At 49.1% G+C, this 71,159-nt stretch overlaps 1 protein-coding gene across 3 annotated transcripts; it reads left to right on the top strand.

Moving 5' to 3' along the window:
* Positions 1-35,732: 35,732 nt before the first annotated feature.
* Positions 35,733-60,530, top strand: Il4r (interleukin 4 receptor). Of its 3 annotated transcripts, none has more exons than XM_052199720.1 (11): positions 35,733-35,814; positions 46,367-46,566; positions 48,233-48,319; positions 49,769-49,907; positions 51,605-51,756; positions 52,504-52,655; positions 53,963-54,119; positions 55,385-55,484; positions 57,227-57,305; positions 57,712-57,761; positions 58,115-60,530. In XM_052199720.1, the coding sequence occupies exons 3-11, from the start codon at positions 48,250-48,252 to the stop codon at positions 59,637-59,639; spliced, it is 2,424 nt and encodes an 807-aa protein (XP_052055680.1). In that variant the 5' UTR covers positions 35,733-35,814; positions 46,367-46,566; positions 48,233-48,249; the 3' UTR covers positions 59,640-60,530. The 3 variants fall into 3 exon arrangements, with proteins under 3 accessions (XP_052055680.1, XP_052055677.1, XP_052055679.1); XM_052199717.1 differs by having other exon boundaries at positions 51,602-51,756; XM_052199719.1 differs by having other exon boundaries at positions 46,367-46,619; positions 51,602-51,756.
* The last annotated feature ends 10,629 nt before the right edge of the window (positions 60,531-71,159 follow it).

Genomic DNA, 71,159 nt, shown 5'->3' with positions numbered 1-71,159 from the left:
ATTGGTGGAGTCTCTTTTCCTTTTATTATGACTGTTACATGTATATATGCATAGATATATGCATACAACTTGCTTGGCTCATTCAGTGTAGCTTGTGTGTACATGATTTTAGGGCTGACCACTTGGTATTGGATAGCCAATTAGGTAACTCATCTATGAGGGAAGGTAATTCTCCCCTTCTTGCACACAGTTGCTTCTAGTTCTTTGTCTAGAGGTAGGACCCCATGATATTGTTGCTTTCTGTGTTAGCATGTTGTTTTAGATAGGGCTCCCATTCCTGTGAAGTGATACCATGACCAAGGTAACTCTTATTAAGAACAACATTTAATTGGGGCTGGCTTACAGTTTCAGAGGTTCAGTCCATTATCATCAAGGTGGGAGCGTAGCAGCATCTAGACAGGCATAGTGCTAGAGGCTCTTAGAGTTCTACATCTTGTTCTGAAGGCAAACAGGGAAAGACTCCCATACTCAGGCAGTTAGGAGGAAGCACTCAAAGCCCACCCCCCCACAGTGACACACTTCCTTCAACAAGGCCACCACGCCTTCTGATAGTGCCACTGCCTGGGCCAAGCCATTGGGCCTGGGCCAAGACATTCGAACCACCACACATGTCTGTAAGGGATCCACTCTCAGAAGCCTATCAGATGACAGGCTTAATGTAAGCCTTAGGAGATACCTGAGATTCCGAACACAGTACTGGTCAATCAGCATGCTGAGGTCTCCAGCCTGCAGAAGGTTGCTGAATGAAATATCTCATCATCATCATCATCATCATCATCATCATCATCATCATCGGAGCCAGTCTTGCAACAATCCACTCTCAGCTTTTCTGGACAGGCATAGATACACTATCGGTGCTGTCTCTCTGGGGAACCCTAATAAACAGAGCCAGAACCCACTAGGAACAGTGAACTGCCAGGCCCGAGTCACTCTCTGAGCAGGCATCAAACAGCAAAGGAGATAGAAGGGGGAGGGGTATTGTCAGGATCCATAAAAAGTACATCTCAAGCAATGGAAAGTGACTGGGAGATGTCACTTCAGTCCTGGTGACGCAGGTGTGAGAGCCTGGCTGGGACAGGGCAGCAGGAAGGAAAACAGGCCCTGAAAGTGAAAATGAAGGCAGTGTGGAGGAGACAGGCCACACAGGTCATGGTGGTCACCAGAGAACAGGAAGGGAGCGAAGGCCAAGGTGACGAATCACATCGGCTTGCTACACTGGATACTGCCGCCAGTCAGGAGGCTGAGCGTACAGGAGACGTGAACCTGGGCGCCAAGAGGCAGCTGGAGGGAAATGCCCACAAGGCTGGATCATGAAACTCTGGCGTATGTGAACAAGGAAAAGCTAAAGCTAGAGTGAACTCCCACAGAGCACTCCTCAGATCCTTAAAATGCGTTTTAACACCACTTGATCCATCGGTGGAATCACAAAACATCTGGGCTGGCTACCTTATAAAGAAGACTGAGGTGTTCATGCTTTGGAGGCTGAAAGCCCAGAACAAGGGAGCTCTATCAGCTCAGCATCTGGTGAGAGTCCTCTTTAATACGCCACAATATGGTGGTGGCCACACGTGGGAACATGTGCAGGAGAGGGGAAGTCATGTGGCAAGATAGGAATCTAGAGCGACACAGAAGCCAGGCTCCCCACGTCCATCCCCCCTTCTTCTTCTCCTTCCACTTCCCCTCCCCGCCTCTCTCAGGGAAGGCTTTAAGCATGCTATACAAGCACTTTACCACTAAACTCCATGCCCAGCCCCCACTCATTTTGAAAATAATTTATTTTAAAGATTTGTTTTTTATGTGTGTGATTGTGTGTCTGTGTGTCTATGTCTGTGCATGTGTGTGTGAGTTCATGCATATGTGTGTGAGAGAGAGAGAGAGACAGAGACAGAGACAGAGAGACAGAGAGAGAGACATCTATACAGGTACCAGTAGAAGACCGAAGACAGTATTGGATCCCTGAAGCCGGAGTTACAGGAGGTTGGTGATGGACCACCTGACATGGTTGCCGGGAACCAGACCGGGGTCCTCTGTGAAAGCAGCAAAACATTGCGCCATCTCTCCAGCACCCTCATCTCTATAATACATTTCTCTTGTAACCAGAGAGTTGCAAAAGAGCTAATGACCTAAAGCCCTCATATTGTTGTAAGAAGTTGCCACCCTTTACGGGCCTCCCACCTCTCACATCACCCCCATTGAGAACCAAATTTTCAACATATGAAGCTTTTGGGGGACACACCATGTCCACGGGTGCCCAGACAAATGAAGATGGCTGAGATGAGAGGAAGTGGAAACAGCCTGCAGACAGGAGCTTGCTGGCTGTGATTTGACTCCATCTCCCTCTCCCTCTTCTTCCCCCTCCTCCTTATTCAGCCCCCCCCCCCCCGTGTGTGTGTGTGTGTGTGTGTGTGTGTGTGTGTGTGTACAGGTAGGTGTCTAAGAACAACTCGCAGGAGTCAGATGGATCAAACTCAGGTCATCTGGCTTGGCAACAGCTGCCTTTCACCCACTTCAACACATCAACAGCCCTGTTTTGTTTTGGTCTTTTAAAAGATTTATTTATTTTATGTATATGAGTACATTTTAGCTGTCTTCAGACACACCAGAATAGGGCATCAGATCCCATTACAGGTGGTTGTAAGCCATCATGTGGTTGCTGGGAATTTAGCTCAGGACCTCTGGAAGAACAGTCCGTGCTCTTAACTGCTGAGCCATCTTTCTAGCCCAAGCTCTGAATCTTTTATACGTATATCAGGGCTGAGGATGGAACCCAGGGCTTCATGCATACTCAGCAAGCACTGTATCACCAAGCTACACCCCAGTCTGTACCTTACTCTTACATCTGTCTGCTCTTCCCATCTTCCCTAAGTGGTGTACCTGGAAGCATGCAACACTCTCTGAAGGGTCTTGGCTCTTAACTGTCTTTTAACAGTGACTATCAGTAAATGTCCACAGTAATATATTCACTAGAACCAGATTACCCAACCTAAAAGTCATCTTCATAGCGAAGACATTTCAGACCTGATCTGACAGTCTTGCAGAGTAGGAGGTCTTATGTTATGAAAACATTCAGCATGTTGACTTTGCCCTTAGCTCTGTCCTCATGGTTACAAGATAGAGGCCATAGCTCCAAGCTTCCTTCCTCTTTCCATGACAGCATCTAAAGTTTCTCTCCTTCTCCCTCTCCTTCCCCCTTCTCTCCCCGTTAATTGTAAAGGAAATACTTGTAGACACTTCCAACACACTCCTAGTCAAGTTATGTTGCCTCAGGTTGAATTATAAGCCCTTGTCCTAGCTGCAAGAGAGGCTGGGATGAGCATCTGGCATGTTTGGTTGCTGTCGTAGAAGAATGGAGGGAACCGGAATGACTGTTTGATAGATGATCCGCTGTCTTAGTTAGGGTTTTACTGCTATGAACAGACACCATGACCAAGGGAACTCTTACAAGGACAAGATTTAATTGGGGCTGGCTTACAGCTTCAGAGGTTCAGTCCAGTATCATCAAGGTGGGAGCACGGCAGCATCCAGGCAGGCATGGTGCAGGAGGAGCTGAAAGTTCTACATCTTCATCTAAAGGCTGCTAAGAGAAGACTGGCTTCTAGGCAGCTAGGATGAAGGGCCTTAAAAAATCACACCCACAGTGACACACTTCCTTCAACAAGGCCACACCTCCAAGTGCCACTCCAGGGCCAAGACTATTCCAACCACCACATGCACCATCACAATAATCAGCATAAAAACCACTGCTACTGTCAGCCATGGCCACACCATTTTGTAGAAACTCCATGTTGCTTAAACGATGCCAATCTTAGAAATGCATGGAATGTGGTTTTTCTCAGTTGTTGCCTGCTTCCCTCTGTCCATCCAGTGGCAGCCAGCGGGGAGAGGCTTATCGTTTGCCTCATTGCTCACCTCACTGGCTCTCCAGCCCCCCCTAAGCTATTACCAACTGTAGGCCAAATAAGGAAACCTGTCAGCCTTCTCCCTCTTCTGCTTATTAACTATTCCTGTATGTGAACAAACGTTGGTTCTAACTCCTACATGACAGACTCCTCCAAGGGAGCATTCTTTACCAAACAAGGCTTGCCTTGTCATAAGACACTTGTCGCCTCGTCTGTCTTCCTTGATGGCCTGGCAGTTACTACCCATTGGACACAGTGCTACATAATCATCAGGCAGTGGCTTGGTTCAGGCCAGCAATGCTGAGACAACACAAGATCAATGTTACTGGGGGCTGGGAAGATAGCACAGTGGCTAAGTGCACACACTGCTCCTCCCAAGGACCCTGCACTGAGGTTGAGCTGCTCACAATGACCAGACTCCAGCTAAGGGTTTGACTCTTCACATGAACATACTTACACCCCCATACTCTATACACACAACTAAACATGAAATCTTCTTTTAAAGTTAGTGCTAGTGCTCACTTCGGCAGCACGTATACTAAAATTGGAACGATACAGAGAAGATAAACTTAGTGCTATCTCTCCCTTGCAAACATAACAATACAAGTTATGTCTCCCTTTATTATCAGGAAAACAGGCTCAGAGAAGCATTGAAACCTTGCTACTGGCCCTGTAGTTAGAAAGCCCAGATTCAGCCTTTGGATGCTAAGATTAATGAGACCATCTATGACCTCAGAAGACCACAGTTCAGAAGAAGGCCCCAAAGGGGAAATAAATTCTTATAACACAGTGAGCTAAGATAATGAGCAGGGGTCAGGGTGTGGCCTCTCCTGCAAGCCAGGCCAACAGGAGGGACTGGATACTGACCAATGCTCAGAAGAGCCCAATGGAAACAGGAGCATTGAAGAATCAAAGAATCAGAAGACTGTCCCCATTCCCTGTCCCCAGACTCCTCACCCAAAACCTTCCAGGACCCTACCCCCCAACCTCCTAACCCCCACCCCCACAGTGTGTATGTCACACTGCCTAGATGGCTCTTCCCCCACATCAGTGTAACTCTGGAAACACAGACTGTGTTCGGCCAACCACCACAAAACGTTTGTTAGACTCTAGAGCTTTAAGCCTTGGCACCAGACTTTATTTTATTTGGAATGACAAATTCTATGGTATTTCACACATTTTGAGAAAAGTCCCACCCACCAGGCTGCTGCTGCAGACTCAGGTCTGTAGAAATGAAGAAAAGAGAGCTGCTGTCTGTGCCTAGGAGGGAATTCAGGAATCCAGGGACCCACATGAGAGAGGTTGAGTCAGAGCTAGATTCTTGAGGCTGAATAGGAATTCCCCATGGGCTCAAACAGAGGGGAAAGACATAGGTATGAACGAGTGGATTTTATCTTGACCTTCAAACCCTGCAGTGGGACAGTATGACTCTTAGGAAAGGCAGAAGTGGGTTAGGGGAGCAGCTCAGAGCTAAATTGTGGCTTGCATAAGGCCTGGCTCTCCCTGTACCCTGGCCACTGGCTCCCCATCTCTCTTCCTCTCCTGAAACATCTCTTTTCCTCTCCTGAAGCATCACTACTGCATAATAGGACAGCAGCAGCAGACCCTGCAACTTCAACACACAGTAGGTGGGCCCTGGAATAAGCAATCCAGACCCAACTGTGCAGCCAACCAGCCCTGCTTGCATTAGCACTCAAACCTGGGAATTGTTCCGTTACTGTGAGAGCCCTTCCCACTGGAGTCAAGTGTAGACAGGCCTGACCTAGGTCAGATGGTGCATTGCTGTGTGAGGCTTCCAGAGTGTGGCTGCTCTCTACCTATCCCCGCCCAACTCCCTGGTACAGAATTTAGGTTCTTTCCTGAGACTCCTCTCTGAAGAGTCTAGCTTCCCTGGGGCCAGAGGCAGCCTTGTCCTCTAAGCTCCTCTCTGAGAAGACTAGGAAGGAGACAAGTCCTAGTTACTCTACCCTATATCCCAGGACCTTCAACTACCAGTCTTGGGCCCAATGTTGGAATTAGGTTACCATCTCCATCTTCTGACCCTGGGGCTACACTCTGGCTACAGCCTGCTCTAATAAACTGAAGCTCATGGCTAAGATAAATTCAATATATAGAACTGGGATGTCACATGCCTATAAGCCCAGCCCTCAAAGGCGGGGGGCAGGAGGATCACTGTGATGATAATCTCCATTATCGACTTATCCTGCCTTAGGATCCACATGGTTGAGTCTGTTTCCAGAAAGCTTAACCGAGCAGGGATGACCCACCCTAAATGTGAACAGAACCCTCTCTAAGCAAGCACCAGTATTCACCTCACTCTGCTTCCTGACTGCCCACGGGGTGGTGAGCCAATTTCTGTCTCTGTCACCATGACTCTTCTGCCATGACTGACTGTGAGCACAGATAAACCCTTCCTTCCTCAAGTTGCTTCTGTCAAATATTTTGCCACAGTGATGAGGGAAGCAAATAATATAACAACGTCAAATCAAGGCAAGCTTGGGCTGCATAGCAAGATCTGTCTCAAAAAAATTAAATAAGGAGGGGAAGGCTCAGTGGGTAATGTACATGCCACACAGTATGAGGGTGTAAGGGTGAATGCCCAGAGCCCGTGTAAAGCTGGGTACAGCAGTGGCAGCCTCTGTCATCCCAGGGTTCCTATGGTGAGGTGGGAAGCTCTGGGGCCAGCTAGCCTGGTACAGACAGCATCAAACAACAAAAGAAACACACTGCTTCCAACAAAACAGAAGGCAAAGACTGACGGCCAAGGTTGTCCTCTGACCTTTCCATGTGCGCTAGAGCACACATGTATCTACATACTATGCTTATACACACATAGAGATTTTTAAAATTATCAACATATTAGGTGATGTCTTAGTCCGGTCCTCATGACTAGACTCTCAGCCTGCAGTGCTCTGTGTGGTTCCGTATCCACCATAGCCAATGCAGAATAGTTTACAGAACCCAAAGCATTCTCCCACACCCTTTGCACTTGACCTTTTTCCCCACCCCTGGCAGCCATGCCTCTGTTTTCCATCCCTATACTCTCTCACATAAATAAAACCATATGGAGGTTTGCATTTGGAGCCTGGCTTCTTTCCTGATGCATAACTCTCAAAGCATCTGCAATCCATCATGGTGCTCTGTGTACCACAGACCTGTCTCATGGCTGGGCCCTTCCCTTGTATGGGCAGATCCACATGTTAACCCATGAATAGCTAAGGGGCAGCCAAGCAGTTACATTTCTCAGCACTTGTGAATAAAGGCACCCACATATTTGAACACACCTTTAAATAAAATACGAACAGGAGATTTTATTTCTCTAGGATAAATAGATAGGGGCGGGGAGTGTGTCTTTTACCGGATGTTTAAATGAGAAACCAAACAGTCTGCATTGCCATCAGTAACACATAGAATTTTTAAGTTATCACACTATTGTAAAAAAATTTGTATCACATTGTATGTGTTTATATGTATGTGTTTGAATGGCATGCGTGTGGACATCAGAGGGAAATTTGCTACTGTTGGTTGGAAGCATGTAATTTGCTTTTGCTTTACAGAGGGTTACAATTAAGAGACTGCCTTGAGTCTCAGAAGAGATTTTGAGATTTGGACTTAAAAATGGTGTAGAGATTGTGAAAGACCAAGGGGACCTTTGAAGCTGGACTATAATCCTGGTCAAAATATTATCCCAGTTCTGACTCTTCAACTTGGTCCCTATTGATTGAGGTATAAATTTGCTTTAATTGATGACTGTTCCTACTGAAGGACACATTTTTTTCTATTGAATAATTACCCTCCATATAGATAAGAATACCTTATGTCTGTACTTTTAAATGTATTTTATATGTTTGAATGTATGTAAATATATACATTTTAAGGATTATTTTCACACTATGACCTCTTTAAAAACAAATGAATAAATGGGTTTTTCAAGACCTTAGTTTAGCCAAGCATATATTAAACAAACAAAACACTAGTATTCACCTCTTAAAATGCTTCTGTCCTGTCTTTTAAATAAACCACTGCCACCATTGTTCCTTCAACTGGGCCAGGCTAAAATAATCACACTTGTTAAATGTTAATATTCTTTCACAAAAGAGGAAATTAATGGACCAACCCAATTTTATATAGACAAAAAAGGGGGGGCTGCTCCATCTATATGCAGACAGAGTGAGACTCTTCAGTGTGACTGCTTCTGGGTCGCCCACACTCCATCAGTAACCGCTTACCAATCATTTTTTTGTTTTTTGGCATTTTATTGGTTCTTTTCGAGTTTCACATCATGCACCCCAGTTCTGCTCATCTCCCCTTCCATTCATGTCCACTCTTCACCGTTGCAACCTCCACCCCCAAAACAAAGAACAAAGCATGAAAAGCATTTCATCACAGAAGCTGCAGTGTGTCACAATGTGTCCCACAGTATACCCCTCTGTCCACACATCTTCACTTGCCAATGTGCATTGCGATGAGTTAGTGGTCTGGTTCGAGATCTCCAGCTTCTATTTTTTATGATGCCATCAATCCTGAATCCTCACCAGGAGTATTCCTGGTGTTGTTGCACTGTATCATGGAGATTCTACAGCCTTGGGTCAGCAGGACTGGCCCTTTGGTGCATCCTCATCACTTGCAGATGATACAGATTTGGATGTGGACCTATTCAAAGCCCTGGATCTAAGCCTGCATGGTAGCTGAGCCCATCAGCCCACCAGCTCTCCCTTATCCACCACAGATAGTAAATTCACAGATAGTTAATTCTATTGGATCTCATGATGTTAAGAAATAAAAGAAAATGTAAAAGAACATAAAGATGAAAACTGTTCATAAAGAAAGATTTCTACATACCATGCTGGGTAAGTTTTATACCAACTTGACACAGGCTAAAGTCACCTGAAACTTCAATTAAGAAAATGTTTCCTTGGGCTGGAGATATGGCTCGGCCATTCACAACCAAAAATACAAGAAAATGCCCCCATAACATCAGGTAGTAAGCACGCCTATAAGGTATTTTCTTAATTAGTAACTGATGGGGAAGGGCACAGTTCACTGTGGATGGTGCTATCCCTGGGCTGGAGGTCTTGACTCCTCTAAGAAAGCAGGCCAAGCAAGCCATGAGGAGCAAGCCAGTAAGTGGCACTCCTCCATGGTCTCTGCATCAACTCCTGCCTGCAGGTTCTTGCCCTGTTTAAGTTCCTGTCTTGGCTTCCTTCAATGGTTGACTCCAATGCAGGAGTGTAAGCTAAATAAACCTTTTCTTCCCTAGCTTGCTCTTTGGTCATGGTGCTTCATCAAAACTATAGAAACCCTGACTAAATCATATACAGAGATTAAGATGGCTGCATGTTTCCAGAATGGAGAAGAAAACAAAAGGTTTTGTAGGTTATGAAGTTTTGGGTAAGTTAATTAAGATAAACAGAGAATGAGCTTAGATATAACATATATGGTATCAAAGTTTCTAAGGTCAAAAATAAAGTATTAAAACTAGCTAAAAATGTATGCTTAATCAAAGTTTATTTAAAAGTGTCTGATTTAAAATATTATGCCGTAGTTAAAAGTACAGGCTGATATAAATGACATTCTGTGTGTCTGATAACTATTTCTGGAGGCTGTCTTAGTCACTATTCTATTGCTGTGAAGAGACACCATGATCGAGGTAACTATTACAAAAGAAAGCATTTAATTGGGGGTTGCTTACAGTTTAAGAGGCTAGTCCATTATCATCAAGAAGGAAAGAGGACAGGCGTGGCACTGGAGCTATAGCTGAGAGCTTGCATCCTGACCCATAGGCACTAGGCAGAGAGGGATACATGAGCCTAACATGGGCTTTCAAACCTCAAAGCCCACCCCCAGTGACACACCTCCTCCAACAAGACCACACCTCCTAATCCTTTCCTAACAGTTCCACTAACTGGGGACCAAGCATTCTAACCTGTGGCAGCCATTCTCACTCAAAGCACACAGTGTGCTAATGCAGTCAGAGGGATGAAAACAGAGAGTATTTCCCCCTTGCCTCTCAAGGTCAGTCAGCAAGGTCCCAGAGGACTGTGGAGCAACTCTTCAAATGTTCTGAACCCTCTGGAGTCATCCGTTCTCTTCTTCAAGGAGGCCATGGGGATCTCATCTGGTGCATTTTTAACCAGTGTCCAGTCTACAAAGGGAAGGAGCAACACAGAAGAGAAGTTACAAGTTTTGTCCACACTCCCAAGTCAAACAGTGGTCAAACCTTTGGCTCTCCTCTTATAGACAACTAGTTTTAAAAAAAGAAAAAGACTTAAGGAGTTCCTCCCACACCAAGTGACCCCTGGGGGAGTTCCTCCCACACCCAAGTGTACCCTCAGGACAAGTGTCTTGTCAAGTGTTTTTGACAGAAAAAGCAATAAAAAAAAAGATTGATTTTGGCTATGTAGGTGGTCTTAAACAACCAGCAGGAAATATAACTAAGATTAAAATGGTCAGTATGTTTCTTTGACAGTTGAATAGCTTCAGTCTTGAGACATTATACTTAGCTATATGAGATGTTCTTGGATAATTGTTTCTCACTAATGATTTGATGTTTTTCTGATACATATACAGACACACACACAGACACACACACACACACACACACCTTCTTAAGAACTGAAGTCAAGTCTAAAGCCTGTATCTACCAACTATGGAACTCTGTAGAGCACTTCTCACAACTGCAATGAGTCCTTTTGTATCCTAGGCAAACACGTTACCTGATTAAAGGAGGCTGCCAGATACTCATCAAACTCAGGATATTCAAGTAGGTGCATGGGACCTTGCTAGATAACCCTATAAAAATGATCCAATAGGATTCTGTCTCTATTAAATGGTCAATAGATGCTGCCCTTAACTGACTTCTCTTAGGAGGGTTCTTGTTCCTTAAGCAGGAGTCTGATGTAACAAATCGCTGATTACAGTTACCTTGTCCTACAGGGCTTTGGTCCATGGTTCATCCAGTTGTTTAATTACATTTATCTTACTAAGCAAAATGTATGTTCTGTTAATTGTGTTATGAACTATGTATCTTAGTGTTCCCCACATGGTCATAGTGGAGGAGACTCAATGGCTGATTCTAAACTTATGCTGCTGGCCTGTTTCCCACTCTTCCATCACACCCCTGGCCTCACATCCTACAGTAGGCAACAGTGACAGAAATCCTCAGTCTCTCTAACACCTAAGACAAGGCCAGCAAAGGTTCTTTAGATAGTTTTCTTGCCTGTTCCTTCCTTCAGTAAAGTAAAACTGCCCTCAAATATTTTTCTTAACTACACTCTCATAAGAATTATCATGGTACCAACAGTCTCATTTTTTTTTATGTTACAGTTGCTACCTCCCTCATATAGCCCACTCCAAAAATATACATTATCACCAAATGACTGTCTTATGTTCTGGATCTTAGCTATCTCAAGTTTTATGGTCCCTTAGATGGACCTTCTGAGGCACTCGTAACTGCTGCCCTTCCTACATCACCCCTACTGACAGCTTAAAACAGTTAAGAGAGACCTGTACCCCCAAACCCCTAACAGCCATTCAGGTGACCCTTGAAAGGTACTAAGAAGCCATCCAACCTGTCCTGCTTCTTACCACTCTGCGCATTTTTTTTTCAGGACTTACAATTGAAAAGGCTGGGCTGAGGGCTTCTTTGCATCCATTAGCCTCTGACGAGCCAGCTCTCAGAAAACCCTAGAGAGATTCTAGAACGGCTTAACGTCCTTCAGGACCAACTCCATTCTTTGGCAGCTACAGTACTCCAAGTTAAATAGGACACCCTCCTCCCCAAATCTGTTTTATCTGTTCTCAGGGAGAGAATGACCTAAAAGCCTCAGGATTTGATGTCATCTACAGGCAGCTAGGAGCTGGGAAGCTCCTGATAACGTTGACTTAGCAACATTGGTGTTTACAACGTGGAGACTGCAGAGGAACAGATCTTCACATGGAATCTTCTGCCCCCAAAGTTCCCTTTTCTACCCTATAACTAGCCCCCACTCCCCACCCCTGACCCCACGTCTATGCAGTCTTCCTGTCTGAGGAGAAACTGCTGCCCTGCATGGTTCTGATAAAGGACAAACTGCTTCTGTAGAGGTTGGTCTCTCTCTGTCTTGTATATTCTTCTCTTTTTAATTTATTTTTTTTTGTTTTTGTTTTTTGAGACAGAGTTTCTCTGTATAGCTCTGGCTGTTCTGGAATTCACTTTGTAGGCCAAGCTGGCCTCCAACTCAGAAATCTTCCTGTCTCTGCCTCCCAAGTGCTGGGATTCAAGGCGTGCACCACCACTGCCTGGCTCTGCCTTATTTTCACGTCACCTCAATCAATCCCACTCTAACAATCTTTAATAAACATATAGGTCAGGTCCCAAAGAAACCAGGGATGGTTGGCTGAGGTGCTATTAACTTATTGAAGCCAACACTGACACCGGGTCCTGTCAGCACCACCTGTTACAGAGTCTAGTCAACACTTCTCGCTCCACACCTTACCCTAAACTTCTCCAGCCCTGAACTTTACTTCTTCTCCCCCCACCCCCATCTCCATTCCCATCCCCACCCCCACCCCAAGCCCCAGCTTCTGATTTCTATGTAACCCAGTTATTTTGTCTATGGTTATATAGGTTATTATATAGGTTATATCTCGGTTCTCTTTGTTCTCCTGGTTTTTCAGTTTGCTTTGGTTTGATTTGGTCTCCCTCTCCTCTTCCTCTCTTGCTCTGCCTCCTGCCCGCCCCATCCACCTTCTGGCCCTGGGTCCAGTCTTTACTGCTGGCTGTGTTCAGTCTGGACTCTTCCAGATACCTCTGCCTCTGGCTATACTCTCCCTCATATCTACAACAAAACCCTTCTCCTCATCAAAACGAGTCATGTCCTCATTCCCATCCAATATATATTAATTTATATGTATTGCAGCATAAATAAAAAACCCTAATTTTTAACAGTGTTTTTGTTATGTTTTTGGTTTTGGTTTTTTGAGACAGGGTTTCTCTGTGTAGCCCTGCCTGTCCAGGAACTCTCTCTGTAGACCAGGCTGGCCTCAAACTCACAGAGATTTGCCCACCTCTGCATCTGCCTATCAAGTGCTGCCACTATCACCCAGCTGTTCTCATACTGTAAAGAAATAACCTTTTTACTCTTTTTTTTTCCTATACTGGGTGCTCCTAATCTCAAATTGTGTTTGTATGACTGTGACAATGAGTTACAAATGGTTTTTGGTTGTTATGTTGTTTGTGTGAAAAAGATACAAACTGGTTTATTTGGTTTTTTTTTTTTTAACGAGCTGTGACCATTTCAGTTTTCTTTTTTTTAAATTCATTTTTGATATGTACTAAATAAAGTTTTTCTTGCCATACCCAATTAAAATATATGTGCAGATTCACAAATTTAAATATTGTGATCATATATCAAGGCCTGAAAAATACACACTACTTTATAAATTTGGGTTCTCTAAACATCTTAAAATCTATTAAAATGATATATTTGAGTATATTAAATGTTTCATAACCCTTAAAATGCTAATTGTTTATATAAAACATTTATTAGAGTTGTAAGATTTTATTGAGTTATAAAATTTAATGATAAGGGTTGCCTTGTAAAATAGACTTTAAGTATATATACTTACATAAATTTTTATTTCATTTAAATATTGAGTAATATAAAATTCATGTGATTTCTTCAAAATAGACAGTATAAAACTGTTAAGCTGAGTGGTGGTAGCCCATGCCTTTAAGCTCAGGCTCAGAGGCAGAGGCAGGTAGATCTCTGAGTTTGAGGTCAGCCTGGTCTACATAATGAGTTCCAAGACAGTAGTAACACAAAAGATCAAAAAGCAAGGTGTATCTTATAGACTTATATGATACAACACACCCAAATAGTTGCTTTTTAGGAGGTAAGAACTTGGCTGAGGATGTAGAGATGTTATCAAACTTGTAAGTCACAGTTCATGCCCTAAATCAGTTTGGGGTATCTCTTTCTCCATAAGCCAATTTAAAAAGCCAAATTAAAGGTAGAAAGCAGAAAAGGGCAATTTATTTAGTGTGGCCACTCTGGGGAGAGGAGCAAAGAGGTCCAGGAAACTGGTCCTGAAGTGAGATCAAAGTTCAAATGATGTCCAAGGCTATGCAAATCTTAGTAATCCCTGACACACCGGGCAGTTCTCAAACCTGGAACAAATGGCTAACTGAGGTGTCCACGAACATCAAAACAGACACGGGCCTCTGGGTTCTCCGTGCCTTCCTCAGTCTCTGCCTGTTCCCCTCCTGGCTGTTATACCCCACCTCTACCCTGAAGTCTCAAGTCCAGGTATCGGCTGGGCTGCCCTTTCCCCATCTCCGCTGGCCCCTATATAACTTAGCCATTGTGGCTATGCCAGTCTCTCGGTTCAGGCTACACCTCTTGGTCAGTGACTTCTCTCTTCCTCTCTCCCTCTGCTTCCCCCCTCCCGTGGCCCAGCTCAGGGTCATGTTCACTCTGGACTCTAACAGACATCCCTGCCTCTGGCTGTGCTCCCCCTTCTATCTACACTGAGCCTTCTCCTCCGCATACCTAGGAGTAGTCTGCCCTTCCTGTTTTCATTTAATCCCACCATTGGCTCATTAGTATCTAAGTTTCAGTCTCATCCTGAAAGGTGGTTGACAAGTTGTTGGAACTGTGTGAGACCTCTTTCAGGGAGCCAAGGTCCCCTCTGGCTGGCAGCTTTTCCTTCTCTCAGCAGGAGACCCTTGAGAAAGTCCCATATTTTGGAGATCCAATATTTCAGTTATATGATAGTCTGCTTGAGAGACACAGTGTCTCTTTAGAATATCTTTCTTTCTGCCAGACCGGTTACATGGGGTCTTATAAAGCTATTCCCTAGAAAAGCCATATGTGAGTACACGTGACCCAGGGTCTAGGAAATGTTGATTTCTGATGTCAGTGGCACTCAAACATTTAGTAGGTTTCTGGTTTAAAAAGCAGAGGCAAAGGGAAACAGATTCCATGTTTAATGGGATGGGTTAGCTAAACAACAGACAGGGGAACTCATCAAGGTGCTTGAAGATGGATCTCGGGATAAATCCCCAGGAAAGCTGGGGGCGAGGGGCACGCAGATGTAGCAACATTTGGTTATCTTAACAGTTAGGGGAAATCCCCTAAGCTTTGGGGGCCAAACTGAGCGTTAAGGCTGGAAGGAATTTTAGGACTGGTTTGTGTAACACAGAACTCTACTGTAAGCACGAGAGTGTACAAAGCTGATCAAGAAAAACGATAAGATGGGTAGGAGATGAAAAGGTGAGACGGTGAGGTGGGGGGAGAGCAGCTCAGGAGCATTCCAGAATGTGTCTTTAGGGTTTTATTGTTGTTCTTTTTTTCGATGTTCATGTTCTTTTATTATTTTAAACTTTTTATTTATTCTTTGTGAATTTCCCATCATGCATTCCAATCCCACTCATCTCCCAGGCCCTTCGTATCCACCCTCTGCCCTTGCAACTTCCCCCCCACCACCACCAAAAGAAAAAAAAAACCTCACTGTGGAAGCTGTAGCGTGTCACCGTGTGTCCCACAATATACCCTTTAGTCCACACATTTTTTACTTGCAAATGTTTATTACACTAAGTCATTGGCCTTGAAGCAGAAGGCATCTGGCTTCTGCTACACTATCAATACTGGCTCCTCACGGGGATTCCTTTAGGATATGCTGTTGCTGCCCCGTGTCGTGGAGATCCTGCAGCTTTGGATCTGCCTCTTCCCCCTCTCCGGCTCTCATGACCTTGAGGCCAACCCTCTGGCCTGCCGTGGGTGGCCAGGGGTAGAGAAGGGCGTCTCTTCCTTGTTCACGCCACTGTATGGCAGATAAGTGTTAGGGGCCAGCTCTTCTACACGTATGCCCTCAGGGCTGGCTCACCCACCCCCTGGCTACCAGGGCCAGTTCTACTGTGTAGCCCAGATGAGGTGCAGGGCCTACTCTCCCAAGTGCTACAGCTTGTGAAGGGTAGGGGCAGGTCTCCAGATCTCAAGATCTTGAAGCCAGACCTCCTGCCTGCTGTGGGTGGTGAGGTGTGAGTGGTGAGAGAGGACACCTTTCCCTTGCACACAACACCACATGGCAGAAGAGGGGCAGGGCAAGCTTTCTTGTGCTCACCACACCCTTCTACTGTGCTGCCCAGGTGAGGGCTGGGACCAGCACTGTGTCTCAGGGGACAGTTCAGACCAGGCACATCTGCATGGCCCTTGGTGATAACAGGAACTTGGGACATCAATACAGAGCCAGGCTTCAGAAGGACCACAGATCCAAACACGGCTCCTGGCAGCAGCAGGGTCCTAGATGTCACTCACTATGGCCTCAGGAGACAGCACAAGCCACTAAGAGCAGCATGTCCTTCGGTGGCAGCCCAGACCACAGATATCTGCATGGTCTTTGGTGGTCACTCAGGCCATAGACCTCAACACAGACCCCAGCTGCTTCAGGACCACAGACCCAGACCTGGCGCTGGGCTGTACCCTGAGCTGGGATCTCACCATGTTCCTAGGTGGTGGTGCAGGCTCCTCAAAGCCACCTGTTCCTCACCACCGCTGAGCCTCCAGTTCCACCTTTCTTCACAGTGTACAAACCGTCAGCTTCGCTTTCTCTCCCATCTCTCCACACCGAGTACTTGGTGTGTGTGTGTGTGTGTGTGTGTGTGTGTGTGTGTACTCGTGAGCATATTTTCTCCTGAAAGATTTGGGATCAGTTTTGTTTGCTGCTTTTTTGGTGTCAATTTTCTCAGCTTTCTCTGAGCCCATCTTTGATGTCTGGGTCTCCGCATTTTCTTGCACATTTATGCAAACATGAGTTGGACTCAAATCAGTGGGTGCCAAATCTCTCATATGTGTTCCTGGGTTAGCTAATAAAGTTCTTTCTGATCCAGGAACCAGGGCTGAGTTTTCCTACAAGGCTGCTGTCTGCCCTGGGGTGTTCCCCCTGACGTGGCCAAACTTGGGAGTGGGAGGGAGCAAGTGCCTCTTATTATTCATATCTATTATCAAGTGCTCACGAAGTTTAACTATGTAACTTGGGCAGGCTTCAGACTCATCATCCTCCATCCTCCACATCCTGAGTGTTGGGATCACGGGCATGAATGACCAGAATGGACTTGTATAGAGTCCTACTTTGCTACTGTGGTGACACACTGACTAAAAGCAACTTGAGAGAAAGGGCTTACATGTCAAGATCATATGCCAGGATGAGGAGAAGCCAAGACAGATTCAAGGCAGGAACCTGGAGGCAGGAATTGAAGCTAGTCTTTTTTTCTTAATGAATTGTCCCGACAGACATTAACACTTTATTATATTAGTTTTATCACAGACCTGTCAATCTTTCCACACCTCTGACTAGCCACCAAACTACTGTATCTTTTGAGGCGTTTCCAAACCAAGCTGCAGATGCCAGGGCACTTCCTCCATACATGCTATCAGTAAGAACTCAGTCTGTCCATAGCCTTTCACATTTATTTAGTGTGTGCGTGTGTGTGTGTGTGTGTGTGTGTGTGTGTGTGTGTTGGCTTACAGACAATCCTGCTAGGCTCCACCCAACAATGACATAGCAACAGCTTACAATCACCTGCTGCCAGGTGCCAGGCAGGTGTGGCAGCCTATAAAGACAGCTCGCTGCCCCACCCTCTCTCTCCATCTTCTCTTTCTCACTTTCTCTTCCCCTGTGTTCCCAGCAGACCTTTTTTCCTCCCTTCCTCTCTTTTTCTTTCTGTCCTCTTTCCCTTTCTCTGCCCTCATAGCTCTGTTTCCTCCTTTCCAGGTCCCTGTACCTGCACCCCTGTAAATCCTCTTTATATTAGGCCTGTCCTATGGCACGATTCCTCAGGGGACACCTCAGCATGGGCCCAACAGGTATCTCGTTGCCAGTGCCTCAATTATAATGTGTTATAAAACAACAGTGCATACATGTATGCCCATGCATGTGTATGCCATAGCACATGTGTGATAGGAGTTAGTTCTCTTCCTTTCACCATGTAGTATCAGGGGATGGGACTCAGGCCATCAGAGTTGTTGGCGAGCAACTTTACTTGCTGAGCCCTCAGCTCATTTTCTGCTCCATGTTGTTAGAAGCATGAGACTAATTTATTCTTTTGAGTACAAAGTTTATAGTAAAGCACTCTTCTTATTCTTATTCTTATTCTTCTCATCCTCCTCTTCCTCCTCTTCCTCCTCCTCCCCTCTTCTTCCTCTCTCTCTCTTTCTCTCTTAAGTCTGTAGCTCTGACTGTCCTGTTAGCCTTGAACTCAGAAATCCACTTGCCTCTGCCCCTCCCCCCGCCATATGACTAAAGGCATACCACACCATGCCCCAGCTAAACACACACACACACACACACACACACACACACACACATCTTAAGCAGCCATTCTGATGCAGGCTCCAGCTCCTGCACAACCTCAAGTTCTATCACATGTGTTTATTTTTACATATTTATTTTTTAAAAAATGCTTGTACCTGAGAAATCACTGCTAGAATCAAGGCACAAAGCACTTCCATCTCCTAAGAGTTTCCAGTGAACTCAGGCCCACTCCGTCAAAACCCAGGTGGCCTCAACTAATCTCAACACTGTAGATGAGTTTACCCAATATGGACTTTCCCATAAATGAAAACAGATGATATGCACTATTTTTGTGATCAGTTTATTTCATTCCTGACAAAGCAGAAAGTGGATAGACCACTGAGTATGATGTTTTGCTCTGGCAATCTTCATTTTAGAACATAAATATTCAGAATAAAGTATTAGAGAGATAGAGTACGTGGTGTGTGTGTGTGTGTGTGTGTGTGTGTGTGAGAGAGAGAGAGAGAGAGAGAGAGAGAGAGAGAGAGAGAGAGAGAGAGAGAGAGATGGGGGAAGGAGGGGGAGGGAAATTGATTGACTGAATGACCTGGGTCGAAATAGAAAACATTTCTCATATAGCCAAGGCTGACCTCAAACATCTTAGATAGCCAAGGTCAACTGTGAGCTTCTGATTACCTCTGGAATGATATACACAGTGCTAGAAAGTGAACCCAGGAATTCATACATGCTAGGCAAACACTATACCAATTGAAATATACCCCAGCCCTGAGAATAGGCCTCTTACTGTGGATTATAAACAAAATGACTTAAAATATTTTCAGCCTGGAATGCAGCTCTATAGTAGATCATGTACCAAGCATATTCCAGGCCTGAATTCAATTCCTTGCTACAGGCTTAAAATTTTCAAAATCAAATAAGTATATTTAAATGCTTTAACTTCCCTTCTAGAACACCACCTACCAGAGGTAGTGGAAAGGAAAGGTTAATAGGGCAAAGGAGGATGTAGACCTGTTTAGAAATAGTTCTTTGGGGTTAATCCAATCTGCTTTGTCATAATATCAGCAGTTCAGGTCACATGAACCAGCAGCTATAGCTCAATCCACTCAAAAATCATCACCATTCACAAATCAGCAATGGCAGTTCAATCCAGAAGAAACCCCAAGGCTCTGCCAATTAGCAGAAGCAGCAAGAAGCCACCAGAACACCACCAGAAGTTTTTTGGTGTGTTTCTCTCTACAAAGTTATGACAAACAATGATCAGCAAAGAAGGCAAGGCAATCCAATACCACACAGTGTCGTCAGTGAAGACCAGAGTTAGCAAAGCCCAACTAAGACCAGCCAAGTGGCAAGGTGAACCAATACCGCAGAATGTTGTCTTCTGTCTGTTGAGTTATATTAATACCCTTTCCAAACACCACATGCTCTCTAGAGCATATTTCCTAAAAAAACATCACATATCCTTTTCCCAGGCTGCCTCCAGAAAAGCACTATGCGTATGTTCTCAGCAAAACATCCTCCCACAGGTCTGCTTCAGCACAAAACATTCTTTCTTACAGTTTCCAGAAAACATCACATGACAACTGAGTCTCCAAAGAAATCTGAAATTTCCACTTCACCTTGTACCACAACACAAAGAACAGTAAGTCTTTCCCTTCTTTCTCTTTTTATTTTGGATTCCTTAGGAGCTTGAAGAACCGTACACCCACAGATCTCCATGGAAACCAGGATGTTAAGTATACAGAATTGTCCTATCAAAGGAAAATATGTAAAACCTGTTTTACCACTCAGAAAGCTGAGAGATGGAGGTGATTAATAGTCTGGAAATCTTCATTATCTGTTGGGCAGGCCATATCAAGCTCCCATAACCAGGACTGGATATGACTAATAGCCCAAATGACCTTTATGTAGCTGCTCTTTACTACTTTTTCAGTTATTTTTCCCCATCCTTCTCCACCTTTTCAACCCCTTAGCTCTGGATAAAAGAGAAAGAATATGGAAGAAAGGAGAGAGGTGTCAGAAAGCAGGGCAACATTATCACTAGGCTTTCCTGCTGATTAGGGTCATAGAGTTCCTTGGAGCAAGTTTGATCTCTGCCATTAGGATCTCTAATTGCTTCTTGTTGTTATTTCTTTTTTGTGAACCACAATCCTTAAGAAACCTCAACCAACAACAACCAATAAGCAACCAATAACCCATCAACAGCCCTTCCTCTCAGGGCCCTAACATTTATATACTGACTGAAAAGTCCCCAGAATTCCAAACATCACACAATTGCTGAAACTATCTGCATCTGGTAAAATCACACCCCTGATAGAGCACAGGCCTCAGATCTATCATTTTTATAGGATGTTGTGGTGGTTTGAATATACTTGGCCAGTGGGAAGTGACACCATTTGGAGGTGTGGCCTTGTTAGAAGAAGCGTGTCACCGTGGAGGTGGGGATTTGAGGTCTCATATATAAGCTCAAGTCTGGCCAGATTATTGAGAGACCCTCCTCATGGCTTCCTGTGGAAGACAGTCCCCCCTGCTGCCTGTAGATAAAGATGTAGAACTCCAAAGTTCTCTAGCACCTTGTCTACCTGCATGCTGCCATGCTTCAAACCATGATGGTAATGGACTGAGCCTCTGAACCTGTAATCCAGTCCCAATTAAATATTATTCTTCTGTAAGAGCTGCCTTGGTCATACTGTCTCTCCACAGCAATGAAACCCTAACATAGATGCCATTCTATCTTGTCATAACCTTGTTCCCCACTGTTAGCAGGCATGTGCTGTATGACTACTGGGAAAGCTGATGGTGGTGGCCTCAGCATCCCAGGCCACCCCTTCTCCACTCTGGTGGCTTAGTTCATCTGAGATTAACCCTTTCTCTCAAGATGGGCTGTTTTATCAGATTGTCCTCTCCTCTTCTCAGCTTTTCTTTGACCTGACTGCCCTCCACCACAGTTTCTTTCTCTATTTATTCCTGAAAGAAACTCCCACTCTCTTGCTCAGTCATCAGGACTGCGCCTTTTTGTTCTCCCTTTTTGAGTGTTCCTCATCTCAGTGCTTCCACTTCTACAGTTTTTCCAGTTGCACAGCCAACTCTGAAACCCTTTCAGAAATAAGAGAGCAGAGCAAACCCTTTAGGTTTCCTAGTCCAGCCATGTTACGTTGCTCAGGCCCCTCTACTACCTGCAGTTTTTTCAACTGCTCAGCCATTCTCTCAGCCTTTTTTTTTTTTTTTTTTTTGAAACAGAATATATGAAGAAGAAAAATTTTAAACAGAAAATTCTCTCTGGAGCAGAGTGGGGGATATCCCAGTGGTAGAAGTAGCAATATTTTTTTTGCTGGTATCTTCAAAAACTATATCCATCCCTTTGTCTCCTGCTGGTTTCTCGATGGCATTTGAAATAAAATTTCCCATTCTGCTTGGCACCGCTTATAGCTGATCTTTGCTACTCTGAGGGCTCTTTTTCTTCTACCCTTCTCCATCCCTTTTCTTCCACCCTTTCAACCCCTTAACACTAAATAAGAGAAAAACAGATAGAGAGGAAATTTAAAAAATCCTGAATAAAGTCAGGGTTCAGAAAGTGGGGCAATATTATCAGTAGACTACTTCCTGATGATTAGGGGCATCAAGTGCCTTGGGGCAAGTTTGATCTTTGCCATCAGGATCTCTAATTTCTTGCTGTTTCTTCTTTTCCAACAACTAACTACTTAAGAATCCTTGACCAACAACCCACCCCAACCCTACCTCTTGGGGCCCTAGCATTGATATATTCCCTGAAAGTCCACAGAATTTTAAGTGTCACACAATCACAGAAACTATCCACTGCTGGCAAAAATCACACCCCTCCTAGAGCACAGGCAAATCACAGTCAGCTGCTGTGGACATTTTGAAGCAGCCTCATATCCCACACCTGGGATTTAAAACGAGAACATATTCTTATACTATTTCTGCATATTTTTTAAAAGAAACTAGAATTCCAAAATTGTCACTAACCCTCTATGCTATCTATGTGACTGAGACTACATAAGATTCTTCCCTAGGTCCTTAAGCTAACACAGGTAATCTGTCTCTAAAACTCATCTTCTTGGAAGAAATGACATATATTTTGAGTTGAATTTTGTTATAATTGTGTCTCCATGTGCACCAGGAACTGGATTACACCAGGAAACTTTTTTCCAAATTGTATTGTGTTTAAATATGCTGGCGATACGACCCCTGGCATCAGACTCCTAAAGTTTGACCTAGCCCACCTAAGTCATCTCACCTCCTCAAGGATCAGTTTCTTGCCAGTCTTGACACCTGCAGGGAAACCTGCTGATTCCAGCTAAATAAATAAATAAATAAATAAATAAATAAATAAATAAATAAATAAGAGGGGTGGAAATAGGAGGTGGAGAAGGAACAGGAAGAGGAGGTGCTATGGGAGGAACTTAGAGAATTAATGTTCCCATGGACTTTCGGCTCTTCCCAGCTGTCCTGACACTTGTGCCTGCCTCAGCTCTTTTGGTCACTTTCTGTTCCTTCCCTCAGGCTATGCTTTTCACTTCTATCCTGGCCCTGATGCTAAAGAACTGCTCGTCTATCAGATGCCCTCTTGATTAGTTCTCCCTCTAGAACACTTCCTTACTCCTAGCCTTCTCTCATTAAACCAGTGCTACACATAACCCAAGTTCCTTGGTCATTCGAGTCTCCATCTATCTATCTCAATCGCTCTCTGCTTTATAACTGAGTCTCAAGAAGTAAGCTCTCAGTGACCAAGGCAACACCATGCCTGGCTGTCTGCTACCTGCTGCCATGCTTCCCACCATGATGGTCATGGACTCACCCTCTGGAACCAACCGTAAGCCTCCAATAAACTCCTCTTTAAGTTGCCCTGGTCGTGGTATCTTCACAACAATAGAAAAGTAACTGAGATAGTTCTCTCTGTCCACCTTTATATGAATCCCTGGATTAAGCACAGGAGATTAGGCTTCCTTGTTACGCATTTTACCCCCTAGGCCATGCCTCTAACCCCAAGGCAACTGGGTTTAAAGAGCCAGATTCAGAGAAGGAAGGAAGTGTTCATGTTTCCATACCCTTCATTTCAGCAACTTCTATCCTCAGTGTTTTTCCAGGGCAGACAAGTGTGCTCCGGCACACACAAGACACTTAACCTGAGAGCCTGTGAAGGTTGTCACACACACACACACACACACACACACACACACACACACACACACGATGAATTGTCAGCCTAATGAGAAGTACAGTCTCCTGAGTGACAGGGTCTGGGCATGTCTAGCAGATTATCTTGATTAGGTTAGTTGCTATAGGTGGCACCATTTACTGGCATGGAATCCTAGACTAAGAAGAAATACTGAGCACAAGTATTTACCTCTCTCCTTTCTGAGATGCAGTGTGGCCAATTGTTTCATGTTCCTGCTGGCTTGTCCTTGTGAACCAAAACCAACCCTTCCTCCACTAGATACTCTAGTGATATTTTCTCACAGCAACAAGAAAAACAGACAGCTCTGGCATCTCCCAAAGCACTGCAGAGCAGATATTTGACGTGGGCCTTTGGGACCAATCTAGGTCCAATGCCAACAGTGGTGGAGGCTGTCTGTGGTGGGGAAGCAAACCTTTCCCTCAAATGCTCGTGAGAACGGCATTGAAGCTTCATGGGCTGGGCTTTCCAACACAGCCCCTGTTGCCTCTACGCCAACCCACTGAGGTTGAGCTAAGGCAACTGTAGGTGACGTGTGAGTGTATGGGTATGTGACTGTTTACCAATAAAAGTTTATTCAAATTTCTCATTTAAAAATGAGCAGTAGAGCAGATTGGCCAGTAGGCTACAGTTTGTTGCCCTCTGAGCTCTGTTCACAAACAAGGAGAAATGACCAGCATCCCTGAGATTGGTGAGCACTTCAGTGGCTTGTTTATGTAAGCATTGTGTGTGGCTTCTTCATTTGCATATGTACATTCAGAGAGGTCTTTATCAAAACTTCACCAGTGGTGACTTCTGAGATATCACATGACTTCCAGTAGTTTCTATACAACTTCAACTTTCTAATTGAAGGTTGTGGCATCTGTGCTGATGTCATGCCTTGGGAACCTCAGTAGTGTTCAGCATGGCTGTGGCTTCCAGATGTCACAGATGTCAAGTGGCTACTGTCTGGTCTGGGCTCTTGCCTGGTCTGGCTGTTTCAGATTGGCTTTAGTCGGGACCACTTGCAGCCTTGTTCTCCATGTCTCTGTTCCTCATGGGAAAGCCTAGCCCTGAGACAATTCTCCTTGCAAAGCAGAAGTACAAGGGGTTCAACTGAGCAGGCTCTTGGCCACTTGCCAGATAATAACAATCATTGGCCCAAACAATCCCCACAGTGAGGAGACAGAGAAAGGGAGGGAGAGTGGAGGGGGAGGGAGGAGAAAGAATCCTCGTGAGTCCGATGGTGAGGGACATTGATGGAAGATGGGGTAAGAATTGCAGCTATCAGTGCATGCCTTCATACTCAACAAAAGAAAGGCTGTGAAGTAGGATGGATGCCCAATCTCCCACTTGCCTCTACTACCGTGCTACAAGTGACAAAAAAATTCAGAAAGGATAGTGACTTTATCTCAGCATCCCAACAATCCTCAGAGGGCCTTGTTGGCTCTAGTGAGACCACATAGCCATCTCTGAGTTCACCAGAGGCTGGAAGCTTTTAATATATTGATTTGCTACCCTAGAATCATCTTCTGTTCTTATTGGCCACCATGTCACCACCCTTGTTCTAATTGGCTACTTTGGCATCACCTACTGTTCTGATTGGCCACCCTGGCATTGCTTGCCCACTCTGCGGGGGACTCAGTTCTATCTTTATGGATGAGAACTGAGGAGAATGCTGACTACAGGCATATTAAGAATGCCTGTGTCTCATGGCAAGCATCTGACTTAGGTTAGACATCCCCAGTTGCTGCCCTCAGATATACATGGCGGTGAAAGTGGTTCACCTGTAGCAGAGATGTGTGTGTGTGTGTGTGTGTGTGTGTGTGTGAGAGAGAGAGAGAGAGAGAGAGAGAGAGAGAGAGAGAGAGAGAGAGAGACCGAGACCACAGAAGACACTAGGCAGGTAGGAGGAAGTAGTGGAGAGATGAGGAAGCTGGTTCAGTGAGCACGCTGAGCTGATATTAGGGGAAGTAACACCGCCTGGTCACTGCTCTGAGCCTGCATCTCTGTATCCGCGTGCATACACACACACACCCGAAGCATTCATCTACCATTTCCTTCCTTGCCCATTGTGGCCTGCCTTGGTTCTAGTTGAACAGGTTCGTAGTTCAGGCAGAGAATAGCACATCTTTCAGCAGGAAACTGGCCATGGCCCATACTGGGGACACAGACGAATCAACTCATATGACACTGGCTTATTTCATTCTGTGAGTTAGTTTTTCCTAACCCTATAAGAAACATCCAAGAGAAACAGCTCTCGAGCTGTGGGTGGCCCCGTACTCTGGGCTAGGAGCCTGGACCAAATAAAGAGGAGAGGAGGGATAATCCATTTTGGCTTGCTGTCTAAGAGAGCTCAGTTCGCCACAGTGGGGGTGGCGGCGCTATGCTGAAGCAGAGCGGTTCTCATCATGGCCGTCAGGAAGCAGAGAGAGTAACTGTGCCAGCCAGTGGGACCTTGCAGCCCACAGGCAGGGCAGGTGTCCCTTTAGTTAGTCCTTTGTGGAAATGCCTCACAGACATGAACAGACACGTGCTTTCCTAATTTGTTAGGAAGCTCTTGATCCAATCAACCAATAATCAAGAAGCAGAGCAGCCTGCATATTGCCTTCCAGGCAAGGAAGCCAGAAGTGGGGCCTCTAGACAGAAATCCCAAAGAGGAAGTGTGGCCCAGTGGTTCTGGCACACCGTCGGGGAGGGGCGGAGGTGCTGAACTCTGTGTTGCCAGTTCTGGATAGAAGAATGTGGACAGTGGGACCCATGGCAATCCACAGGCTATGAGGGGAGTAACTGAGTCCCAGTGAGCAGTTTGAGTGGGCTGTTCCAAGAACTGAGAGTGAGCGACAGGCCGAGACTGCACTGGAACATCTCTGAGAAGGATCTCCATGTACTCCAAGACAAGGAGAAGGGAGAAGACACAGCGTGAGAGAACAGAGACTGAAGACGTGAATGCTACAGTGAAGGACATCATCAAAAATGATCAACACAGACGCTGGTTACAGGCTGTGGGGAGCAGGGCAGCCCCTCCATGTGGGAGACCGCCATGCATGCCCCTTTTCAGAAAACCCCTCAAAAGATAGCAAGACAGAAGGTGGGATGGGGAGCTGCCCTGATCACAGCTCAGCGTTAGGGTCTTCATACGTCCTCTCCTGGAGACCAGTCCATCTCAGCAACGTGACGGTGAAGATGGAAAATCCAACCAAGTAGCCTAAGGAAATAACCCAAAAGTCCAGATGAAGGTGTGGGCCTCAGGCCTGGCTGCATCCCCAGAAGGAGTGTATTCGTCATTTATTTCATGTGGACCTGCATCTGGCAGGGCTTAATTGGGACAGCTGTCTCTTCTAGGTACTGGGTTAAACAACAGCCACATTAATTTTGTTGATGGTTCAGCAACTAGGCTGGACTTCAGTGGGTTTAATTATCTCTGTTTCACTTGTTATCATCAGGGATGACTCAGGACTGGCAGTGGGAGTCATTTGAAGACCTGCCCAAGTCTCAGTACTCTCTGGGCAGCTTCATACTTCAGTCCCTACTGTCCATGGGCTCCCTAATGTGCTCCTCCCAGTGTAGTGGCTCTAGGGTGGACTGGGCTACTCACATGTCACTCAAGGATCTCAAAACATAAGGAGAGCTGGGTATGGTGACACAACCTGGGACTCGGAGGAAGAAGAGGCAGGAAGTCTGCAAGTCCAAGACTAGACCTGACTATAGAGTGAGGGGCAGCCACAAATCTTGTGTGTGTGTGTGTGTGTGTGTGTGTGTGCATGTATGTGCATGTGTGTGTGCATGTATGTTCATATGTGTGTGCATGTATGTTTGTATGTGCGTGTGCATGTATGTTCATATGTGTGTGTGCACGTGTGTGTGTGTGTGTGTGTGTGTTTGGGGGCAGGGGATGCTGAAGAAGTTAATTCTTATGTTCAGCTCAGGTTTAGAAGGCACGGCATCATTTCTAGCATATTCTATCCATTGAAGAGAATCAATGACTCTAACCATGGTGAAGAACGGGGGAAATTAGACTCTTTATGAGAGAAGCCATGAAGGATGGCAAATGTTTTAACAGTGAACTGTGTGGACCATGGCTCTCACTGACAGCTGGAAACATGGATGGACAGTAGAGCATTAGTACTTCTCTAATATGCACAATACCCTAGATTTGATTCCTGGCACACCATAAATTCAAGACCATAACCCCAGAATGCCTAGGATTCTAGGCATTCGGCAGCTAGGGCAGAAGCACTCAGCTGTTAGGGCAGAAGGGCCAGAAGGGAGATCATCCTTGTCTATTGTGTTGGTTACTTTTCTTTTCTTTCTTTGCTTTTTTTTTGGGGGGGGGCACATTTAAGAAAGGGTTTCTCTGTGTCTGTTTGTCCTGGAACTCACTCTATATAGATCAGGCTGCCCTCAAACTCAGAGGTCCACCTGCCTCTGCCTCTTGAGTCCTGGGATTAAAGGAGTGTGCCATCACTGCCTGGCCAGTTACTTTTCTTGATGTTGCCCCAAAATATCTGACAATCAACTTTAGGAAGGAACAGTTTATTTTTACTCAAAGTTCCAGGGGACTTGTGCCCACCAAGAGCCTTGGCAGGTAAAGGCACTTGCCATCAAACCTGAAATCTGTGTTCAGTTCCTAGGACTCACATGGTAGAAGGAAAGAACCTTTTGTTGAAAGTTGTCCTCTGACCTTCACACAAGAGCTGTGGTACATACACCTGCACATATATATACTAAACAAACAAACAATAATAAAAGGCCCTGGGTACAGTGCACAGCAGTAGGAACTTGAGTCCACAGTCAGGAAGCAGAGAGCACCAAGTGCTGGCTGTCATCCTGTTTCTGCCTTTTATGAAGCTTGGGACTTCATGCCAGAGAATGCTGTCCACAAGAAGGACAGACACCTCTGTTACCTAGCCAAGAGAACCCTTCATAGACACACAGAGAATTGTCCTTATCCAGTCAACAACCAGTATAAATGACCTCAGTTACATAGTGAGGTCCTGACCAGCCTGAACTCTATGGGGCCCCCTTCAAAACAACAAACCTGGGAGACAGGCCTCCCAGCACAAAGGGCCCTTGAAGCCACCTCTTTTGTAGTGCAAGTGTGATACGGGCCTACAGGCTCTGTGTGGAAGGTAAGCACAGCCCGGTTGCACCGACATTATCCTGGTTATAATATTATATAAAAGTCACCTTTTTGATTGATACTAGCCCTGTGATTCCAGCAGTCACTTTATGGATAGTTGGTATTAGCATGGTGGCATCAGCAGACAGCTTTGGATGGGTATACAAGACTAGTTATGCCAGGAGTTCCCAGTGACATGATTTCTCCATGCCTAGTTGCACCACTATCAGCCCAGTTCACACACATTTCCTTTCTGGATGGTGGAGATGGTTCCAGATACTCCAGAGGTCATTTTCTGAATGGACTATATCAACCATTCACTGTGGCATTTACCTGGTGAATGACTGATGCTAACTTAATCACACACACATTAGTTTATTGTTGTTGTTGTTGGGTCAGAAGTGATGATGTGCACCTTAAATCCCAGTATTTAATGAAGATCTCTGTGAGTTTGAGGACAGTCTGGTCTACATAGTGAGTTCTACACCAGTCAGGACTACACAGTGAAATCCTGTCTCAAACAAACAATCAAAACAACAACCCAAGTAGAGATTGTTTATAGAAAAATAAATATAAAAGCAAATTTAAAAGAAACCAGGAGTACCTACATTTATTTCTAATAAAGTAGACTTCAGATAGGAATTTAAAAAAGAATGTAAGTACATATTTTAAAGGATCAAAATAATAATGAGTCAAGTCTATACAAAAATTATAAATTACTTGCATTAAAGAAAATATTCCATTGTGACCATCTTTTTAGCTGGTTTATTTACAGTAGTCACATTTAAAATGACCATTGGAAAAATGTCATGGTGTTCATGTCTGTACTCACTAGTAGAAAAGCTAAGGCAGGAGGATTGCCATGATTCAAGCCCAATATAAAGTACACAGGAAGCACCAGCCCAGGCTGGCTACAGTGTGAGAGCCTCTCAAAGCAACTGAAACAAAATTTAACAAAAACAACAATAATAAAAGTGTATGCAATCGAGTTAGTGTATGTACTCCCTCCAACAGAGTCAACATGTGGGAGGCACAAACCAATGGGAGTTTAAAGAGAAAGGGAAATCTTCAATGCCTCAGTGGGTGTTAGAGGCTGACACCTCCAATGGTGACTGATGTACAGCAGGAAGAAAATCAGCAAGGCTGTATTACATTGTAACATTGTATTCAATAGTACTGTCAATCACTGTCTTAGGGTTGACTGCTGTGAGCAGACACCATGACCAAGGCAACTCTTACAAGGACAACATTTAATCAGGGCTGGCTTACAGGATCAGAGGTTCAGTGCATTATCATCAAGGTGGGGGCATGGCAGAGCCGCCTTGTGGGTACTGAGACTCAAACATGGCTTCTCTAAAAGAGTAGCCAGTGTTCTTAAACTCTGAGATATTTCTCCAGCTCTCTTAACTCGAATTTGATAGAAAATAAAACAGATAAAAATCTTTGAAACAGTACTTTGCTCAGACCAGGCCCAAGCCAGCATGATCCACTCAGCCCCTAGCTCATCCCTGGAATAGGCCACTCTCCCAGGAATAAAGACCATCCTTTGGAAGGATGACTGAGACACTGTGACCCACTTAGTTATATGTCTGCTTCCAGGGAACTATCATTGACAATAAGCATTTCCTCTTCATCTACAACTTGGGGGAGGGTGGGGTCAGCTATGAGGACCTGGTGCAGGGGTTACAAGGTAGATACTTCTATATCCTGAATCAATTTCTATGCCATGAGCAGTAGAACCAGGAAGAAGAAGACATGCACCATCTCTTCCACAGTCTGAAGAGCATCCTTTGCCTTGTTGCTTACTGTCCAAAAACACGAGGTGCTAAGCATGAAGCCTGGTTGCTGCTGCCCTTCTTCAAGAGAGGCACACTGTGAGACAGATGACTCAGTGGGTAAAGGTGCTTGCTTCCAAGCCTGGTGACTGGGAGGAGACAGAAGGGGAGAGCTGATTCCCAAAATGCATACACAAAGCAAATAAACATAACTTTAAAAATTGTTAAAGGTATGGTTACAACAGTGGATTCCAATAAACGTTTAAGGAAGCATGATGGTGGGTTTCTATGACACTTTCCAGAAAATAGTAGCAGAAGGAGTCCTCACTGGGTGAGTCTGTGTAGCTGGTATTGCTCTAACAGAACCCAAAATAACATTATAAGAAACGAACACTGCAGATCAGTACATTTCGTTAGCATGGAGGCAAAAACCCTCAGCAAAATGATCAAGTCAGATTAAATTACATATGGAAAGAAATATAAGCTGCCATTAGGCAGGATTTATGCCAGCAGATTCCATAGTCAGAAGAGAATTAACAGCATTTGTCACATCCACAGACTGATAAAGAAAATACCATGCCCACTGGGTCAGAAAGACAATTTTACTAAATTCCAATGTTCATGATGAGAAAAAAAAGATAAATAAAATCTCTCAGAAAACTAGGAAATGGGTGTGGGGGAAAAAGGAGGAGGGGGAAGGAGCAGGAGGAGCAGGAAGAGCAGGAGGAGCAAGAGGAGGACGAGAAGGAGGAGGAGGAGGAGGACAACAACCACAATGACGATGAAGATGCGAAGACAACAGCAAAGACAGCAGGAACACAGTGAACTTTCTTCAACTTGGCAAAGATCATCTGCAGAAGCCCCATAACCAGCATGTCACGTACTAGTGAGATGTTAGATGCCCCTCCACACCCAGATTAGGAACAAGAGTCTCCTCTCCCACTCAGCATCACACCAGAAATCCCACCTAATGCAAAGCTACAGAGGAGGCCCAGGCATGGTGATGGCAGCGCAGGCCTTTAATCCCAGCCACCGTGGAGGGGTAGGCAGATCTCTGTGAGTGTGAGCCCAGCCCGTTCTAGATGGAAAATTTCTGGCCACCCAGAAGACCCTGTTTGAAGGAAACAAACAACAACAAAGACAGAACGAAACAAAAAGAAACAAAGGAAAGAAGAAAGACAGCTTGAGAAGGAAGATATTATGTATATTTTTGAAAATCTGGGGGCTTAAGAAATGTCTGAGGTTAAGAGTACTGGCTGCTCTTCCAGAGAGCCTGAGTTCAATCAATTCCCAGATCCACGAGATGGCTCACAACCAGCTCTGACTCCAGCTCCAAGGGCTCTGACGCCCTCTTCTGGCCTTCCTGGGCACTGCACTCATGTGGTAGACATACTTTCGTACATGTAGGCAAAACATATAAACACATAAAAATAAATAATTCTTTTTTTTAAAAAAAGAAAATCCTAAAAACTCAACAACAACAAACTCTGAGATGTGGTGACTGTTTGAGGCAGAGATGCAAGAACAGCATAGCAAGACTTTGTGATGAATGTTGTGAAGAATGAAGTGGGGGGGTGGGAGAGGTGCTACTGCAGGCTGCAAACTAAACATACCAACAGCAACTTAGAAAGAAAGAGCATAGATTATAGGAAAAGAGTGGATAAGATCCAAAGGTCTACAGCAGCAGATACCAGAACAGATGAAGTATAATCAAACAGATGTGTTATCTCACTGCTTAATACTTATATACATACATACATACATACATACATACATGTTTGTAGCCACTTGCCATGCTGCTCTCAGCCTAGGTCAGAGAAGCTTCTTCTTGCAGCAGGCAGCAGCTAACACAGACTCATAACTGGTCCAAGAGTGAGCATAAATGGCTGTCCAGTGCTCAACCCTAAGCAGGTCATCTCTGTCCCCACCCGCAAGCCTGGCAGGACCCTGGGGAAGAGGGGCTGGAAAGACCGTAAGAGCAAGAGGCTGGAGAGGGGCACTGTGAACCACTGTCTTCTGGACAGGACATGGTCACTGCACTCAGGAAATTACAGCAGCCGTGGTTGATCTTCACAGGGTTGGACCCTTTCCACAACAGAGGGGAGCAGAGGCCTGGGAGATCTGAGGGGCCATCGGCAGTTAAAGGCCACCAGAGGAGAGGATTTATTTTGTCCAGTGATACAGCTACTGGTTAGCTGTCCATGTTCTGGTAAATAACTCCCCGCCCATGCTCAGGTAAGAACCCTCATTAAACTCAGTGTGTCACAGAAAAAGACATCAAAGTAGGAGGGGAGACTGACTGTAACAAAGAAAGGGTTCTGTGGAGGGGGATACTCAGAAAGGCTCTTGGAGAATGTACGTGCCTAAGGTCATCAAATAATACAGCTTATTACATCTATTTATTCATTTACTCTCAGGGAAAAGGTGCGTGCCACAGCACATGTGGAGGTCAGAGGGCATCCTAAAGGAGTCGGTTCTCTCCTTCTCCTGGTGCCAGGGATCCAACTCAGGTCACCAAGCTTGGCAATAAGTGTTTTGTTTTGTTTTGTTTTGTTACCAGATGAACCATCTTACCAGTCCTGTGCTCTGAGTTTTGATACATGCATGATGTATGGACCTGTATGGAGTGAACCAACTTCACGAAGCAATTCTCTGACTTTCCCATGCATGCCACGCATACATGCACCTCCATCTGACATTAATAAATAAGATAAAGGTTAAAAATAATAAGCTAACACTATACAAGAGAAGACTGAACATTAGTGTTGAGTCTGAACACCAACGGTAACACACTGATGTTAAGAAATGTTCCACTCTGTGCCGAATGCTGATGTTGTTAACTTTGGGAGACAGTGTGTGTGATGTCTATATGTGAGTCAGACAGTTGTCATCATCACCGTGGCAAAAATCCTGGCATAACTTAAGAGAAAGTTTCAGTTCACGGTTCCAGACGTTTCTATTCAAGTTGGGCCTGCGTCATTGCCCTTGGGCCTGTCTATCTGAACTGGTGGGATTCAGGCTCAGTTTGCATGCAATGGTGGAAGGGCAAAGTGGAGGAAAGCGGCTTGTCTCAAGGCAGCCAGGAAGCAGAAAGAAAAAGAGGAACGAACCAGGGAGAAATCTCTTCTTCCAAGGCATAACCCTGGCGACTCACCTCCTCTCAGAGTCCACCACCTCCCACTGGTGCCATCAGACAAAGTATCTACTGGTGGGCCAGTCTAGGGATTAGGCCTTAGGATCGGGTCACCTCTCGAATGACTGTGTCCAAGGGTTGGAGACCAAGCTGCAGCACATGAACTGTTGGAGGACACTTCGCATGTGAGGTGCTCTAGGCCCTGCCCTAGCCCCAGCCCTTACCTTGTGGTTTGTGCTTGGTTTTGAGCCAGGGTCTCAAGTAAGGCATACAGACTTCAAACTTTCTGTGGAAGACCTTGAATTTCATCTACCTCCGTTTTCCCTCCATCTTCAATCCTATCCCAGGATTACATGCATGTGCCTCCGTACTAAGATCATGCAGTGCTAGTGACTGGACTTAGCGTCTCGCACATGCTAGTCAGGAACTCTACCCACTGAACTACTTCCCGTCCCTCATCTTGGTGGTTGAGACATGGACCTAGGTCTCGCTGAGTAGTCTGGGTTGGCTAGCTGGCAGGCGCGGACATCCCTGCCTCCTTACTCCTGGGGTTACAAGTGTATGCCGCCATGCCTGGCTGCTGTGGGGATGCGTGTGTGGTATATGAACATGCCCGTGTACGCGCTGGGTGCCCTGGTATGCCACTCTCCGCCTTATCCACTGAACTTAGGCTAGGCCGGCAGCCAGAGAGCCCATGACATCCTCCTGTGGCCTTTTCCCACAGCGCAGGATTACAGGCAAACCCAACTTTTTACTCGGATGCTGGAGCTCATGTCGGTGCAACAAGGGCTCTTACCTGCTATGTAGTCTTTCAAGCTCCACTCTAGTTTTGAACTTGGGGACTGGGGTTCAAACTCGGAACTACTGAGGGAATCACACAGAGCTTTCTCCCCAGCACTAAGTATTCTATCACACTACATCTGTTCCAAAGATAGTCTGCTGTTAAAAACTGGGGTAAACTCAAAGGCAGCTCTATCTGCTGTGCTGTGCTGGAATGGCTCTGAGCTGGTAACAGGCAAGCTCAGGAAGCCCTTAAACTTGAAGGGGAGCCCGGACTAGCCGGGGCTCCCAGCCTGCTCTTGGGCCAGACAGAGTGGCCACTCAGGAAGGCTGGGACTGTGCAGGGAAGATAAGCTTCCTGCTATAGTCTGTCTTCTTGGACAGCTTCCTTGGCTCTCTTCTGACATCAGCTTAGATACAAAGAAAGGTATTTTTGCAAGCAGAGTGCTAAGAATCCCATCCTTGTGCCCCGGACATTTCCAAATGCCTTCCCTGAACACATGTGAGCTGGCCTTCCTGCTGGCCTTCCGGTCTGTCAGCACTGTCTAGATTCTGATTTCACAACCAGGCACGCAGGCTCTGGCCCAGCTGCTTTCTCGGCCTAGTTCTGCTGAGCTTCTCTGAGCACCTGAGCCAAGCAGGGCTGGCTCCAAGCGCCATCACAGGCTAGCCCGTTTCTGTCACATACAGATGTCTCTCACATAGACCCCTCTTCCCTGGGCAAGGGTCATATAATCTAGTCACTATAAAGTAGAGTTGACATGCAGACGAGTGGCCAGTCGGGAGGGATCAAAAGGTGACTTGCAGACTCAGAAGACAGCCTGATGTGGTGGCTCATATCTGCAATCCTACTTGGGAGGCTGAGACAGGATTGCCGTGAGTTCAAGTTCAGACTGTGCTACAATATGACAGCCAAAGCTGTACTGCAAGATCCTGTCTCAAGAAGCAAAATACTAAGCCAAACCAAACCATAAACCCCCAAACAGGATGCCCATGGGATGGCTTAACCAGCAAATGTGGGTCACAGTTGCACCGTTGTGGGTGAGAGGACAACTTTGTGATGTCAGTTCTGTCTTTTCACTTTTGAGTGGTTTCTAGGGATAGACCTCATGCTCTCAGGCCTGCAGGCCATCTCATTAACCCTTAAGCAAGTTTCTTAACAGATCCATGTCTCAGCTTCTTCATTTGAAAAGGGATGGTTGCACACCACTCCTTGGTAGCAGCAGCATGGAGTGCCTGAGCCTGGCAGGAGGCACTCGCTCTTAATTGATGAGCTGTTTTGCTTTCTAATTTCTCTGGCACAGGCGCTGGGTAAACATTGGGAAAATGAGCAACAGCCGCAAACACAAGCCAAGCTGGTCTGTAGGGAAAGGGCAAAGATTCCCAAAGTCTTGAGACTCACAGGCTGGAGCAGACGGCTGCGGACGCTTGGGGTGGGGCATGCAAATAAGCTGGAGGTCAGGCAAGGCGGGGAGGACCGCGGGTGAAAAATGAGCTGGCTGGGGGCGGGGCATGTAAATGACTGCACGGGGCAGGGCGTTGCATGTAAATGAGGGGCACTCTAGGCGGCGTAGGAAGCGGGGCGAGGTCCTTAGCGCAGGAAAGCCCCGCGCGGCGCGTGGAGCCTGAACACGCAGGTAGGAACGGGCGGTGGGGAAGACTGGGGACCGGCCAGTGGTGGCTATAGAACAGATCTGGGCTGGAACCAGAGCCCGCAGATCCTCGGGTGATCGTGGGGCTGCTGGGCTCCTCTCTCAGCCAGGGTCGGCTGCCGTCGGGAGCCGGTCGAGCAAGTGGACAGCTCTCGCTCTGAAACTCAGAGAGTCGCGGTGGTCCGGTCTTCACAAAGACTCTCCAGGGATCTTCTAGAAGCCGAGACTACCAGGCTCCTCCCAGGTTCCGGTTCAGTAACCCAGGAACCTGAGTATTTATTGTGGCAAACTGGACGTTGTATAAGCCTGTGATTCAGTCTGTCCCCAAGCCAGCACTCCTGGGCCCTGCCCTTCTCCAGCCCTTTGGGAGGTGTGAGGCTCACTATGGCCTTCCCCCAACAGGTGGTCTTTTGAGAGTCTGGGAGCATTTGCTGGGACATTTGTCCCATCCTAAAGTCTTATGGGAGAAACTGAGACTTGAGGATACGTTTGGCCAGAACAGAGTAACGAGATTCCGCAGTCCTGGTAAGGCCTCTAGGAATCGGCCAAAGGAGTCATGAGTGCTTATGGGGACACTGAGGCGGAGACGGGAGGTGACCACTATGTGTTTGTTCTCCAGCTCATCTGTGCTCTGCTCGCTGTTTTAGGCTGTGCTCCCTGACTGAGGGACAAACACACAAGACAGGGAGGAATGGGCAAGCAAGACACCCCTTCCTAGGGCAGTGCGACTCCTGAGGTAGTATGGGGTGTGGGAGAGCACTTTGGCAGGTCAAGAATCAGAGACAAGAGAAGGCATGCTGAACTGTGGGTACAGCATGGGCAAAGGCAAGATGGTGGGACGGCTCAGTGTGCCACCTAGCTAACATCGAGGGGCTAGATTCCTGGAAAGGTAGACAGCACTGCAAGGAGCCCCTGAGTTCGCTGCTGTGGGGCTCAGGGAAGTCACAGGAAGGATTCCTGGTCCTGGCCCAGCTCCTGGATCTTCAGGGTAGGGATGGGGAAACCCAAGTGAGTTGCCCAGACCACACACTGGTAACTGGGCAGGGTTGTGACCGTCTGAGGCTTTGCAGTGTCTGGGTTGTGCTGAGGTCTTCTACAGTGCCATCCCAGACTGAGGAAGGCCAGGTGGGTAGGGGGGCTGTCCCTGAGGCAGGCACAACGACTACTGCTACAGTTGGGGATGAAAAAAGACAATGTTTGGGCTCCTCCAAGCCACACCCTGCTTTTCTGCCTTTGGGGCCTGGGGCTGGGACCTAGCTGAGGTACACATTCACACTTGGCATGTGTAAAAGGAAGCTTTTCATGGTCCCCATGACACAGGGTCCACATGGCAAGTGAGGTTCGGAGGTTGAAAGCCAGAACTCCTTATCCAGCAAAGGCATGACTTGTTTCTTGTGTGCTCTAAGCTCAGTCTCTGTCGTAAAGTTCTGCGACCACTGGAGCCTTGTGGGGAGGGTCCTTGGGGGTCAGGTGTGCCCTATTCAACACTACGCCGAGGGGCAGCAGGCATGAAGGATTGTTAAGTGAACAAATCTTTATTGTTACCCCCAAGGATTTATTTGGCAAAATGAGAATACTGACAACCAGGGATGTGTGCAGTAACCTTGCTGGTGGGGCGAGGGGGAGGGGGGGCGGTCCTTCATCAGAGACTGACAGAGGCAGGGGCTGCACTGTGAGTGTGCCTACTGTGACAGGACACTGTTGAGCCTTCCGCAGGGTGAGCCTCTGAGACCAGCCTAACCGTGTCTGGCCGGATTCCCAGCTTCATGAGGCTTGCCTGGGTGGGCACAGACTCACGGTGACCCGGCTTCAGACACCCAATGTGGATCAAAGCCCATTGTTCTGGTTCTCAGAGCTGGAGGCAGGGAGTGGGGCTGGAACTGGAGACGGGGTGGGGAGGGTATCCAGATATTCACATCTGTGTGATCTCAAGAAAATCACCCCACATCCCCACACCTCCCATTTGCCAGAGGTATCTGGGATGAAATGTTCATGAAATGACTTTTCTAAATCATTGCTCATGGAAGGGCAAGGCAGTTGGTTGTCTCCTTCCGCATAGTGTGGCCTTGCTTTTCCAAGCTGCCCCTAGCACTTCTTGCTCTGAGGGACCAGGAGTGCCAGGTGCTTTATCAGGCCAAAGATGAGATGTTTGACAAAGCCCTTGCAGTTTAGACTCCCAGAGAGGAACAAACTCTCACACCAGACCAGATTCACAGCCATGCTCCCCTGTCCTGAAGGGTAGCCGGGGCTCATGCTATAGACCGCCTTTGCAGCTGATTGAGGGGCGGTGCCGACCCTGTTGGGTCATGAGTGGCATTTCATAAACTGAGGTGAGATGGTGTGTCTAAGCTCCTGGAGTTTCACAGGCACCGCCAGTCAGTGACAGGACCAGGCAGGGGAGGAACAAAGGTCACCCGGAGCTTCTAGGGGTGATGACACAGGGCTTCCTCCAGCCTGTGTGCTGAGGTGCAGTGCAGTCTCTTAAGCACAGTCTTTCTAAGAAGTGCTGATGTCAAGTGCTTCCAGGTGCTACCTCCACTGACTCACGCTGCCTCTGAGGCCCACAGCCTCTTGGAGATGGCGAAGCTTAGAATGGGGGCCCAGGCAGAGGGATCTCAGTTTCATGAGGTTTGTGGGAAGGTGGGGGGCTCTGGGACTGAGGATCTCCAGCCCCCAGAATGAAGGGCAATACAACCCTGAGTGACCCAGCAGTAAAGGCCCCCAGGAAGCTGCCAGTCCTGAGGAGAAGGTGACTCCAAGGACTTCGCCTTGTAGTTGAGACCCCAAGTAGAGAGGGCAGACGCAAAGGCTCTGGGCAGGGAACAGGCTCCTAGTGTTTTACCCACATCAAGGAAGCAAAGGGATTGGTTGGGACTGAGGGAGCTGGGAAGGGCAGGAGCAGAAGTCAGGAGGTGTGGGGGCAGGGACTGATAGCTGTATTATCTTAGTTTGTTTAAGCCCTGGGAGGTGAGGGCTGTAAGACACTCAAGTTTTCCCGGATGAAGTGACAGAGAAGTCCAGTCACTTATTTAGGGTCACATGTCAAGCCTCCTGTCTTCACCACTGGTTAAAAAGAATGAAAATTAGGCCACAAGGTGAGCCACCACCAGCTGCCACTAAGATCAGCTCTTTACTCGACTGTGCTCTGCCCTGTAATCTTGTGAATACTGCCAGACCTCCACGCAGTCAGTTTGCAATCAGATTATTGTTAGATGAGCGCCTTCCTCAGAGCCCCAGAGAGTGAGGAAGGTCTGAAGGGAGGAAGGGAGGGTTCGGTTCATAAGGAGCCAAGTGTTTGCTGGGTTGAGTTCCTACCTCTAAGGAAGAAAACAGGCTGGTGTAGAGAGCTGCCAGGTGACACTCTGACACCAGTCACCCACAAGCCCACATGCTTAATTTCTGCCCAAGCTCCCAGACTGAAGAGGAGAGTTTAAAAGAACCAGATTGTCTTGCTTGGATGTGGGAGGCATCGTTCACAGGTCCATTTTGGAGAACTTGAGTGGCCTGAGGTTTCCTAGGGTAGCCAGAGGGGTGTCTGCCTTCTCGAAAGAGGAAGTAAGACCGTGGGAGGAGGAGAGCCACGGCCATGGCCGTGGGCTGGGTGTCCTCCCAACCACAGAGCCCCAGTCTCTTGCTCACTCGCCTCTGGGAACAGCAAGGTCCTACTGTGTGCTCACTCTGGGGGTGATCTCTGAAACTGGCTTTATAGGGACCTCAAGTTCCTGGCCTTAGTCCCATCCCCCTGAAGGTTCTGACCATTGTTCCACTCCAGCCCAGGGGCCCTCCAGTTCAGGCAGTTCTACTACAGTTATTCTGGGCATTCCCTCTACCTTTGGTGACTTTGGGTTTTAGTCTGGCTTCAGACTTGGCTGGGGTCCTGTTAGAGCCGCTGTCGCCTCCTTGTATCGTTCTCATGCTGTGTGCAGTCATAGTTTGTGAGAGCCTTTGGCGTTTGCGGTGGTTGATCTGAGGAAGCCTCCTGTCTTTCTCTTCAGTGTGTCTTCCCATCTGAAATGCCTTGGTTGAGGTTACATTTGTTTTCAGTCTTTCTTGTTTTCCAGTATACTGTTGGCTAATCAAGTCTGTGCTGGCCATCTGTCTGTTGCTGCCAGAGAGTTGCTCATTCCTTGTGTCTGCTGCAGGAGCTTTTGGAAGTACTGTGTGGTTTTGAAGTGTTTTGAGGGGGGTGGAATTTTCTGTTATCTCTGTTGCTGGATTCTAACCCTGGCCATTCAGGCCGTTGTGGTAGGCACATGTGACTTCTGTCTCAGTGGCAGAGACTTTATTGATCTTTCAAAAAGTTTTTTCCAATTGTTTTTCCCCCCCTGGATGTTCTGATGTATTTGATTGAAGGGTGTGTGTGTGTGTGTGTGTGTGTGTGTGTGCGCGCGCGCGAGCGCGCGTTGTATGTGCAACAACTGAAATCTGAAATCCTCAGTCGCCATCCACCTTGTATGCATAGTCAGGCTTATCCCCCAGAGTTTACAAATGGTGTTGGTCTCCCTAGCTGACCTGACTTGGGGATATCTTGTCCCTGCTTTCCTCGTGTTGTGATTATATGTGTCACTACATCCACCCAGCATTTACATGGGTCCTGGGGACCCAAACTTTAGTCCTCTTGTTTGCATCACACGCACTGTAACTCTTGAGCTATCCCAACCACCAATGACAGATGTAGTTGAAGTTCACCACATATGCCTGTAATCCTAGAACTTGGTAGGCTAAGGCAGGAGGGGCCTGAGTTCAAGGCCAACCAGGATGACATAGTAACTAAAAAAGTGTGTTTTCTATTGAGAGTGAAGTCCTAGAAAACACAGCTGTCGGTGTGAGCCGATCTAGCTATGCCAGCTGTTTTCTGTTTATGTGCGCTCTCCCATACACACACACACACACACACACACACTTACACACACACACACCACCTCCCGCACACACACCCCAGCTTATTGATCTTCAGTTTCTCTGGATCTTGTCCTAGCTTTGGAAGTCAGACGCACAGCAAGCGAGCACAGCCGACTTTGACTGTCATCTTCCCTCCCTCTATGCGAGTCAGCCTGAGTTCCTCCCTGTCACATTTGAACTGTCCTATTCTCTGCCAGCCACGCTTGCTTTTCCCTTGGTGACTTCGTTCAGTTTGCTTCCAGGAGACTAGCGCTCCATTCTGCTCCGGGGCCAGGATCCTGAGCATGTCACTTTGCTGGCCGTACAGTGGTGTACAACTTGCCCTGCCTGTCTGTGGTGGGGCTGTAGCTCGGTGGTAGAGCCCTTCCTCCAGTGTTTGCTTATGGGCCTGGGTTGGGTCCCTAGCGTTACAGAAAAGTCAGTGCGATAGTGAAGAGGTCAGGCATTGCAGACACTGTACTTGTGTCAATCCTCGGGCGTGGGCTGCCTGGCTGCTGTTTCAGACAGTGAGGCCGGCACAGGCAAAAGCCCTGTACTGGGAAAGCACCTAGCCAGGCTGACTGTTGTTAGACAGCACATCACTCCAGTCTGGCTGCCTCCTCCTTGTGGATATGAGACATGGACCTTGAGGGACCTTCTGTGGAGAATTGGCGCAGAACCAGCAAAGCTCAGGGGGTGGGAAGGAAAGGGCTGGTCAGACTGTGGAAGGTAGACCGATGTGGGAGTGGGCTCGCCCAGGGCGGTGGAACAGCGGTGGTAAGGAGATCTGTGCTGGGGAAGGAGAGTAGAAAGTGAAGGAGACAGTGTAGGTGACCCAGTGAGCGGGTCCACCCCAGGTGTGCATGGGGACCTGGGTGGCAGGGGCATGTAGACTGATAAGGACAACTGTTGGGCTCCTCATCTGCCCAGTGTGGAAGATGGTAGTGAGGGCTGTAGACACTCTAGAATCTTCTCTGGCTCCTTGATGAGCAGGTGAGGAAGCATCTCCAGTCCACCTCCCATCCCATCACCATGGTACCCAATATTGGGATGTGGTAGTAGTCATAGGAACAAAGAGGGTGGACATTCCCTGGTGGTACCAGTTCTGGAGTGGGGACCCCCTCCTGTCGTTCTTTTCCTCTCTCTGGGGTCTCCTAGCATCTCAGGTCTGTTCCTACTCACTGGATACCCGCTAACAATGGTGGCCACATGGGGACCACAAGCTTAATTTAATTATTTATTAGTTATTTCTTTACTGTTGGTCTCAGGGCCGGGCACAGGCTAGGCAGGGCTGTTTACACATGTAGCAAGCCTACTGCTGTTCTCGGCAGGCAGGCTCTTAGCTCAGCATAGGGAACTGGGGCTCTCAAGCGTGGTGGGGTGGCTGTGGAGTGTAAGAGGCCTGTGTGAATGCTCGTGGGACCTAGACAATAGTCAAGGGTTCTAGGGACCCTACAGGCCCAGCATCTTGCTCTGTGGTCTTCGTAGGCTGACCCTGGAGAATTCTTTATTTTCCCTCACTTTGCCCATTTCTGAGATAACTCTAACCATGGGGTTTAGGCTGGCCTTGAACTCCTGACTCAGGCTGTCCTCGTGTCTGACTGCAGGGCACCCTGCTCCCAGGCTTTGTGTCAGCTCCCTGCAAACAAAGCCCTGGCTAGTGATGTAGCCTGCACCTCCACAGCAGGTCACTCCATCTCCCCAGGACATGGTCCTAACTTCTCACCCTGAAATTCGTGCCCCACCCCATGCCGTGTGCTGTGGATTGTAGATCCTGTGCTTTGAAGCCTGTATTCCGCAGTGGGGTTTTTTTTCCAAGTCTTAGACTTTTCTCAGTGGATAGAGGTTAGCCTTTCTCGCTGCTCTGTAAACCCCGTCCCAGGCGACAGTCAGTTTCTTTGTTTTCTTGGAACTGCCCACTGAGACAAGTAAATCTATTCCCACTTCCCAGAGAAGGAAATTGTACTCTGATAGGAGGACCTCAGCCTGCGGGTCTTGGGCAGTCGAGGTGGAGCCACACTTTGTTCTAGAGTCATGACTTATATATATCTTAAGTGCTCTGGGGTCCCGGCCCACATGAGAAGCCCTCGCTGCCAAGGCTCATAACAATACAGGGCTGAGACAGCAGGAAGAATGCAGACGAGTGCCCCTTGCCCTCACCGAACCTGTCTGCAGCTGGCACATAGGGGATTTAACTATACCCAGGGTTTTCTGCTGAGGGTAGGGAGAAGGGCACAAAGTCCCAGTCACTACTAGTCAAGTTTCCTGTTGAAGGCTATGGAGACGATGCCAGAGTCTGAACTTTGGTTTGGCCACTCCCTGCTACCTCTCTGCCAGGCATCAGACCAAGAATTACACAATCCAAGGCCTGGGTTAAGATCTCAGCCACAGTAGTCACCAAGTGTGCATCCTTAGACAGGTTCAGAACCTTTCTGGGCCAGGTTGCTCCATCTCTAAAATGGAGCTGATATACCTCTATTGACAATCTTCTCTTTTGGTGTCAGGGTTCAAGAGGTCCCTAAGAAGGAGGAAGCTGCCCCCAGCTGGAGATATGCAGAAGCAGTGGTGCTGGCTTCTACAGATCTCTGGCGGGAGCCTGGTAGAATCCAGACCACCCTAGACAGAATTTAATCAGTGTTCAGGAGCTTTGCATCCTGATTCTGGAACAGTAAGTAATGAGCAGTGATGCTTGATCACAGCTTGCTGGCCTCTGCCCAGAGCCTTGCTGTAGGCCAGAGACAGAAAGTTCTAGGAGGGGGGTGGCATCATGCATCAACATATCTCCACGGAAACCCTCATACCTACTCCAGATGTCCAGACAGTGTGCTGGTGATGTAGCAGTAGTCCTGGCTTCTCTGGGTCATTGTGGGACAAAGGAGTCACCAGAGTTCATGAGGAAAGGGCTATGCAGGGATAATCATCCAGAGTGTGTGCTGAAGGAGCCAGACCTAGATCCTCTCTTGGGCTCCCAGAATTTTTCACAGGATGAACTTCAGGGATCCCATGGAACTACCTGAAGGCCTCCCTGAGTGCACTGTCAGCCTTGTGTCTTCACAGCTATCAAGTAATGCTCAAATTTGGTGACTCTGTCCCCACAATGGTTTCCCTTTTCAGGAGCTTGGAGTCCTGGCCCACAAAGGGAGCCCAGGATACCCCATCCCTTCTGGAAGAGGCTCTAGGCATTGCACAGTCTCCCGGGCGTTAGCATCTCTCTCCTCAGCCTCTCAAGCTGTCTCCAAACCACTAGAACATTCTGCCCCTGGGGCCTTTGACTAGTGTCCACAGTTCATGCCATCTCTGTGACTCTTCCGTGGCAGGGTGCCCGAGGACACTCACCTCTGCACCAGACATCAGGTCTCCATAGCCCTGCCTCTTCTCCAGTCCCAACAGGGCCTGCTTCTTCTACTTCTTTAGAGTCCTCAATGGCTCCCTATGGCCCCCAGACAGCCCAGGTCTCTCCAGACTGGTAGATGGCGCTGCCACCAGTCTCTTTGTTATTGCCAACCATACCCACGTTTCAGCCCAGCCAAGAACTCAGCTGCAGGCAGGAGGCACACCAGGCTGTCCCTGTTGCCCGGTGGGTGAGTTACCTTCCCGCCCGACCTCCTTAAGAGTTTGCAGACTGTGGAATGGGCGTGGAATGGTGCTACCTTCACAGGGAGCTTCAAAAGCTGGTTTAGCTCACAACAATCTGCCTGCTTCTGCTTCTGAGGCTGGGGCCAAAGCCCTGTGCCCCCACAGCCGGCCTTTGTGCTAGCAATTCCTGATTGGGAGGTCCTCAATCCTTCTTCCCCCATCATCCCTTCCCTCTGGTGTGAGCGTTGGAGCCGTTTGCTGGCACTGCTGCCGTGGCCTGCTTCCTGGCCTCACTGTCATCCCTGGCTCCTAGATCCTGCACAGCACCAGCCGCAGGATCAGCCCTAAAAATCTCACGTTTGCTTAAAACTCTTCAGTATCTTCTTGTCTCCCTCAGGTACTTGTTAAAAGAATAAAGGAGTATAGCCATGCCTGTAGCCTCTCAAGAGTGAGACAGAAGGATCTCAATTTCAAAGCCTGCATGCATTACAGAATGAACTTCAAAGTCAGACTCAGTCTTGTCTCAAAATAGTACATATACACGTACACATGACGGGGCATTAGCTCAGATGTAGAGTGCTTGCTTAGCATACACCGGACCTTGGGCTCAGTCCCCTGCACTAGAGAAAGAAAGAACAAGAAGGGGTGTGAACCGTGGTATTGACAGCTGTGGGAGGTGGAACACAGTAGGCGCTTTGAAGTACTTGTGACTGAAACAGGGTATACAGGGTGGCAGGTAACATCTATGGGCTTCTTGCTCCACTATAGGAGTAGAAGCAGGCTGTGGCAGCCCCTCCCTGGACCAAGCCAGCAGGGATAGGGCCCTGGCCATGGAGGCGGGGCTGTTGACAAGGCCACCATTTCTGGGAACCCCAGTTGCTGCTGCCTAGGAGCAATGTGTTCTTGGCTCCCAGCCAGCCCAGCCCAGCTGTCTTGAAGTCGGAAGGAAGCTGCAGGCCTCCTTAGACTGGAATCTCGGGTCTGACGCTTCAGAAGCCACCACACCCCGCTGACCCTTGACCTTTCTTCCTCTGCCTGTGCAGCTTGTCATATTTCCATTTGCTGTATTTGGAGTGCATTTCAAGAAGCAGCACAGTGGTCTAGTCCACAGATTGTGGGTCCCGTTCTAGCCCTGAGACCACAGCAGGCCTCCTTCTGATTCTGTGCTTCAGCGTCCTTGTCTGTGGAATGGCACCTGCCTCGTAGGGCATTTGCGAGGTGAGCTAGGATAGCAGTCATCATCACATACAGCTCTCTAGGCAGAGGCCAGAGGTCAGTGTTTAGATTGTGGTGTTTGTTCTTGGCTACTTTTCACTGCTCACCCTCTGACAGACAGTGACTGAACACCCGACCACTACATAATATGCCAGGCCAGACCGTGTTCTGGGCACTAAGGACAAAGTAATGCCAAGGGCAGACATGAACCTGGCTTCTTATGACTAACAATCATGGGGACAGAACCTCAGCTCTGGTGACAAATGCATGATTTAAATGACCAGTTTCTTCTTCGGGGAGGGGTTGAGAGTCTCGCTGTGTTCTGCTAGCTGGCTTTGAATTTAGAATCCCCCTGCCTCCAACCCCCAGGGGCCCCCGCCATGAGAGCAAATCCACATTCCAGGGCCGCTTCTACAGCTGTGCAGCCTCAGGCCAGTCACTCAACCTCCCTGGGCCTTTGTCCTTCTGTCTGAAGATGAGGGGACTGATTGTATGTCCTTAATAAAGCTGGTCTGAGTGGAGGAGGAGAAGGGAGAGAGGGAGAGATGATCAGAAGGAACTTAGCATGGAGTTAATAGCAGTGAATATTGCCAGAGGGCAGAGGGCCTCCTGGGCATCAGGCCACCATAGTGTTTGCCACGAAATGCATAGGTTCTACTTGAGTGCTGTCCCCTCCCTGGTCCTGGGTCTCAGATTCTGTTGATAGGACCGAGAAGACCACTGTTCCTAAACCACTGCTCTGCCATCTGCCTGTTGCAAAGCCCTTTCTTGGTTTTAAGATGCTCAGCCGGGCTTCAGTGACACAGACCGTTGAAGCTGACAGGTACAAGGGTTGTTTTCACAGCTCATCTTATTTCATTGTTAGGTTCTGGCTGGACTTCTAGAAGCTGAGGAACATTCTTGGAGCTCAGAAGCAGAGGGACCTGACTTTTGATTTTGGATCTGCCTGCTGGCTGGTTCTGGACCTCCTGGACAAATTCCTCTATCCTAGGACTCAGGATTTGCATTTGCTTTTGTTTTGAAGGTGCTGGAGAGGGAGCCCAGGGCCTTGTGCCTGTGGGCCAGGTAAGCTGCCCGCTGAGCCGAGCCGCATTCCAGCCCCTCCCTGTATAGCCCAGGTTAGCCTTGACCTCAGGATCCTCCTGCTTCAGCCTGTTCATGCTATCGTCTCATACACTCCGTGCTGGGCCTCCTGCGATTCCCTGTATACCCTCATTGTATGAGCACCCCCTTAAGCTCACCAGCTGCTTGCCTTTCTGAAATTGTCCATTTCCCTCGGGAGCAGCAGGTCTCAGACTGCAAACACACATGTAAGGAAGGTCAGTTTGCTTATGGTGGACCCGAGGGAGAGGGCAGTCCCAGGACTGCAATGGAGCTGAAGAAATCTAGTGGTTAGGGGCACGGTAGCTAGCATGCAGTGCTGCATTGCCGGAGGGCTCTGTCATACCCGGAGTGCTGCAGGTGCATGCACATGGAGCACAGTGACTTTAGCAAGAAACACTTGGTAACAGTGCAGATGTGTTCACTTGCGTGCTCACCGCACTGCCAGGACAGTGTCCTGCAGGATTGTTGATGGCATGAGCCACCGGTGGCCGGGTCTGGATGCATGTAGGACTAGGTGTCCACCTTGTGCCTTGCTTCCTCTCTGCAGCTCTGCCAGGCCCTCCTGACAGACAGGTCCATGCAGCAGAAGGAGGCAGAACTCCAGATGCTGAAGAACCCAGCGGTGGGCTCACTGCTCAGGGGCAAAATGGGTCTGTGGCTGCAAATTTAGATACAGCCTCCAGATAGAGACCTAGACAGTGGGGGGGGGGGGGTGGACACTGGGGACTGACCCACTGCTGGGGGGACACTCGGGACTGACCCACTGCTGGGGGGCACTGAGGACTGACCCACTGCTGGGGGTGCACTGAGAACTGACCCACTGCTGGGGGGGCACTGAGGACTGACCCACTGCTGGGGGGCCACTGGGGACTGACCCACTGCTGGGGGGGCACTGGGGACTGACCCACTGCTGAGGGGGGGACTGGGGACTGACCCACTGCTGGGGGGGACTGGGGACTGACCCACTGCTGCTCAGAGAATGGCACATAGCTCTCCCCTTGCAATGCTTTTCTCTCTCCCATCCCTCATTCCCAAGCCCCCCACACCCTGCTTCTTTCCTTTCCTTCTACTTTGAGCCTCTCCCCCTCCCTCATTTCCTCCATCCATCCCTCTCTTCCTCCCTCTTCCTTCCCTCCCACCTGCGGGGGGGTGGAACCCAGGACCTGGTACACACCAGGCAAGCACTAAGCTGTCCCCAGCCCCCAAGCATTCTCAGGCCTGGGGTCCGCTGTCCTTCCCTCCCTGTGGCGCCCCAGCCTAGATTGCCTTTATCATTGAGGCAGCTGAAGGGCGGGCTTCCAGTGTGGGCTCTGCTGGGTTTGTCTGTTCATTTAATGCCAGCTAAGATGGAGCTGTCAGAGGATGACCACTTAGCAGATAGGGAAACTGAGGCACTGGGTACAACTTGCTCAGGTTCACAGCTGGTATGGGAGGGAGTCAGGATTTGAACTTCAGAAAGTTATGAATGTATACCACAGCTCTCCTGGGACAGGCGAACAGGGGCATGGGGCATGCTCTCGGGCTCTGTGTGGAGAGGGTGCAGAGACATGGGGAAGGGAGGCCACACTACAAGTGAAATGAACCCCACCAACCCCAGATCAGCATTTGTCCACTCTTCTTTCTGTAGGCACCTTTGTGTCCCCAATGGGGTGGCTTTGCTCCAAGTTCCTGACCTCTGTGAGCTGTCTGATTTTGCTGTGGGTGGCCGGCTCTGGTAAGTCACCGACCGTCACTCATTCATTCATAAACCACTAATGACATGTCAAGGTCCTGCGGTCCATCTCAGAATAGACCAAAGGCCTTGTGGGGATTGGAGGCGCGGCTGGCACAGAAGCAGCCAATGACAAATCACCATGACTAGTTATTTTCATTGACACTCATTCAAACTGAAAATTAAAGGTGTCTTGGAATTGAGTAGAAAATAATTTGAGTTATGTAGCAAAGGTTATCAAAAGATGGTGGGAAAATGCAGCTCGGGGCTGAGTGAGGGGTGGGTGGAGAAGGAGTGGGCATTGCACTTTAAAACGGGGGTGCACAGGGACAGTGGCATCAACTTGGAGGAAGGCAGGGGAGGGCAGGCCAGTGTCTGCGGGTGCATTCTTGGTGACACCCCCAGGGAGAGCCTGCCTAGTATGGGGTGGGAGGACATGTCACAGGGTCACTGAGTCAGAAGACCCTTGCAGAGTCTGATCAGAGGAATTGAGTGAAGACCAGGGCGACTTGGAAATCTGGAAAGAGAAGGAGTTTCCAGATCAATCTAGAAAGTTGACATGAAGAAACCTGAGACTGATTAGAAGGTTACTCATCCGTGTGGCCAGGTGTGACTTACACCTGTCAGCCCAGCACAGGGGAGACTGAGGCAGGAGGATTGTGAATTTGAGGCCAGCCTTGGCTACATACTGAGTCTGAGGCCAGCCTGGGGTAACAATGGAGATACTGCAAAAATAAATAAATAAAACCAAACAAAACAAAAACCAAATGGACACACAAATTCTACCCCAAGCCCAGACAGGGGTGGATTATTTTGTGTAATGGTAAAGCCCAGGGTAGCTGTTGGAGGAGAGGGGTCAGGAGATTAGAGTTTTGTTTGCTGTATAAACACTTCCTGCATGGTGGGCCCCGCCCGCTGGCATGTGTATTGTGACTTTGTCTGGACAGTGGCCATGTAGGGCTTGGTTCTTGAGGGCCCAAATAGTAGTCAGATCACTCAACAGTTAGCAAGCCCCTGGCTATTACACACACACACACACACACACACACCACATCTGAATTCCTGGCAGGGAGCAGATGGATAAGTGCCTATCCCCTCCTCCTTCCCTCCCTCCTGCTCTTCCATTGGCTAAGCCTCTTGGGTACAGAAGGGCAAGAGCCTGAACCTGAGCGTACAGACTGCAGGGTCAGCCTCTTGCCTCAGTGGGGAAGTGGGTTAGGGAAGAAGTGGGAGTGGACAGCACTATAGGGCATCCCCTCTTCCTCCCTGTGCTTTAAGATGGTGCCTCTGAGGGAGAGTGGCACCTGTGTAGGTGTGTGCCTGTGCAGGCATGCGTGTCACATACATGTGCAGGCATGTGTGTCATGATCCTGTTTGCACTAGCCTCCTTCTGACCTTGGTGATAAGAGCTCCTGGCCGTGACTCCACTGCTCTGCTATCCTGTCTCTGCAGAGAGCATCAAAGTCCTGGGTGAACCCACCTGCTTCTCTAACTACATCGATAGCTTTGCCTGTGAGTGGCCGCTGGATAGCACTGTGAACTGCAGTTCTCAGCTCCGCCTGGACTACAGACTGCTCTTCGAGTTCGCTGTGTAAGTGGGGTAGGGAGGCAGCACCCAGAGGACTGCCCAGCCCTTGGCTGTTCCAGATGGGCGCCAGAATATGTTGTGCTAGATGCTTGTGACAGCTTACTGAGTGGTGGTGTCTGAGGTGGAGCCGGGTCTGGGATAACGTATCCTGTGTGACACTACAGTAGAGCTGAGCTTGGAGCTTGGGTGCAGATCTATAACAACTTGAGATGGTGAGACGGGAGGACCATGAGTTCAAGACCCACCTGGGCAATTTAGTGAGATTCTGTCTCAAAATTAAAAAGTGAAAGGCCTGAGGGTGCAGCTCAGTGGTAGAGCGCTCGTCTGATGGATGACCCTGAGTTCTGTTACCAGCCCTCCAACCACTGCCACCTGCACAGGATACAGAGGACACTGTGGGACTCTGGATCACCGTCTTCTGTCCTGTGGTTGCAGGCTTGGGCTGGACCAGCATTTCTCTAACCTTTGCACCTAAAGTTAGCCAGGGCTAGAGCTACAGCCTGTCTCAAAAAAATAAAAAATACAGTTGGCAAGATGGCTCAGCCAATAAAGGCAGGTACCTGAGGGCCTGGGTTTAATCCTCAGGATCCACCAGTCGGAGAGAACCATGCAACCATTTGACTGGAGACCCCTGGGCATGCTCAGTCATGGGACAAGACTGTGCGGAATTTGTTGTGAAGGTGCAGGGATGGGGCCCAGGGGTTGCTCTACATTCCCTGGCATCTAGGTGCTCTGTGAGTCCAAGTCCACAGATTCAGTGCTCAGTAGCATCCGGAGACGTACAGACACCACCCTAATGCCTGTGGGGTGATTCTCCATCCTGTTGCCTCAGAGAAAGTGAGCGGAGCTTTTGCATGTTGGCACAGACCAGGCACTGACAAACTATGGACCTCAAGTCAATTGGCCACTGCATTTTTGGTTTTTTGTTTGTTTGTTTTGTGTGTGTGTGTGTGTGTGTGTGTGTGTGTGTGTGTGTGTCTTATTTTGTTTTGTTTTTTGAGATAAGGTCTATGTAGCCCTGTCTTGGAACATGCTAGGTAGATCAGACTGGGCTCAAACTCACAGAGATCCACCTACCTCTGCCTGTGCTGAAATTAAAGGTGTGCCCAACCACAACAGGCAGACTACTGCTTTTATGAATAAAGTTTTATTAGCATACACCACCGCACTCATTTATGTCTTGCCTATGGCTGCTTTGGGGCAACATCAGCAGTTTGCTGTAGTGACAGAAACTATATTGTCTTCAAAAGCCTTCAACTTCCTGTCTGGCATTTTATAGAAACAGAGTTTTGGCCCTTGGTCTGGTCCGTGAGATGTGAGCGGCCTGTCTAGGTGGTCCCTTGGCAGAATTATATCCTGGTGTGCACAGGGCAGGAGCCTGTGGGAAGTGTGCTAGGGCTTATCACAGTCCCCGGTAAACCAAGGGATGCTGGGACACCATGGCTTACTTAATGCCCAAGCCTGGGGTGAGCGTAGTCATGGGACTGAGGACCACAGCCAGAATGGCCCTGTCCAGAAGTGTGTAGATCGAGGTAGGCAGGGCTATGGCCAGCAAGATGCTAACCCCACATCATATCCCCACCTGATTCTGATTGCTTTGGTCTTCCTGTCAGGGAGGGGTAACCTGAGAAGTGGTGGGGGTACCAGGGAAGTTGGTAACGATGGGCAGTGGTTCCCTAACAGAGTTTCTATGTTAGCAGAAACCTCACATGCATCCCCAAGAACAGCGCCAGCACCATGTGTGCATGCCACATGGAAATAGAGGAGCCAACCCAAGCAGACCAGTACCAGCTGGAACTGTGGGCAGAGCAGCGGCAGCTGTGGCACGGCTACTTCAGTCCCATTGACAATGGTAAGGCCTGTCTGGGTGTTCCAGCGCCGGAGGTGGGGTACACACTGACTGCAGGTCATCTGCTGGTTTGTCATATGCCTTGAGTATGGAAGGCTGTCTGTACTCTACCTGGAGTCCCTCCACCAATCCCTACACAAGCTTGCTCCCACATGGTTTGGTTTGGTTTTGTATTGTATTGAATTTTGGGGGATGTAACCCAGGACTTCCCAGATGCTAGGCAAATGCTCTACCACTAAGCTAAATATCCACACAAGCATAGTTATGTCAGGAATTGAAAGTAAGAATTTGTTGCTGTCTCATGTTACTTATCTGAACATCAGTTTCCAAAAGAAACTGATTGTTCTTATTTTGTAGATCAGAGAAGGCAAGCAGTCTTAGGACACACAGCTTCTCAGTGCCAGAGGCAGAATTGATGACCACATATCTGAGACAAGATCTCATGGTTTTCAGTCTGTGGTTAGAACTGCCGCTCGGGCCACTGGGCACCCACGAGATACTAGAATTAACCCACGGATGAGTTTTAAATCATTGTCACATTGACTTTAACACACACTCTACGTCAGGGTCTCATGGGTGTGATTACTTCAGAGGTGATGAGCCTGGTGAGGCGGCACACTCCTGTAATCCCAGCATTCTGGAGTCTAGGAAGGAGGGTCAGGAGTTCGAGGAGATGAAGTTGTTGATAGGGACATCAAAACAAAACCAATCTCAGGGCTCAAGCCCCTCACCCAGGCCCTTCCTCCCCAGTGAAGCCCCCGGCTCCAGACAACCTCACACTCCACACCAATGTGTCCAATGCATGGCTGCTGACGTGGAGCAACCCGTACCCGTCGAACATCTTCCTGCACAAAGAGCTCGTCTACATGGTCAACATCTCCAGAGAGGACAACCCCGCAGAAGTGAGTGGGCGCCGTGGGTCCCCGCCACTGCCTGGGAACGGGGCTGGGGCCATCTTCGGAGTAGGGAGCTTGGGAGGGGGTAGAGTGAACTAGAGAGCTTGCTCCAGGCCGGGCTCTGCCCCAGACACGTCCGTCTCCTTCCTGGCCCTGCATTTGCAGTGTGCAGTTGTGTTGGCTGGTGTTCTGTGATAAGACAAAGTGCCGAGAAAATCAGCTGTAGGAGGAAACATCTGTTTAAATGCATGGTTTCCTGGAGATGAGTCTGTGGTCTTATGGCCCCGTTACTCTGAGCGCGGTGTTAAGGCAGGTGTCATGGCAGAAGCGTGGTGGAGGAGAGCTGCTCAGCTCATGCTGGCCTGGAAGCAGAGAGACGGGCAGACGGACAGACGGACAGAGATGGGCACACACGAGCGTATCCCCACTGTCCTGATATCCCCTGAGGATTCCCCTGGCTCCCCGTCCTCACACTAGGTTCCACCATTTCCAGGGAGCTCCATTCGCAGGAGCAAGCACAGACCCCAGGGAACATTGTGGATCCAGACCACAGCATCATGATGAGGACTTATCCCGCCATCTTAACTCAGAAAGGGTGCTCTGGAGCCGTGCCTGCTTCCCGGGGGTGGGGGTGGGGTTGGGGGGGGGAACACATGAGATTATGGGTGGCAGAGTCGTCACTCCAGACTGGGCACACTCATGGTCACATTTGCTTCTGTGTGTTGTTCATGGCGACCTGTGTTCAGGGCATAGATGGGAGTAGAGCTGAGCTGGGTATAGTGGCCCATGCCTGTCATCACAGCTCTCAGGAGACTGAGACAGGAGGATGGGAGGTTCTTGACTAGCCCAGGTTACACAGACCCTTTCAAACAACAATAACAAACAAAATTCTCCCACTCTCCTCCCCACCCAATTTCTACACAGAAGGTGTCATCAGACAAGGGCAGCTGTAGTGGTTGCCTGGCCCCTGCTTTAGAAACAGGGGGAGGTCATTTCCTGCTACTCTTATCTTCCCCTCCTTCCTAGCATTCCTTCTGGTGGGATGACCGGAAACCAAAGGGTGACCCCTCTGACGTCACTTACTCAAGTTCATACGGCGTAGTCCTAATTTATGATGTGTCCAAACCCAGTTTAATCCACTTGTCCAGATAATAGTTGACACCAGTCAGGGGAGGGCCAACAACCTCCATGTCATTCTCCTCTTGGCAGTGGCAGGGATGTGGGAAGGATCCCATTTCCGGGGCAGCAGCCAGGCTGGGAACCGACTCACGTGCCTGCCAGCTCTGCCTTCACGTGTCTCCATCTTCCTTCAGTTCATAGTCTATAATGTGACCTACACGGAACCCAAGCTGAGCCTCCCTGCCAACATCCTGACATCAGGGGTGCACTATCGGGCACGTGTGAGGGTCTTAGCCCAGAGCGTCAGTGGCATCTGGAGTGAGTGGAGTCCCAGCACCACCTGGTACAACCGTGAGTATCAGGGTCTTGGGCTGTGGGGGTCTCTACAGCTGTGTGTGTTCTCTGTTCAGAAATTCCCTCTGGCTGACATCGGGGTTTTCAGTTCTAGGACGCTTCTAACTATGCATCCACCCCTGTGGCTATGGTGCAGTGTAGTGTAGTGTCCCACAATTTCTGTGGTTGTCACTGTTCGGTGCCATTCACTGACTGAGTCTTCTTTCTATTTAGCATGAAGTAGCCGCATAGTCAGGACTGGGAAAGGTTGTGTGAGGTTGACTCAGTGGTGCTGCCGAGGAGGAGAAGGGCTTGTCTGAAGCAGGTGTGATGTACAGCACACTTTTCAGCAGTGTGATGAAAATGAAAATGTAATGAAAATCTGTGACTGAGTGACCTTGGGGCCTCCAGTGGTGAGAACTCACGGGAATCCTGGAGCAGTGTAGCTGACGTGTTAAAAGCAGACACGCAGGAGATGGGCCAGTGCCAGGAGGTCCAGAGCCCATGTTAAGGCCTCGCACGGTTACACGCATGTGTAATCCTGACAGAGAAATTAGGAGAAGCTGGTGGCCATCTGTGCAGACTGTGAATACAGAGCATCTGAGACTGTGAGAGGCTAAGATGGATCCACGTGTGTGGTTCACACACTCCGATGCTCAGATCCCAACACACACATCTCGAACAAAAGATTAAAAATCGACTAAAACCCGCAAGTGTAAACACAGAAACCAGGTAGATCCAGATGAAAGCCGATGCAGGGAAGGACAGGAGGCAGAGTGCAGGGGTGGAGGAGAGGGTGGGAGACAGTGTCAAAGAAATCTCAGAGTCCGTGAACAAGGAAGAGATTCCTGTGCTTGCACTGAATGTGTGAGCTTTTAAACCACATGGTCCTCTTGGCCTGAGAGAAAAGCCTATTTCTAGCCCTGCTGAGCAGAGGAGAACTCCAAAGAAGCAACCAACTTGCCTCAGGTCACTCAGCAAGGACTTAGAGGCTGGCTTTGAACTCGAGACCTCCAGAGCACTCAACCTCTGAGCTTTGGGAAAAAAAGAGTGACAACTTCAGACTGTTGTGATCTGGACTTGGGTCAGGGACAGTGAGGACAGGGACCTGAAGAGGTGTGATAAGGACTTGGTGTGTAAGAGAGAGAGTTGGGGAGACAGGTGGAAGGCTATCTGCAGCCAGCTAATCAATCAAGGGTCGCAGGGGAACCCCGAGTGTGGGGTCACGGACTGCACATGACGCAGGGCGGCCTCCCAGTCCATGACTCCTTTTCTCCGTACAGACTTCCAGCTGCCCCTGGTGCAGCGCCTCCCGTTGGGGGTCAGCATCTCCTGCGTCTGCATCCTGTTGTTTTGCGTGTCCTGTTACTTCAGCATTATCAAGTGAGTTCCTGCTTTGGCTGGTGCTCAGGCTGGCCCTTTCGCAGTGCTAGATGTGAATACTCTGCTTACCTCAGTGGCTGTCAGAGGTCACAGTCACTGTGTGGCTGAGAAAAGGCTGAAGTCTGCCTCACAGAGCAGGGCAGGGCAGGGCAGCCTGTGGCTGGAGGCTTCTCCACAGTGCCTGTGCTCTGGAGAAGAGAGCCGCCGGGTGGGGGGCAGTAATGGCTGCTGCTGTGGAGAGAGGAGCTGGCTTGGGGCTAGGAGGGGGCGTTTTGGGCAGAGAGGAGATGGGAGCCCTGTTCCTCTCGGTGCCCATGGTATGTATGGTCCTGGCACTGGGCATGTGGTGGGAGCAGAGGAATCTGAGCAGATGCTGTGAATGTGTGTGTGAGTGAGGCCCAGTGGTGGTGCTTGCTGTCAGGTAGCTGGCCAGCTCCCCCATAATCTGGGCTCCTCTGTAGACTCAGAGTGACCATGAAAACAAGACCTTCAGAGGAGCCTGGGCAGGGCTGGTCGAGGGGAAAGAGTCACTTCTGGTGAGTTCTACCTTGGAATCTCAGGCCCAGAGCCATGTTCTTTGAGAAGTGAGATTAGAAGTGACTTGGGGTTGGTGCTGTGCCTGTGTCCCCGTCTGGCTAAGTGCAGGGAATGCCGGATGCTCCTCTCCGTGGCTCACCACCATGCCCTTGTCAGTCACCCGGGGCTAGGCACTGCTGCTCTGACGAGTTCCTCTGTGTCCTGTTGCCCCCTTCTCCCCCCTGATGTCCCTGCAGTTCTCAAAGGCATGTTCTTCCCATGGGGTCTTAGCCATGTCCCCACCCTGAACATTCTGTCCCTTCACCTTTTCTGGGCCATTCCCTGAAAGTCTCAACCCTGCTTCTCTCTCCTGCATCCCTCTCTATGCCTCTCCAGGTCGTCTTGTCTGTTGTTTCATTGTTTTGGAACCCAAGGTCTTATGCGCGACACCCTGCCTCTGAGCTCCACTCCAGCCCCCTGCTTGCTTTTGCTCAGAGACGGGGTCTTGCCAAGTTATGCAGGCTGGTCTCCAACTCCCCTCAGCTCAGGAAGACCTGAACTTTGACTCTTCCTGTCCAGTCTCCTGACTGGCTGGGATGATTCCAGCCCACCATGTCTGGCTGTGGTCTTTGCTCATTGGCACTTGGCATGGGGAAGGAGTGTCGCATGAGCATGTCGCATTTGCTTCTTGTTTCTCCTGAAGCCAACCCAAGGGGGCTTCTCTGGCTGTTTTTCTGGCTTAGTCCCTGTGGCCCTTGCAGAGAGATTGATGCATAGTAGGTGCTCAGAATATACTGTGGGAAGATGGAGGACTGAAAGCCACAGGGCCAGTCAGTCCAGGAAGGAAAGGAAAGCTTCCCGTGACCCCTGACCTCTCAGGCCTGCTAAAGCCAGCATGATAGAATACTCTCCTGCTCCTAAGAAGGGACTCTTGAGGGAATAGGGCCCTTGCTGTACAGCTTGAGTCTTTGCTTGTGCCCTGGGGACAGAGGCAGCCTCAGAGACTGCTGTAGCGTAGGGCCCTGCCAGTGTCAGGCTCCCTCCCTGGGCTCCTCTCCCCATTCGGAATGGTCGTAGTGATGGATGGTTAGGACCAACATTGTTGCATCACCAAAGTGGAATCAGTGTGGCCTTGGTGGCCTGGGAGGAGTGACAGCCAGGACGCTTGGAAGAGCACCTTGGCCACTGTACATTCAGAGACCAACCCACTTCCTTTCCACCCTCAGGATTAAGAAGATATGGTGGGACCAGATTCCCACCCCAGCACGCAGTCCCTTGGTGGCCATCATCATTCAGGATGCTCAGGTAAGAGGATGCAGGCGTTCCATAGCATGACTCCCAGCCATGGGCAGGGCGGGCGCGAGGAGCAACCAATCAGGGGTAAGCAGGGCGGTGCACGGGTGGTAACACAGGACACAGTGAACACTTGCAAAGCCCACACCCACCTCCGTGCAGGCTGCTGGTCAGAGTGAGTCCTGTGGCCAGATCAGAGTCAAGGGTGGCACAGGCCAGCTGGAGTATCTGAGGACATTTACCATCTCTGATGTCCTTTCCCTCAGGGTGGGGAGTGGGGAGCTGAGGCTCCCAGAGCTCTGTGAGGCCTGTGTGGACCTCAGCTGTCCAGGCGCGGTTGCTGTCTGTGAAAACACCAAGCCTTCCGTAGCTGGGCTGGGCTGACAGACAGCACCCACTGACTGACTGTCTATTTTAGGTGCCCTTCTGGGAAAAGCAGACCGGAAGCCAGGAGACAACCAAGTGTCCGTATGTATCTGAACTTGAACTTGGGTCATAGTTTTTGTGGTTTTGTGTGAGAATGTGATCATTACTTGGCTGGTGGCAATCAACTCCCCTTCCTGCCCCACCCCACCCCCCCACAGCTTGCCTTCTCTATTCCTGGCCCTAAGGGGCGCAGGGCAGGGGGGTGGGGATGCAATCGTGGGCGACTGAGTCTCCATTCTGCATCGAGAACAGGCTAAATGTTGATTTTAAAGTCAGAAGCCATGTCTATAACACCCCAATATCAATACAGGGTGATTCCATGAAGGACTCTGAAGGACGAATAGGAGGTTTTTTTAAATGTGGCAAAACTGAAGTCCTAAGCTTTGCTTCCACAGGCGCTGGAAGACTTGTCTGGCCAAGCTGCTGCCCTGCTTGCTGGAGCTCAGAGTGAAGAAGGAGACAGAACCCCCGAAGGCTGCCAAAGCCAAGCCTCTCCAGAGTCCTGGAAAGGCAGGCTGGTGTCCTGTGGAGGTCAGCAGGTCCGTCCTCTGGCCTGAGAATGTTAGCGTCAGTGTGGTGCGCTGTATGGAGCTGTTTGAGGCCCCAGTACAGAGTGCAGAGGAGGAGGAGGAAGAGGAGGAGGAAGACAGGGACCTGAGCATGTCACCTGAGAACAGTGGAGGCGGCTTCCAGGAGAGTCAGGCAGACATCATGGCCCGGCTCACTGAGAACCTGTTTTCGGACTTGTTGGAGGCTGAGAATGGGGACAACGTCGGCCAGTCAAGCTTGGCGGAGCCATGCTCCCCTCTGCCTTCAGAAAGCGGGCAAGCTTCTATGTCCGGGGCCTGCTTCCCCATGAAGCCCAGTGAGGCTACATGCCAGGTCACAGGGCAGGCTTCACACCCAGGCCCTCCTTCAGGTAGCCCAGCCCAGAGTGCAACTAACCTGGCCTGCACCCAGGTCCCACTTGTCATTGCAGACAATCCCGCCTACCGGAGTTTTAGTGACTTCTGCAGCCCGGCCCCGAATCCTGGAGAGCTGGCTTCAGAACTGCAGCAGGCTGGACGTCAGGAAGAAGGGGTCCCTCCAAGCCTGGTTGACCCCCATTCTCCAGGGTCACCACAGCAGCAAGTGGAGAGCTGGGAGCAGATTCTTCACATGAGTGTCCTGCAGCATGGGACAGCTGACTCCGCCCCAGCCCCTACCAGCGGCTACCAGGAGTTCGCTCAGGCAGTGAAGCAGGGAACCACCCAGGACCCTGGGGTGCCTGGTGTCAGGCCTTCTGGAGACACTGGTTACAAGGCGTTCTCGAGCCTGCTTGGCAGCAGTGGCGTCAGCACGGACACAGCGGCGGCAGGGACTGACAGTGGACACGGAGGCTACAAGCCCTTTCAGAACCCTGTTCCCAACCAGTCCCCTAGCTCCATGCCTTTATTCACTTTCGGACTGGACATGGACCTGCCACCCAGTTCTCTGAACTCAGCCCCACCCAAAAGCACCCCAGAATGCCTCGGTCTGGAGATGGGGCTCAAAGGTGACTTTCAGAAGGCCCCTCCTCCTGCAGATCAGGTGCCCAAGCCCTTTGGGGACGACCTGGGCCTTGGTATTGTGTACTCGTCCCTCACCTGCCACCTGTGTGGCCACCTGAAGCAACACCACAGCCAGGAGGAAGGTGGCCAGAGCCACATTGTTGCTAGCCCTGGCTGTGGCTGTTGCTATGACGACAGATCACCATCCCTGGGGAGCCTCTCAGGGGCCTTGGAAAGCTGTTCTGGGGAAATGCCACCAGAAGCCAACCTCACTTCAGCACCCAAGACACCCTCAAACTTGTCAGGGGAGGGCAAGGGCCCTGGTCACTCTCCTGTTCCCAGCCAGACTACTGAGGTGCCTGTGGGCACCCTGGGCGTTGCTGTTTCTTAGGTGAGGGAGTGTGCTGTTGTTGCTGAGGTCTATGCTGAGGCCAGGGTTCCTCGAAGCCAAGGAAGAGCTTCCTGGGAGACAGCCCAGCTGGCAGGTTTCCCGGAAATCCAGAGAATGGTTAATTGAAGAAGATGTGAACTTGGCCTGACCCTGGAAGCTCAGAGCCTGGCTGTCTCCCCTGCCGCTGGCCTGGACCCTCCTCCCTCACAAGGAATTCAGGGACTCACTGTGCTTTGTTGCACAGCAGTGCTGACATTCCTAAGCCCTGGGCTCTCCTATCTATCTTTGTCCTACCCGCTCAGGCCCATTTTGTCCCCCAAACAGACCTGTCGCCCAGGGTTCTCAGCAGACCTGACATAGCTTCTGGACTCTCCCAGCCGGAAGCTGGGCCTAGAAACTCAGATGGCCTGGCAGTGGCTCGGAGGACCCTAAAAACTAGTGGAAATTTTAAGTTGAGAGAGTGCAGGTATTGCCCCAAGGAGGCCATTCATTGAACAGCCCGGACTGGGACCAGAGGCAGAGCCTGCTGTTCCAGCTTGGCTCAGTTGTGGGAAGCAGCAAGGACACACACTTGACTGCCCAGAGTCACTGCCAGGGCTCCCAGGGTGTAGACATAGAGATCCCGATAAACAAACAGCTGCCGGGTGGCAGGTCCCAAAGGACACCACTGCTGGCAGCCAAGGCGAGACCACAAGGAAACTGTGGGCCTGGCTCTGCTTGGTGGCCAGGTGGCAGGGACGGCAGATGGCAGACTGCAGTCTGACTGCCTCCTGGAAGACGGGACCAGGCTCAGCACTGTCTGCTTGTGTCCCCACCGTTGCGACACCTAGTCTGTCATGAAGACAGGACAGGTCACATGGAGCTCTATGTCAATAAAGACTCTTTATCTTGTCAGTTCTCCTTTATTACACACACGCCAGGCCCACAGCGGCTTTATAGTGACTCACGGAGGCCTCCTAGGAGCCCAGCACAACAGCTGAAATGTGTGGTGTGAGACTCCATCCCTCACCCTCACCCTCACCCTGCTGCCACAGCTTGTGCCCATGTGTGCCTGCTCAGGGGAGGGAGTGGAGGACCTTTCTCCAGATCCCACCATCTTTAGTGAGGCCCATTCCCAGGGCAGGGGTCCTCCTCTGTCTCTCAATCCTTAGCACACGGAGGACACGGCCCTGGCTGCTAAGTGCTGCTGAATGTGGCAAGACGTTGGTGTCAGTAGGCCCCACATCTTAGGCAGAGGAATTGGGGTGTGGCAACCTGCCAGGCCCGCAGAGAACTTGAATATGATGTTCAGAAGGAAAGACCAGAGAGGTCACTGAGGGAGGCTTGAAGGGGGCCACTTTTGAGATGAGCCTGTGGTATCTGCAAAAAAAAAAAAGCCAGGAAGAACTCCCAACACGCAGCAGACTGCTCGTGTCTGGAGTTTGGGGCACAAGGATCTGGTGTGGTCACGGCATCAGAGATGAGGTCCCGGGCAGAATGGGGACTGGTGTGCAGTTAGATACTGATGTCCTTTGGTCCTGCCTGCTGAGAGGGTGGTCTAGCAGAAGCCAGCCTCAGACTTTCACATCACAGAACAGTCTTTTAAACGACAAGGTCTCGCTGTGCCTCAGACGGGCCTCTAACACCACTCACTGTCCTGAGTGCTGGGATCACAGGTGTGTGCTACTACACCCAGCTTCCCAGAATAATCTTACTGCACCCTTAAGCAGGGGCTGAGAGGAAATGGAGCCTTCCAAGGTCTGCCTCCGTGGGTGTACCTCCCACACGGCTGAAGAAATCTCGGTTTAAAATCCCCACTGCTCATGTTTGCATCCTGGAGGGAAATGACTCCCACAGGAATGAGGTGACTGTCCCAGGAAACTTCCCAGGATGCCCTTGGAAGTTCCTCCGGTAAAGAACCTTTTAAAAACTCCCTTCGGTTGGGCATGGCAGTGCCTGTCTAAGAGTGGTTGAGAGCCAGAGAGTTTGAATCTAGCTGAGGCTTTTACAGTGAGACCGTTTCGAAACACGGCTCAGGGTATTCCTTCCACCATGGTGGGGACGGCATGCAGGGTGGCCTCAGTGGCTCTCTGCTGTGGAAAGAACTTGCAGCGCGGCTTGTCCACACCCTAGTGACAGGAACTGGAGGTGGCCATCACCAGAAAGGCCTGGTATCCAAAAGGTTCCACCACCTCCCGGAACAGTCTCACCATCTGGGGAGCAGGTGTTCAAGCACACAAGCCCGTCGGTGTTCATTTTATATCCAAACCATAGGACACTGGCTCAAAGCTCAGTCCGAAGAAGGGACTTTGTAAGCAAGTGACTGTGTACAGCATCTCTACCCCACAGAGCTGTGCGCTGAGATAGAAGCAGCCAAGGCCACTGTGTTCCCACTGTACCGCGCACGAGTGAGTTCTAAAGAAAAGAGGCTTAGTGCATGGTTCTGAGGTCAGGAGGTTGAGTCTAGAGATGGCCTTGCTGATGGAGCCCTCAGGTGAGTCAGGGCAGCCCATAGGAGGACATGTGTGCATGCTCCTGTGTGTGTGGTGTGTATGGTGTGGTGTGTATGTCTTCATGTATGTGTGTGGTATGTATGTGCTTGTGTATGTATATATGCACACACACTCGTGTATGCATGTGGTGTGAGTATGTGTGTGCTCATGTCTATGTGTGATGTGTGTGTGCTTGTATATGTATGTGGTGTGTGTGCTTGGGTATGTGTTGTTGGTATGTGTGTTCGTGTGTGGTGTATGTACATGTGTATGTATATGATGTGGCTTGTGCTTGTGCATGTGTGGTGTGCGTGTGCACTTGCATATGTGTGATGTGTGTGCTTATGTATGTGTGTTGGTGTGTGTGTTTGTGGTGTGAGTATGTGCTTGAGTATGTGTGGGGTTTATGTGTGGTAGGAGTATACATGTGTGTGCTCCTGTATGTGTGTGATGTGTGCATATGTGTGTTCATGTATGTGTGAGCATACTTATGTGTAATTGTATATGGGTGTGTGTATGTGTGTTGTGAGCGTGTGTCTGATTTCTGTGTACCATCATTAACCTATGCTAACCCTGATCCCTTCCCAAAAGTCTCTCTAAATACCACAGTGAGTAATTTCCTCCTCTTAATCCCTCTCCCTCTCCACAAGCATTCAAATGCAGCCGTTTCCCAAGGGGACACACGAAATTCAAACCACACAGGAAATGCTTCTCCCCCTCCCCCACCCCCACTAACTTAGTCAGGTCCCTTGAAATGCGGCTGGTTCCATTGGCTGAGGAGTTGAAAGTTTTGCTTAAAAAGAACACTTTTATTTACATTGTTAATTGGCATCTTAGCTTTGTTTCTGTATGTTGTCAACGGCCTCCACCTAGAGAGGACAGGGAAAGATCTAGAAAAGTGGAAAAAGAAAGGGCCCAAGGGTTGGTGTGACGTCTGCGGAGGGTCCCTGCTGGTGGTGGGCACAGCCACCGGGGTGTTGTGGGCTGGGATTTTCCCAGCAGCCCCCGCTGTGCTGGATGCCCTGGAAGCCATGATCTGCTTTAACTCTATAGAAGAAAACTCTGCTTTGGGCTTATCCTGATTCCGGCCTCGTGGGCGGCCGCGGTCCGCGCGTGTCCTGTTCGACCTTTCTGATGTAAATTTTCCACTTGTCATTAAATAAAAAACAAAAAGCCCAGACCGCCCCCAAATCACGGCACGTTTCTGCTCACCGCAGGTGCACTGCGCGCTGTGGGTTTACAGCGCCTGTGATGTCACGGACTTGCCGTGATACCACAATGAGCTCAAGCGACGTCAGTGTCTGTGGGACCGTGGGCATAGCGTGTCGCCACTCTGGGATGAAACGTGGGTTAAAAATGAAGGTAGGAATAAGAGATACCCAGAAGCACCTCTGTCCAGAGGGCCCAATGTGGCTGTGGAGAAGGGAAAGGCTGTGCCTTGGTAACTGCTGCCCCCTGGTGGCCAGCACTGTCCCAGCACCAGCCTGCGTTGTTCCTGGAGCGCCCCAACTGCACCCACGTAAGTGCAGCCCAACTTCCTCTGCTTTTCTCCTACAAATGTTCCTGCTGTGGAGAACAGCACAGACATTCAGAATACCCTAAACCTATCTGTGCGGCGCCAGGCCAGTCTGCAACTTCTCGGAACTCACATACACATCTGTAAATGACACCTGTTTCGCGTGCCTGTGGTGAGGAGAATTAAATACATCATCACTTCTGTGAGTTCCTGGAATGGCTCTTGCACACATAACTCTTTAAAAAGCATCTGTTAAGCATATTCTTGATGTCCTACTGAGTGTGTCTAGGTGGTGCAGGAGTAAATCATGCTCAAGGAAATGGCATCCTTAATCCAGGATAACATGTGCCCCACTGTCACCACCCTGTGTCTGCACCTGTCCCCATTTCTCCACAGGCCATGTGCAGAGTGACCCTTTGCTGTTTTTCCTCTGTGGTGTTGAGATGATGAGCAGAGGTCCTCACAGCAGGCAAGCACTCCACTTTGGAGCCACCCCACCCCCTTTGCCACTGCATAGCACCAACTTCTCACAGGTCCTGGTCCTCTGTCCCCGCTCCTTCCATGCTGACCCAGCCCCTCACAGAGACCATTCCATGATGTTATTTGTGGTCCAGCTGTATTGCACACTGCCCTTTGAGCCTGCCCCCTTGTCCTCGGATAAACTGTGATTCCGGCTACTCCCGATGTACTCCTCCTTGCCACCGTCTGCCTTGATGTCCAGCTAGCCATCTCAGCCTAAGTCATTCTACATGGTGGTCCCTTGCTACCATGAGACCACAGGTCACACTGACAGTCCTCCCCAGTCAGGAAAAGCAGCAGGAGACAGTCCTTTGCTGCTTTCCTTCCACTCTGTGTGTAATGGATGGTGCTTTGTCGTCCACACCTTGCTCGTGAAGAGACAGTACAGAGATGCAAGATAAAGGCAAATGTGGCGCGGGCACTGAGGAAAAAGCCCTCGAACGCACCATCGAATCATCACACCTGCCTCCTGAGTCTTAAGCTATGTGATTTTTGTTTAAACCGAAATTCTTTTGTAATGGTAAAGCAATCTTCAGTGTTGTAGCAGATGGAACAGGGAACTCTGAAGGTAGGCATGCCCTAGTTCCTGGAACCTGTGTGCATGTTTACTTTCAGGGAAGCGATGAAGGTTACAGTCAGAATAAAAATTATAGTACCAACCCAGGGCCTCTTTCTTCCCTGCAGCCACGGGGTGGGGGACTGAGGTCCACCTTGGTCTCCTCCTCCCCCCTCCTCTTCCTCCTCCTCATTTGGATTTCTTCTTCCTCTTTCTTCTTTTACTCGCCCATCCTCTTCCTCTTCTATTCTCTTCCTTTCTCTTCTGCCTCCTCTTCGCCCACTAAGTTAATTACAATCCTTTCTAAATCTGGTCCTACAGAGACAGGCGCTATGACTTGTAAATGAATGGTGGGTAGACTGATTGTCTCCCGCTGTCTCTTCCCAGTGCCTGTCTGTAATCCCCAGAGCCACCCACAGCCACTGCTGGGCATCTGCACAGCCAGTATTCAGCCATGCCAGCAGCCCAGCTGGCACATGGCATTATCTCATGCCACATGTACAACCACACACTATGGGCCCTTCCTCCTCCTCTCCCAGTGGGTCTTCTCCTCCAAGGTGGACTGCAGTGCTGAGCATGGTTTCTGACCATGGCCACACTGCTGCATCCGGAGCCCAGAACCACGGATTCTGACGCATAGCAGCTGCTCACCGAAACTGCCTTGATGCAGTGCTGGGCCTCTGCTGGAGTGACTGCGGACTCACTGTGGCTCCCTGGCTCTCTCCTCTTGAGCCCTCTCTCAGTTCTCCTCTGCTGATCACCCACCGAGGTGGTACAGCAGCCCACAGCAGGGAGTGTGGGTTTCTGTTTCGTTGTCTGCACTTCCCTCCGGTTTATGGTAAAGACACCATTTTTCCATCTTGGGGAGACAAGGTTTCTTTTGAAAATAAAGTTAGTTAAATAAAACACTCAGAACATTTTTTTTTAAGTCTAGAGACTAAAATCAGGAAAAGTGTGACTAGGGGGTTGGGAGACCGCTCTTTCAGGACCCATGTAGAACTCCAGATGGTGCCATGCACTTGTGACCCTGGTATGAGGGAAGCAGCAACAGCAAGATGCTGGGGCCACTGACAGGTGGTTTTGGAGAGTCAGTGAGCTCCAGGTTCAGTAAGAGACCCTGTCTCAGAAAGTCATGTGCAGAGCCATTGAAAAAGACAATATTGACCTCTGACCTTTACAGGAATGTCCAGGGGCACCCACACATGTGAGTACACACAAGAGCACTCATGTGCATGAACACGGGAAGGAGAGGGAGGGGTAGAGAGCATGCACACACATACAGGGTGTGGCTGCACACACAGGAAGCAATCCACATCCAGGTGTCCCCCCCACCAAGACCCCACTCCCTCACTGCTCGCCACTTCCTACTCTGTGACCTGTTATCTCTTACAGCCTTAGCTAGTGTGACCTTGCCACAGTAGGAAGCTTCAGACCCCACCTCCCTGGTGGGCCTCCCTCTGCCTGGCCTTCTCGCTTCTCCAGTGGCCACTGCTCCACAGGACTCTTGATAACAGAGTGGCCTCCTTGGGGACCAGCTTGTAACTCCCAGTTTACAGACTTCTGTGGACCTGATCTCCCCGCCACTCTCCAGCATGTGACTCATTCTCAGCCAATCAGCGAATCCCCTCCTCTACCTGCGACAGTAGAAGCTATGTACAGGGTGACTAAAGTTGACCATTGAAAGCATTCCCAGAACTAGTACTGGAGTTCCTGGGTGCTTTCTTTGGGCTCCACAGGCTTGTGGGTGACAAACCTAGTCTTCTGACACCCCTACAACCACCACTTTCTGTTCCCATTGAGGCTCAACTGTTTATGCAAATAAAACACACGTCCCACAACCCAAGCCTGCCACTCTGAAGGGATTCATCCCCCTGACCCACCCATGCACAAAACCACAGCCTTAAACTTTTAAAACAATAAGACAGTAAATGTGCTTTATTTTACCTTAGTTCAGAGTCTTACCATAGGGCCAGGGCTTCCCTCTGCCTCCCAAATCCTGGGATTGCAGATGTGCATCAGAACTTGCCTTGAAAAGCCAGTTGTGAACTGAGGAGGTGGCTCAGTGGATAAGGTGACACATGTAAGGACTGCATGATTCCCAGCACCATTCAAAAATCCAGTGTGGGGTGGGGCATGACAGGCAGATCCCTGGGGCTCAAGAGTTAGCCCTCCTAGCCAAATGGATGAGCTCTGGGTTCAGTAAGAGGCTCTGTCAATCAATCAATCAACAATCAATAACAGTGGCGAGTAATTGATGAAGACATCTGAATCCCTGGTCTTTGACATATGTGCACACACATTTGAACACTAGCATATACCTATACACGTATACACACACACACACAGAGAGAGAGAGAGAGAGAGAGAGAGAGAGAGAGAGAGAGAGAGAGAGAAAGAGAGCAGCTCTGTTCTTTGTAGCCACAAGACTGATGATTGAAGCAGAGGTTGGTCTCTTGGGGGAAGGGAGAAGGGACATAGAAGTCTCAAGTCCCCTATGTGGCCAAGGACAACCTTGGATTTGATCCTGGCGCCTCCACCTCCTGAGTGCTTTGAGATGTGGCCGTGGTGGGTTTATGAAGTCCTGGGGACCTGTCATGGTGTGCTGTGATAAATGCCCTGGAGTATCTTGGGGACAAAAGGCTATTTGTCTTACAACTCCACAGCACAGTTCATCACCACGGGAAGCCAGGGTAGGAACACAGGGCAGGAACCTGGAGGCTGGGACTGAAGCCAAAGCCATGGAGGATACTCTCCCTGGCTTGCTCCTCATTACTTGCTCAACCTGCTTTCTTTTACTACCCAGGACCACCCACCCAGGGGTGGCACCGCCCACAGTGGGCTAGGCCCTCCCATATCAATCACTAATCAAGAACATGCTACCCAACCCTGCCTACAGGGCAGTCTGATGGAGGCAATTCCTCAACTGAGGGTCCGTCTTCCCACATAATTCTAGTTTCTGTCACATTAACAAAAACAAACACAAAAACCAACCCAGAGCCTCATGAAGTTACCATTAAGATTGAATTCATGTAACAGAAATGTACCATTTTAACCCTTAAAATTATAGACTCCAGGGTTGGTGACATGGCTCAGCAGAAAAGTGCTGGCTGGAGGAGCCTGAAGACCTGACGACTTGTGCCCTGCACCCATGTTAAAACATCTGGATACAGTAGCAGTAGTCACCTGTCATCCAGCTCTCGGGATGCAGAGACAGGAGACTTCCTGGTACTTGCTGGCTGGACAGTTCAATTGAATTGGGGAGCTCCAGGTTCAGTGAGAAACCCTGTCTCAAAATATAAGGTGGAGAGGGAAAAGGAAGACATTAACACTGACCTTAGGCTTTCACACGAGTGTGTATGCATGCATGTGCACACACACATACATGCACACACGTGTGCATACGCATGCATGTGTGCACACGCATGCATGTGTACACATGTGCGCGCGCGCGCACGCGCACACACACACACACACACACACACACACACACACACACGCCGTCCAGCAGGATTTAGCACACCTACCATGAACTTCCCACCACTGTGGAACTCCAGGACAGCTCAGCAGCAGCTCCCTCCAATGCACCGCCACCCACCCGCCCCCAGCAACCAAAGCATCATCTTCTCAGGCTCAGCCCCATGGCTTTTCCCTCTGAGGCTTTGAAAACAGGACAGAGTTGTTCTCCCTATGTTCACATCCATCTTTTATCATTTATTATTTTTGCTTCTTAGTTTGAGCAGGTCTCACTGTGTAGTGTAGGCTAGTCTGGGGCTCTCTTTAATATACCATTCGTATTAACTCCTTGAGGATATCGCGCATGCGTACCCACAGTGTATTTAGATCCTATTCATCCTCAATTCTTTCCCCTGACTCCTCTCAGATTTACCCCTCACCCTCACGCCAACCCGACTTTGTGTTCTCTCTCTCTCTCTCTCTCTCTCTCTCTCTCTCTCTCTCTCTCTCTCTCTCTCTCTCTCTCTGTCAGAACCCAAGGAGTCCACTTAGGCTGCCCACACATTCGTGGGTATGGGACCATCCACTGGGGGCATGCGGCCACATCTTCAAAGAAAACTGACCCTTCCTCAGATGTCATCACTAGCTCCTCAGCTCGAGGTGGAGGCTCATAAAGCCCTTCCCACTCCTTGCTGGTTTGCTGACTGGCTCTGGCTTGCAGTCTTCTGTAGGTGGCCACAGCTGCTGTGAGTTCGTGAGAGCAGTGGTCCCATCATGCCCCAGAGGCATAGTTCACTCTGTTTCTCCCCAGTCTCTTGACTCTTACAGTGTTTCCTCTTCCTCCTCCTCCTCCTCCTGCTCCTCCTCCTCCTCCATGATCCCTAAGCCCTGAGGAGGAGGTGCAGCATAGATGCCCCATGGGGCTGAGCACTCCGCTGAGGAGCTCTGCACTTTGATCAGTTGAGTCTTTGCATTAACCACCACCTGCTGCTACAAAGAAATTTCTCCGATGCCAGTCTGAGAGCTGCACCAGCAGAGAGATATGAATTCAGAGGTCCGCTGGAGATTACATCCATTTAGCAAAATAATAGGAGTGGGTTCGCCCTGGAGGCCCGGACTCCATGTCTCTTGGTCAGTCTTACAGACGTGCACCCCCACACCAGGCTTGTTCAGACTTGTAATAGAGGAACACTTTAAACAAAAAACAAACATGATTCCTGTTCACTTGTTAGCAATCTCAATGGTGGGTTGAGATGCACGGTTTTTTGTTTTTTTTGGTTTTTTTTGGTTTTTTTTGTTTTTTTTTTTTTCTGTCCTGGGCCCTAGTTCCAGGACAAACTGGCGCAGGTGTGCAGTAAAAAAATAAAATAAAATAAAATAAAATAAAATAAAATAAAATAAAATAAAATAAAACAAAACAAAATAAAATAAAACAAAATGAAAACAAGGGCCCTCCAGCTCATCCCTGGGTCAGAACAAGACATAAAAGTTCTTGTCAATATTTGTTGATTGGCTGATTGACTTACATTGTTGGTAACCCATCCTCATTAGACAGCACTTGGATTGTGTGTGAAGGGCTGTGGGGGAGGGGTGGGAGGGACTTTAGTGGACTCAGTCACTTTCCACACTGACAATTAAATGCAGAACTAAACTGAGAGTTACTGGCCATGGTTGGGTACTGTAAAACCTTCCACAGGCTGAATACGCTGTCAGACACTTCAAGGCAAAGAAGTGGGCAGACAGAACAGAGCAGGTGTGCACACACTGGCTCTCATGAGGCTAACAACATCTGCTATCTCCCCAGGATCGTCTGGGGTTCCTTGCAAAGCCTCAAGAACAGCTCCGGCTCCATCAAGTACTCCACTAACTGAGGCTGGGGGGCCCAATGGGGACGGGCTGGCTTCCAAGCCAGTCCTCCTGGGACCCACCCGAATGGCAGAAGGACAGAACCAACTCCCACAAGTTGTTCTTTGGCTTCCACACATGTACCATGATAGATGGATGCACACACACACACATACACACACACACACACTGCTAAATGGAAATGGTTCATGTCAGACATAAGCTTCTTCCTGGGGCTGCAAGAATGGCCTCATCACCTTTCACCTGGCATGTCACCACCTTTAGGGGGCTCCTGGGCCTTGGTCAAATGTCTCTTTTCTGGATCTTCCAAGCCTGTGCTTCTTTATTCGTCCCAGAAGGAGCCCAGCACTTTGTGGGTGCTCCTTCAATGAAACAAGTCAGTACACCATACCACCAGCCCATCCAACTGGGCACAGCCCTATCCTAGGCATCAAAGCTCTGGCCTTGTCCCCATCTAGTCTACCAGGGGGGAAGAAATTCCAATTCCTCAGGCTGTGCCTCCCTGTGGCTCAGTGTTCCTGACTCCCTTTAATGTTGACTGTCAAGTGACAGTCAACCACCACAACACAGGGGTTAGTTTCTTCTATGTCAATTACCAACTCATAGTCCAGCCCAATTATGACCAGGAGCTTGGTTGTTTAGGTCTCCTGGTGGCATGCATTCCTGCCATCTGGCCTTGTGATGGTTTGTATATGCTTGGCCCAGGGATCAGCACTATTAGGAGGTGTGGCCTTGTCGGAGTAGGTGTGTCACTGTGGGTGTGGGTTTAAGACCCTCATCCTAGCTGCCTGGAAGCCAGTATTCTGCTAGCAGGCTTCAGATAAAGATGCTGAGCACTCAACTCCACCTGCACCATACCTACCATTTTCCTGCCTTAATGATAATGGACTGAATCTCTGAACCTGTAAGCCAGCCCCAATTAAATGTTGTTCTTAAAAGAGTTGCCTTGGTCATGGTGCCTGTCCACAGCAGTAAAACCCTATCTAAGACAGGCCTCTTCTCCAGGTTAACCATGGCTCTGTCCTTTCCCTAAACTTCTATAGGATCCAGCCTGGGTTTGTTCACCTTGATCTAGCCTCAGAGTGTGAGCGACAGCTACAGTAACTGCTTGTTGATTGGCAGTTCTCAGTAAATATTCT

The sequence above is a fragment of the Apodemus sylvaticus genome, chromosome 1 (genome assembly GCF_947179515.1).
Source record: "Apodemus sylvaticus chromosome 1, mApoSyl1.1, whole genome shotgun sequence".
In the NCBI taxonomy this organism is placed as follows: domain Eukaryota; kingdom Metazoa; phylum Chordata; class Mammalia; order Rodentia; family Muridae; genus Apodemus; species Apodemus sylvaticus.
Note: the sequence above shows the minus strand (reverse complement) of the source record. Positions and strands in the feature narration are given on the sequence as shown.

What these genes read in the sequence shown, in the direction of transcription:
- Il4r (XM_052199717.1), top strand. Translation starts at nt 48,250, where the DNA reads ATGGGGTGGCTTTGCTCCAAGTTCCTGACCTCTGTGAGCTGTCTGATT. An exon ending in GCTGTGGGTGGCCGGCTCTG is followed by an intron (nt 48,320 to 49,768) that starts GTAAGTCACCGA and finishes CTGTCTCTGCAG; the next exon opens with AGAGCATCAAAGTCCTGGGT. An exon ending in GAGAGGACAACCCCGCAGAA is followed by an intron (nt 52,656 to 53,962) that starts GTGAGTGGGCGC and finishes ATCTTCCTTCAG; the next exon opens with TTCATAGTCTATAATGTGAC.